The 72,089-nt window shown below is 36.8% G+C and overlaps 4 protein-coding genes across 7 annotated transcripts; 1 reads left to right on the forward strand and 3 right to left on the reverse strand.

Moving 5' to 3' along the window:
- Positions 1–7,833: 7,833 nt before the first annotated feature.
- On the reverse strand, positions 7,834–9,660 carry LOC105172382 (ferritin-like catalase Nec2). The gene is made up of 3 exons (XM_011093779.2): positions 9,199–9,660; positions 8,896–9,121; positions 7,834–8,450 (listed from the first exon to the last, which is right to left on the reverse strand). The coding sequence occupies exons 1-3, from the start codon at positions 9,543–9,545 to the stop codon at positions 8,073–8,075; spliced, it is 951 nt and encodes a 316-aa protein (XP_011092081.1). The 5' UTR covers positions 9,546–9,660; the 3' UTR covers positions 7,834–8,072.
- Positions 9,661–28,453: 18,793 nt separating this feature from the next.
- Positions 28,454–30,359, reverse strand: LOC105172788 (glutathione S-transferase U7). The gene is made up of 2 exons (XM_011094367.3): positions 29,879–30,359; positions 28,454–29,000 (listed from the first exon to the last, which is right to left on the reverse strand). The coding sequence occupies exons 1-2, from the start codon at positions 30,194–30,196 to the stop codon at positions 28,626–28,628; spliced, it is 693 nt and encodes a 230-aa protein (XP_011092669.1). The 5' UTR covers positions 30,197–30,359; the 3' UTR covers positions 28,454–28,625.
- Positions 30,360–31,116: 757 nt separating this feature from the next.
- LOC105172380 (PPR repeat protein) lies at positions 31,117–36,775 on the reverse strand. Of its 4 annotated transcripts, none has more exons than XM_088885987.1 (6): positions 34,630–36,775; positions 33,328–34,095; positions 32,137–32,448; positions 31,839–31,949; positions 31,653–31,766; positions 31,117–31,567 (listed from the first exon to the last, which is right to left on the reverse strand). In XM_088885987.1, exons 1-2 carry the CDS (start codon positions 36,533–36,535, stop codon positions 33,443–33,445), a joined length of 2,559 nt encoding a protein of 852 aa, XP_088742113.1. In that variant the 5' UTR covers positions 36,536–36,775; the 3' UTR covers positions 31,117–31,567; positions 31,653–31,766; positions 31,839–31,949; positions 32,137–32,448; positions 33,328–33,442. The 4 variants fall into 4 exon arrangements, with proteins under 4 accessions (XP_088742113.1, XP_020553143.1, XP_088742112.1 ...); XM_020697484.2 differs by having other exon boundaries at positions 34,366–36,775; XM_088885986.1 differs by having other exon boundaries at positions 33,328–36,773.
- A 27,869-nt stretch (positions 36,776–64,644) lies between these two features.
- On the forward strand, positions 64,645–67,973 carry LOC105172379 (Actin-binding FH2 (formin homology 2) family protein). Its single transcript, XM_011093772.3, has 4 exons — positions 64,645–66,349; positions 66,443–66,633; positions 66,810–67,045; positions 67,135–67,973. Exons 1-4 carry the CDS (start codon positions 64,953–64,955, stop codon positions 67,861–67,863), a joined length of 2,553 nt encoding a protein of 850 aa, XP_011092074.1. The 5' UTR covers positions 64,645–64,952; the 3' UTR covers positions 67,864–67,973.
- The last annotated feature ends 4,116 nt before the right edge of the window (positions 67,974–72,089 follow it).

The raw sequence follows: 72,089 nt of genomic DNA on the forward strand, positions 1-72,089 counted from the left end.
AAAGGCTCCCCCTTTTACCTCTTTATTGTGGATCACGGGCTTACCCCACGCTTACTCACCAACCCTAAAAATCTCGGATCGATTTTCTATTTTAAATTATGTTGTATTTTTTAGGGATAATCATACTTATTTTTTTAAAAATTTGATATAATTATACGTAAATTTTCTTTGATTTGAGAAATTATATTTAATACCCTTAAGATTTGCTTTCATCTAACAAATAAGTCCCCCTTGGTCAAAATTCATTGAACTTGCTCATATTAACAAAAAAAAACTGAATGAAAATTGATATTTTCCATTGATTGACTTATTACTGACATATTGCAGGTAAAATATTTTTTTTCTGAATTAAACTACCTTTATAACAGTGGAAATATACCTCCTCACATGCATTAATGCGTAAAGATGTATGAGGTAATTTGGTTATAAAATATTTATTTGACCTGTAATAAGTCAGTAATAAATCAATCGGAGTTACATATAAGTTTTTTGTTTATTTATTTTTATTAATCAGCAAATTCGATGATTCTGACTAATAGAGAGACTTATTTGTTAAACGGAAGCAAATTTTAAGGGTGTTAGATGTAATTTTTCAAACTATTGGGGGCCTACATATAATTACACTAAATTTTAGGGAGGAAAGTGTAATTAACCCTATTTTTTATTTTATATAATATATAGACACCTATGTGTAAAAAAGATGATGTATACATGGCGTTTATATGTTGCATAGAATAAAAGATGTAATATAAGTTGAAATAGAAAATTCAATTTGCAAAAATTAATGTCTTGTTTCATTTAAGGGGAAATAGCATTTTTGGTCCCATAAATTAGACCCATTTTATTTTTGGTCTCATTCATTATGCAAATTAACACTTTTAGTTCCGTAATTTATAAAAATTAACACTTTTGGTCCTCATCAACTTTTTCATCTATTATTTTAATGTTGTAGGCGCACGTGGCCATTCTGCCCACAAAAGTATATGGATGCTCCATTTGGTCTACTTGATTCATTTGTCGAATACATGATTATTTTTGTTGTTTCTACTTGGCTTCAATTTATAAAAATATGGGAAGGGTGGTACTTAATTTTATGTGATAAAAGAGAGAAATCCCCATTTCTTTTTCTCTAATTTCCTTCAAGATTTATTTTTTACCTCAAATATAGTTGTATTACCCCTAGAAAGTGGTCCCAAGCTGAAAAATGGGCCAATTTTTCCTCTACTAAAAAATACTTAACAGTCACATACTATCCACGTTGCCTACGTTATTAAATTGTAGACAAAAAGGTGAACAATAACCAAAAGTGCTAATATTTATAAGTTGTGGAACTAAAAGTGCTGATCCATAATAATTGATAAGGGAGAATGAAACGAAACCAAACAACAGCTACTACCGATCAAATGAAAAGAAAAAAACCAACAAAAAATCTACTCTATGCTATTTTTTTTTTCCGATAATGCAAAATGTTTAAATATTAAATTTATTTTACTGAATAAAGATCACATTGATATTTAAATCTTAGTATTAATATTTGATGCGTGTGATTTTAGTACGAGTCCAACGATCTTGGATCTTGATAATGAGTTTAGGCTGATTAAGCAAAAGACCTTGAAAAAGAGGACCTGCAAAATAACATGTTAACACTCGGCGCTCAACTTAGTTTCGGATTTAGGAATAAATAATTTGTAAAAATAAATCGTAATGAGAAATTGAGAGATAAATATGAAATTCATGAGAAAAATATGATTAGAATGCGAGTCGATAGCTGTAGGAAGAGTAGAAAGCAAATTTCTAGATTTTGGAAGGTCTCCTCGTTGGGGGATGGTGTCTGTATTTTCTCAATATTAATCTTTACTCCATGTCTTCTTCCAATGAGTCTGTACGTTTTCTCAAGGAAACCTCTTTGGGCAATTATCCTTCTGAGGCCACCTCAAGGAAGACAAGTCCTGTTTTACATTGATTTACTAGGGGCCAGAGGAGGAGCTTAAGAAGGCGACGGCTGCTCCTCGACGTTTGATAGATGATGATTCCAATGAGGAGGCAAGGGAAAATGAGGGTGAGGGTTCTTCCCCTGAGGAAGAGAGGGAGCTAAGGTCTCCTTTAAGGGAAGAAAGGACGCTTGGGTCTTCCTTTGAGGAGGACAGGGTGTCTAAATCTCCTCCTAGGGAAAAAGAGAAGAGGTCTCACCAAGAGGAGGAGGAAGAAGAGGAGAGGGTGCCCCAGTCATCGATAGACTGGGGGTCCTCTACCTCCTCCATAGATCAGTTGCTTCAAGAATTTCATGTACTTTTTTCCTTTGTTGTGTATACTCCTTCTCCTACAAGCCGTCCATTCAATTCTCCTCCTAAGTGTTTGTGTTTTTCTGTAGCCCAGCTACGCTCAGGTTTGCGTTTTCCTATTCCCCCTTTTTTTATTTAGAGGTTGCTTGTCTTTCTCAAGTCCCTCTGAACCAATTTGTTCTCAACTCCTTTAGAATTTTGGCTGTTTTTTTTTTTTTTATGGTATTTTGCTTTAATGGTACCCTTGTAACAGCACATGTCTTTACTAAATGTTATCACCTCCAACAGGCTGAAAAAGGCTTCTTTTGCTTTGTCCCTCAAAAGGGGGTGTCCTTATCGCCTCCTAATCCCCCCAAACACTGAAAATTAGTTATTTTTATGTCCTCCTCCCCAGTACCTGGTCCTTCCCTAGCCAGTGGGTTCGAGAAATCCTGCTTCTTGTACATGTAGGGGCGAGAACAACAACTTGGCTTAACTCCTCAAATGGAACTTTTAGGGGATCTTATCTCTTTGTTTTCTATTTGTTGCTACATATTTTTTCTTGTGCATCATTGGGGTATTAACTTCTCTTTCGATTTTGGCAGAAAGCATCATGTTTAGGAAACTCATAAAGGATCACGTCTTGGGAGGTCATTCTGGAGGTACCCCTACTCCATGATCTTCGGAACCCCCCCCCCCCCGGCTCTAGTGAGTCAAAGGGAAAGCGTCCGTCTTCCTCCTTCTCTGCGGTCCCAATAGCTGGAAGTTATTAAGGAAAAATAGCCTCGTATAGGCTCCATGAGGCTCCCCTTTCTCGTCCTTCGTCTGTGCCTCCTTCTCCAAAGAAGAGGTGGAGACTCCCCCTAGATCCTCGCGCGCTTTTCCATGCCTTCACAATCGCTAATCCTTGGATCAAGAGAGGGGGAGAAATCTCTTGGTGGCTAACTTGAGGAGGGGGATTTTATATCATGGGGATAAGAAATTTTTGGCCCCACTTCTGAAGGAGGATCTTGACGGGATGTGAATTTATTATCTATTTTTTTATAGTTATGCCATGTGCTTCCCTAACCTGTGCCTTTCTAGCATGATGGGAGTTGCCTTTACTCGGATCACCTGCGATCATTTGTATAACCCTTTTACTGGGAGGATCATTAGCTTCAGCCTTCCCCCCAGAAGTACTCCTGTGCTCTTCGTTTGGTAAAGACTCTGGATTGAAAATCTTTGCTTCCTTTCCTTTGTTTGTTTCCTACTTTCAGTATGATCTTATTCCTTTGGCTTTTTCCCAACAGACGTACTCCTGCAGATATACATTTTGGATAAGCCTTTCAATCTCATTCTTGAGATGCCGACACTCTTCAGTGGTGTGGCCGTAATCATTATGGAAATGACAAAATTTTTCAAACTTAGGACGTTGGGGTTGTTCTCTCCATGATCTGAGACGAGCTAGTAAGCCTTTCTGTTAGACTGCCATGAGGACTTGGGTGATAAGTACCGTCAAGGAGGTGTCTACTGCATTAACCCTTTGGAAGGGTACCTTCGAAAATCAGCTTTGGGGCTTCTTGGAGGGGGCCTCCTCCCGAACTTCTTTCCTTTTCTCCCCACGACTCTCTTTCTGGTAGCTTGGGCATCTTCCATGTTGATACACTTAGCTGGGCGAGCTAGGAGGCATTGAAGCTGGAAATGAATTTTTTGGCTAGGGACTTGAAGAAGTCCCCATCCAGAAGTCCTTGCGAGAAAGCACTGGTTTTCACTTCTTGAGTGGCGGAGGGTATCTCCATGGCTGCAACATTGAATTTCTACAGGTACTCCTTCAATGTTTAGTTATCTTTTTGCCATATGGAAAAAAGGCCGAGCTCCGTCTTCCGAAGCTTTTGACTATTGGCGAACTGGTGTAAAAAGAGAGATCTAAACTCTTTAAAACTTCCTATCGCTCCCATGGACAACTAATTGAACCATTAATGTGCGGCTGTAGTGAAGGTGGTGACAGAAATGCAACTTTTGATTCCGTTCGAGTACTTATGCAAAAGAGCTGCATTCTCAAATTGTAAGAAATGTTCTTGTGGGTCAGTCGTTCTATCATATTCAGCAATAGCAGGGGTGCATCAATTTGTCGGGAGTTCATCCATCATCACTGCGCCCGTGAAGGGGACACCCGACAATTCTAGGGGGTATTTATAATTTTTGAAACAAAGAGTAGATTATTGGAGGTATTTATAATTATGAAAAACTTTGGAAGGGCCCATCACAATTTACCCTTATATTTATATTTTAATTATTTTATTAATTGTTTTGTCTTTTTCTCTTTTTATTTTTTAATTTAAAGTTTAAAAAGGAAAAAAAAGAATAGAAGAACTAATTAGGAGGGGTGTTTTCACTAATTTTTGCTTTTACGGTGATAATAAATTATCAAGAAATTTGTGATTTAACAAGTAGGGAAAAGTTGAGAATTTTCAGTGAAAATTAAAAAAAAAAGTTGGATTATTTAGGAAGCAACTAAAATATTTATATTTTATCAATAAAGTAATAGAAAAATTGCTTATACACTTATATTAAATTCATTAAATCAATTCAAAATCAAATTTTTTTAGTTAAAACTACTATAGTTTAATATATTTTCAACAATAAATTAATAGTTATTTATCTTATGCAGAGACACCGTGAAATGTGAGACGGCACTAACGGCGCCGTTACATATCTTTCGCTGAAGCGGACGGAATAAAGATGATGCGTCTGTGGTGGGCCAGAACTCGGTGTTAGCGCGTTGCTGGCCGGCGCACAGCTTTCCAACACAGCTGTATCTTCCTGTGACCATCACTTGTCAAAATAAAAATATTATTCAGACATCCTTTTTTTTAATTATTAACTTATAGATAATTATTTATTTCTTTTTCATTGTCTTTTTCGATGAAGGGAATTTGAAGACCGTTTGCATTTGCACCATACCCAATAAGTATAATATTTTCTCAATCATTTGATTCATCATTTTTATCAACAATTGTTGGATTTGATTGGAGGAGAGAAGAGAAGACAATCATCATACACCAAAATACAACCGTCCTAAGGAATACTAGTTTCTTTTTTAAGGTTAAATGTAGCAAGCTCCCTATAAACTAATACAAATATAAAAAAGTTTTCAAAATGGTAATAGAACCACTTGAAATTATAAAAAAGAATGAATAATACGACTTCCTCACACGGCAAGTAATGAGCTTCTTTTTTAAAAAATTGATGTGGTTGCATTGCTTTTCTTTTAATATTTTTTACTATCAAGAATTGAACTCGGAGCTGGTAATGGAACCATCAGTTAGGCTGGAGTGGGCAATCTGCAAATAGCTATGCTGAGAGCATCATCGATGATCCTACTGATACACTTGTTCAAGAGCACGTTCACATGAGGGGGAGAGGTTGGTGGATCAAGAGCAGTGGGAGGTGCGCTATGAGAACCAAATGAGTTGTTTCCCCCGTGGCCTAGCAACCACTACTCTGGCAAGGAGAGGGGTGTTTTCTTCAAATGAGCCATTGTATGAATTAGCCATACTCTGGCAAGGAGAGGGGTGTTTTCTTCAAATGAGCCATTGTATGAATTAGCCATTCTTATGTCTTTAACTTAATGTTTCCATAGGCGATGCCAATGATACTAATCAAGGTCTAGTAGCACCACACTATTCCGAAGGATCTTCTGAGTATTGTAAGAATATCGAAGGATTAAGATGCAAAACAAGGATTAATACTTTGATATGTAAATTAGTAATTAGTTTGAGAAAAATAAATCAAGAACACTAAGCAAAACTATGAGAATTAACAAGTTTGGTGGTGAAATGTGTACAAGCCGTGTGGAATATGCTTGCAATAGAAAATATTATAGAAAACATGAGTATTTGTGAGCTCAAATGCGTATCTAAGAGTCAAAGTAAAGTTAAAAATCAAGTTACCTCCTTTGACCTACCTAAAATCTTATTTGTAGGAGCTAAATGAGAGAAATGAGGAGGCTGTTGAGAATGGTTAAGATTCTTGAATAAAAAGTATTTGACAGCTTATAGAGCTGGATGATGTTCTTAAAGACTGTCATGTGTTTTTTGGGGTCCTTGGATGATGTTCTTAAAGGCTGTCATGTGCTTTTTTGGGTCCTTGTCACTCTTTTATCGTAGAAAATATGGAATTTTGACCCCCCCATCCAATGTTTCCACGAAGATCTCTGGGGTGAAAGTTGATCCTCGTCTCAGTAGCATTGTCCAGGGCAGCAGGTAACCCCTAGGGAGTTCCTTAATATGCCTAGTTAAGCGATCAACCTATTGATTCAGCTCTTAGACCTTATTCCTTCTTGGAAAGTCTTCTAGAGCTTGGTGTCTCACTACTTCTTCAGAATCAAGCCTATGAAAGTGTTTAGGGCCTCTTTCCTAGATGCTCGTTCTTACTTTGGGAAACAACTCCTAGTTCTCAATGTTGGATGTGGGGGGTGGCTGGAGATTCGGCTGAGTCGCAGCCTTAAAGTTTGTTTCCTCATGTTGTGGTGGGGCACTCTATCATTAGTTATCTCCAACGCCTACTCAATGAACATCTAATATATAGTGATCAGATCACCCCTTGGGAGATTTTCTCCCAGGATGTTTACTTAGGTCCTAGATCGCCACATTTTTGCTAGAGTTCTTTGCGACATATCTTAAGAAACAATCATAGTGATTTCCCACAAACGACACCAGGAGGTTTACTAAGGTTAAATTTAGATAAGGAAAGATCCATGAGGCGCTTAGGAAAGTATCAAGATCAATTTGTTGAACTTGGCTAGCTACTTGTGCTTTAACCCTCAGATGTCCAAATTTCTTATCGAGCTCCTTAAGGTTTTTCCTATGATGCTTGAGTTATGATGATGAAATTTGTTCCAAAGGCTTCCATCTCTTGCTAAAAAGATTTGCAAGAATGTTTTCATGAGATTTAATGATGACAACATTATAACAATATAATACTAGCATTCAACTTGCCATTTAATAATAAAAACCTTCTCAATTTGAGATTCACATTTATTTTTGCTGGTTGAATATGAAATTATTGTCAATAATTAATTAATTCTATCAAATTATTTATATATATAATTTATCAAAAATTAATTGTACATTCCAACAAGTGCAATGCAATTTTATTCTAGAATTACGATTTGGAAGTTAAATCATTAAAAAAACTATTCAATTAAGTTTGATCCGGACGATTTTGACGATTCGAAAATTTGTTTGATCACCCCCTACGTATAAACATCCAGCGATTTCTGAAAATTAAGGCACAAAAAAGTCCTCAATTCACAAAAATTAATAAATTATTGGACCAAATTAAATTAATTTATCACGGGATCAAAAACTGCTATACCCAAATATTTATAGGATAAAAATTGAAAATAAGAGGACCATAATTCTCGTAGAAAGTTTAATTTGGCAATATTTGGTGAAAGTTTAATTTGGTTCACCAATTTCTTAATTTTCATGGATTCAGGATTTTATTCATTGGAATTTCCAAAATCCCCATTACTATAATTTATACCCTCATGTGACGTGTATGTGGAAAAATCTGGCACGTCAGAAAGTTCCTGCAAAATAAATCCTCGATTTTCAACGATTAGGTCCGTTCAAATCCAGCTAATTACACGATAACTGATATATACTTATTATGTGATTGATTACTTTCCAACGACTTATATTAGACTTGTGTAATTGATTTAGGTATGATCATACCAAATATGAACTAGAATTATTCCAGAAGAAACTTCGGCCTTATTCCTAAGTTAAATATCAACCGTATAGGAAATGTTTGTAAATATTTCTGTCATGGCTTAGTTAGAAGCTCTCTAGCTATTCTTCCATTTGCTCCCTTAGGGAAGTACCCGCCGGGAACATGCTCGTTGCCTGTGCCATACATGATTCTTAGTATCTCCTTGGGAGATCTGCCGTAGGAGAGGGAGTTGTAGTCGGCTGATAACACGTTGCTTACGGTCCGATTCTCTGCCCCGAGACATGGAGGCACAATGATGCCTTCATCTCTTATTCCGCACATTGCCAGTCGGTTTCTCAGCTTAGAGATTTGAATCGTGAACACCGCGACTGTGTGATTGTATGGATGCACCACCTTTGCTGCCCGCTCGTAGAGGTAATGTCTTATAATTGCATCTTGCCCTGCTTCCACCCCCAACAGTCCTGCCAAAACCTACACCGATCGATGTAAAATGAGCTCTAGTTTTATTTTACCCAATGTGAAAATATTAATACGAAAAAGTTTCCCTAAACAAAAAATAAAAAAAAGAACAACACGACTCCTGAACTTTTAATACTGTAAAATAACTACATTTGCTTGTCTTGTTAGTAGTAACTTTTATTTAGCTAGGCTTAAGAGACAGGAAAATTTTACACGATTCAATAAATCTAGTGTAGGATTCACAACGTCAGGATCGACATGAGTAAACAAGTACCCCAAGGGGAACCAACTATATAGCAAGTACAATATACTTGTCATGTGATTGGTGTACAATTTAGGAAAAGTGACATCAATCACACAACAAGTGTGATATGTTTGTTCTGTAATTAGTTTGATTCAGTCGAACTTGATCTGGATAAAAAATTTTAGTATCGAAAGATTGGGAGGTTGGACTCACATGTTTTGGAATATACCCGATGAGGAACGGGTTTGTGCCCACGTACCCCAGCAATCCAACATATGGAATTACATAAGAAGCCAACATATAGCTGAGGCTATTACGGTAAGGGTCGAAAGGCGGCACCAACTTGTAGCCAAACGCTTCATCGAATACCTTTGCAAAGTTTTTGGCACTAAGGTCCATCAAAGGCCTAGGAAATCCTCCTACGGTTGTCTTGAGGGCTCTACATGAGCATCAGGATGTACGTTTAATCAACACAAAAAGAGAGAAAAACAACTTCAATTACAAGAACATACATACCTTAGGTGGCCAACTTCTTGATAGCCAAATTCTTCAATGATTTGCCTTGTGAGGAAATCAAGATTGGCTTTCTGAGCACCGATTGGTGGAGGGCCGCCCATCACCAGCTCTGGTGCAACGTGGTCTAGTCCATAGCCGAGGGCGCTCCAGAGAAAATAGTCTGCTTCCAAGTGCTCTAGATTCTCTGGAAACTGCATCAAATCTATATCTCCTTCATGTACCGGAATGCCATGTTCCGGATACTCTGGCGGGCACAACGTGTTGGACTTAACTATGTGCTTCGTGCATGACACCGAGACAATAAACCTAAACATCAGAATGGATGTAAAGGCTGAAAGAACCTGCATCTTTTTTCGGATTTTACGTTCTTCTTCCGTATTTTGATTGAACTTAGTGGATCAGAAGAGGGCAATTGGATTATAAAGACTTCACAACCATTGTCAACAAACCCCATCACCCTCAATCCCCCACGACCAACAAGCAGCAGCAGGCAAAGGGAGCCTAAAATAGGCTTCTCAACCTCAACAAGTGATTTCTATATTAAAACAGCAGCATTGAAGGTTTATGCTACTTGTAGCAAGTGTACATAGTCCTGTGGAGTTTGCTTTTTATGTGTATGCTCCACCTACATCTGATGGAGGAACTGAAGGAAAATCTCACAAGGGCAAAATCGACTTTGCGCAAGAAAGCAAAATTTAAGGAAGGCCACATATTTGGATTCGTCGGACTAATTACCGAAATACCCACTATACTAGATTAGTAACCGTGGATAAAATTGTATTTTCGCCTTGCGTGTACTAAATGCACCCCATAGTGTGTGTTAATGGTTTCAACCCCAAAGAGAGAAAAAAAGGAAGGAATTAAGTTGGAAGAGGAGAATACATTGCAAGATCAAATGGTTATTCATGTGTGCCCGATCGCTTTACAAAGAATATAATTACTATTATATCCCGTAATCTGTTGCGATCTTACTTATTCTGTAATCTATTGCAGCTTCATCTAATTTCGTGTTCTTTTACGACGACATCAACATCGTTCGTCCGAAAATTTCAAAATACGAGTGAAAGGTATGCAAAATTAAAAAAAAATATTAGCTATATATAATTACAATTAGGGGAATGATGGAAGAAGAGTTTTTAACAAAGGGCAAAGTAGTCTTTTTCAAAGAAGATGGTGAAACTATATATTTCTAGAGTTACGTGTACTTAGGAAATTAGCCTTAGCAGAATAATTGGATCCACATATAGCACACAATGAAGAGGTAAAATGATTCTATCCCCCCCCCCCCCCCCCCACCCACAATTGCTAGAGACAGTATAAATACCCCTCAAACATTATAAAGTCGAGTTTTAGAGAGAGAGAGAATTTTGCTACCTTGGAATTAATGCGTATTTAAAGTGTATATTCAGATTGCTTGTTATTAACTTATTCATTTAGTGTATTTTAAGAAAGTATTGCGACTTCTTCTATTTTAATTATGTATTCTATTTAATATACATGCCACGTATATAAAAATTACATTCAGATAACTATATATATATATATAAATTATGTTATTTATTGTATTTAGGAAAATATTTTCTTCTATTGACTTTCTATGTTTTTTTTTTTTTTATTATTATAAATTGATTATAACCATTCATGTCGGATATCAATATTTGACAAACTAGTAGAATGATCATACTCAGATCAATAATGTTAAACACACTAAACCTAACCAGCACCTACTATTAGAGTAGAAACATAACCTACTATTTAATAGAAACAATACACCTACTATTCAGTAAAAATAACATCCCACACATAAGAAGGGATTCGAAACCATGAGTCTCTATGCCTTAACAACCATTGTTGCTACTGTAATCTATTGAAAACCGATTGACACAAAATTTGGTTACGAAAGAAAAGAAGTACGGTACCGAATTATCCACCGAAATATTGTAAACGAGCAAAATTATTCTCTATGAATAAAATTTAGCAATTTACGCTCCTATATTTTTTAAATGCATCGATTTATATATTTTCCTATATTTTTCAAAATGAAGCAGTTTACCTCCTAACAGGGAGGTAAATTGCTATTTTTTTTATCATAGGGAATAATTTGCCCGTTTGCAATATTACAGAGAATAAGTTGCATTAAGTCCCTTTATTATACTTGTGATTTGATGGATTAATTGTACGGTTTTATTTTCAAGAAAAAATCGGGTTGTATTAATACAAACTCAGTCGAAGGCTAAACATGTTTGAAGAATTAAGAAACAGCCAACTAAAGAAAATACGGATTAATTATACGTTATAGATGACAAAATTTGATATAAAAAGTACAGTCGGGTCATTTGGGCTATTCATTTTGCCAACAAAGCCATTACTGTGAAATGTTTGATTAAGAAGATAAAACACATAAATAGATTATCAAAATTACAAGTTTCAACAACTCATACCCAACTTTAGATTTTTTTGTTTTAAAGTTTTTGGTTTGTACGTGCATTCCTAGGTTTTGGGAAAGTGATATGATCTTGTTTGGTTATATAATATATACTTGTGTTATGCACAAAAAAATTATAAATTTTATAATATATGAATTCTAAATTTTATAATAGTATGTCATATTTTAATAACCAATTCACTATATATATAATAAAGCAGACTTATTTATTCAAAACTCAATATGATATTCTTTACTAAGTCAATTTATGAAATATTTTGAAAATAACAATAGAGTATTATCACATTTTGCTTATTGATAAAAAAATTATAGAAATTTTGAATACTATATATATATTCTTATTGAATTAATATAATTTTGGTGAAACAAAAATATTAGTATTAAAATAAATTTTATGAAGATATTATCCTATTACGTTTTGATATAAATTCCCCTATAGAAAATGTGTTTCGTGTTAAATGATCCTATAAAAGTAAGCATAAAAAAAGCATAACAACACTTTTTATTTCCTTCATATAAAAATTAATAGTATTTGAAACTAATAAAAAAATAAATATATAATATTTCTAAATTATATGTGATGTGCATGGCTTGAGGAGGCCCAATCTAAGAAGGACAACAAGGCCTAAAGGCCACCCGATATGCCTACTCCAACAACCCGAAGGCCTAGCAGCGCAAACGAAGGATGGAGGCCCAAGGCATCTTTAGATTTGACCCATAATCATGACCCAACAAGGACGATCGATTCAAATATTCACAAGCTCGGCAATCTCCCCCCTACACTTTGCAAATAGTTGGCCCGCCAGTCAATCACCACATCAGACCACGTGAGCCTTAGGGACTCAGCTTAAGAAGGTCTGCTTAAAGCCTGGGACTCCCTAGCGGCTAGGGTTCCCTAGTGGTTGGGACTCCCTGCTAGTGAAGGGTTTCCCTCGATAAAAATACATTCCTATTAGATGCATCCAATTGCGGATAAAGGCATTTTTCCACTTATCCAACCACCTTAACCCATCTTTCCTGAAATCCGGGAAGAGGGAAAGATCCCTAGTAGGCGGAGGCACCCCCTCCTATATATACAGGTTTGATCCTCCATGCGGGGATGGCTCTCAGATTCTTTGCTAATTCCTTCTAGCATTCTCTTGTAAATTTGCACATTTCTTTCAATCTAATCAACATATCTCAATTCCTTATAACGATTATTTATTTTCTTGGGTTATCTTTTCTTGGATGCAACACTGACTTGAACTTCGGAGTACTAACGTGTTGTTTTGCAGGTCTATTATTTTAGGATCATAAAAGCGTTCCAGTCCAAACCCTGAATGATAGTCCAAGTTGCTTAGACCTGTGCCATTTTCGCACGCATCAATTGTGTTGTCTGTCGAAAACATAGAGTTGAAGACGTGAGTAACAATGAAAACACCTAACAACACACCAAACAAGCAGAAGGCCGCGGAGACAAATGGTAGCACCCGGACCCTGCAGGTCGTGATAGGGACGTCCCTAGCACCCGCCAGCAGAACACACCAGTCCCAGCACCCCCTAGACCCGTTGATCTGTTGGCTAAGCCTCCTCGTCGCAGCATCTCCTCCAATACTTCTTCGGGAGAGTTATCCCCAGCACTCCTAGGAACTATCCAGCAAATTATTATAGCTGTCATTGGAGAACAAATGGAGACACTGGTCCCCACCCATGTGGCAACTCTATTTGATGTGGATTCCACCAAGGAAGAAGGCGAGATGGGCCTCCTAATCCTTGTACCCCCAGCAACAGGAGGTCAAGGACTCCCTCACACGCCCAACAAGAGGTCCCATCCTAATGGCTCGCTCGTCTATAGTGTCTGCAGAAAGGCATCCAATGTGTTCAGTACCAGATCGCAAGGACGCCTTCGGAAGAACAACAGTGTGTCCCCTTCACAGAAATGGTGATGGTAGACGAGCTCCCTATGAACTGTCGTACTCCAGCTATCCCCGAGTATGATGGTTCCACAGAACCACAAGAGCATCTCTCACGCTTTGAAAATGCAGCCTTTCTACATCGATACACGGGTGGGATCAAATGTCGTGTTTTCCTCACCACTTTCGCCAGAGTGGCCCAGCAATGGTTTAATTAGCTGCCTGTGGGAGCAATAGGAAGTTTTCAGGAGTTCCGATTCCTCTTTCTACACCAGTTTTCTAGTAGTAGAAAACTTTGAAAGGTTGAACTTAATCTCTTCACTGTACGAAAAAAGGAGGGCAAGCCTTTGAAGGAATACTTGTAGAGATTTAATGTAGCTGCATTGGAGGTGCCCTCCTCTACCTAAGAGGTGAAAGCTAGTGTCTTCTCTCAAGGACTCCTGGATGGGGATTTACTCAAGTCTCTGGCCAAGAAGCCTGTCTCCAATTTTGTTGCCCTCTTAGCTAGAGGTACAAAATATATCAACACGGAAGATGCTCAAGCCTCCAAGAGAGAGAGTCGGGGTGAGAAAAGGAAGAAAACAAAGGAAAAGTCCCCCACCAAGAAGCGCCAAATTGATCTCCAAGATAAAAATTGCTTTTCTAGAAAGTGAATTCTATGTACACCACGTGATGGTCCCTATCACTCAAGCTCTTATGGCTGTAGAAGGAAAGGTGTTTGTTGGTGCGCCCCAAACAGTCAGGGGTGGCCCCATTGTCCAAGTTTGATAAATTATGTCGTTTTCACAATGATTATGGCCACACAATAGAGGAGTATCGACACTTGAAGAATGAAATAGAGTGACTTATCCAGAATGGGTATTTACAGGAATATGTGTGTTGGGAAAAAGCTCTGAAAACATGGCCATATTAAAAACAAGAAATGAATAAACCTAAGGTATCGAAGGATTCCAGATCAGAGCCCCCGCCCAAGGACTTCTAGGTCCACATCTAGAGGAAAGTTTGAACCCAACAACCCCCCACGTAATGGGATGATGTAGATGATCATGGGAGGCCCCATTAGGGGTGATTCACACCATACTAGAAAGACACAAGTGAGAGAAGCTCACGACATAATTGTTTAGGAGTTCCTGGACGTAGAAGCTTTGGAAGAACCCCTCCCCCCTTTTATTCAATTTCGGGCGAGCGGAGTGATCTAGGCCTAAGGCCTCCCATAATGATGCTTTGATCATGACATCACTACTAAACCAATTACGCAATAAGGCAAATCTTTATAGGTTCAAGCAGTTTAGCAGATATATTGTTTGGCGAAGCTTATGACCAAATGCAGTTGAGGGACATCCCCTTAGAAATGATTAACACCTCACTATAAGGTTTCACCGGTGAAGTGGTACATCATCGCGGCATGATCTCACTGCTCGTGACCCTAGGGGTGGGTCTACTCAGAAGACCTACTTGTTGAAATTTCTTGTTGTGGATATACCCTCAACTTACAATGTTATCTTGGGAAGGCCTACACTTAATATTTTTTCTGGCTATGATATCTATTTATAAAATGAAAATTAAATTCCCTGCACCTGGTGGCGTGGGAGAAGTGCAGGGGGAACCTTTGCAGTCCTGTAAGTGTTACATAGAATTTGTGCAAAAAGGACGAAAGAGGTGTTCAGACGAAATACCTAAGTTGGAAACCCCAACCAGGCGAGGAAATGACCGGTGTTGGAGGAAGGAGCTAAGGAGGAAGGAGAGAGACCTACTAAAGTCCAACTAGCTGAGGAGCTACTGGCTATAGAACTCAAACCCGAAGGTCTAGAGAAAACTACCTGAATTGGCTCCCAAATGGAGGATACGATTTGAAAAAAAGTAATTCAGTATCTACAAAGAAATATAGACATTTTTTCTTGGACCCCCCACGAGTTGGAGGGAATTAATCCAAGCATTATCACTCATCACCTATACATAGACCCTAGCATCAAGCTAGTTAAACAAAAGAAAAGAAACTTCGGACCTAAGAAAGATAAGATTATCCAAAGCGAGGTGGATAAACTATTAGCTGCAGGACATATTAGGGAAATACAATTCCCTAAGTGGTTTTCAAATGTGGTTCTAGTACCTAAGCTAGGAGGAAAGTGGAGGATGTGCATACACTTCAGGAATCTTAACGAAGAATGTCCTAAAGAATTTTATTCTCTGCCTGGATCGACCAGTTGGTGGACTCCACATCTGGTTGTGAATTACTGAACATGATGGACGCCTCACAAGGATACCATCAAATAATATTAGCTCTTGAAGATCGTAAAAGAGTTAGCTTCATCATTTCTGTCAGAACATTCTGCTACATCGCCATGCCATTTGGCTTTAAAACACGGGAGTTTACCTATCAATGTTTGGCAGATAAAGTATTCTGACCTCAATTGGGGAAAAACATCGAAGTTTACATAGACGACATGCTAGTGAAGAGCAAAAAAGATGAGTACCACATTATAGACTTGGAGGAAACATTCTCGGTGTTGAGAAAGTATAGGCTGAAGGTCAATACGGGGAGATATGCGTTTGGAGTACGGGAAGGCATTTCCTAGGATTCATACTCAAAGGGGCATTGAGGCCAACCCCCTCAAGATCAGGGCCATTCTTGACATGAAGACACCGACCAACGTTAATGAGGTGGAATGACTGACGGGGAGGATATCCGCACTTAGTCGTTTCTTCTCTAAATCTATAGGGAAAAACTTACCTTTCTTCAAAAACATTAAGGAAATCAAAGAATTTTGAGTGGGACACTAGTTGTCAACAAGGCTTTGATGAACTTAATGAGTACTTGGTGGGCTCCCTCTGTTAGTGAAACCCTCACCAGGAGACACCCTCTACCTTTATCTTTCTGCCACTCCCCAAGCAGTTAGTTCCATTCTCATCTGAGAAGATAAGGGAAAAAAGATGCCCATTTTATTATGTCAGAAAAATGCTAAATGGAGCTGAAGGATAATATACCCCCATCAAAAAATAGCCCTTGCATTATTGGTGGTCCCGGCTAGGTAGCTGCTCCCTTATTTCCTCTCATATCCCATTGGAGTAAGAACAAACTTACTTTTGAAACAAACCTTGGGCAAAACCTGACACTTTAGGACGATTGGTGAAATGGGTGATGGAATTAAGCGAATATGACATCTCCTACTTGCCACGAACAGCTATCAAAACCCAAGTTTTAACGGAATGTCTCCGAAATAACTAGGGCACCCCTGCAAGAAATTCCTAAGAAGAGAAATGGATGCTCCATGTGGATGAATTAGCCATAACACAAGGAAGTGGAGCAGACATAGTCATTACCTTACCTCATGAGAAGATATGGAGTGGGCCTCTAACAATGAGGCCGAGTATGAAGCACTTGTAATCGACATGAGGATGGCTCATAAAGTTGGGGCTAGACATCCTGTAGCCTACTCGAATTCGCAATTAATAGTCAAACAAGTAGAGGACACTTATGAAGCCAAAGAAGAAAGCATGGTACAATATATGCAATAAATAATAGAGCTAAAAGTGAGGTTTGAAAGTTTTTAGATCATACAAATCCCAAGGGAAGAAAATGGTAAGGCTGATTGCCTCTCCAAATTAGCAAGTGTCTTGGAGGATTGTCGAATCAGGCACATTACTATAAGACACTTACCAAAACCAAAGGCTCCTTTCAGCATCCAACTGATCTCCCCAGCGAAGTATTGGCGGATACCTGTGATAAGATGGCTGGAAGAAAGACACCTCTCTCAGAATAGATGGGACGCTTCCAGGCTTAAGGCTCGAGCCACCCATTTTTTGTAATGGGGGGATCTTATATGAGAAATTTTTCACACACACCCTGCTTCGATGTTTATCCCAGTAGGAAAGAGTACACATACTAAAAGAGATACATAATAGTTGTTGCGGTACACATGCTGGAACATGGATTTTGGTTAACAAAGCCTTATGGGTCGGATACTTCTGGCCTACTATGAAGCAAGATACAAGACAATTAGTAAGCAAATGAAAAAAATATCAAAAGCATTCCACCCTCATACATCAACCAACAGAACCTCTTACCACTATGTTATCACTTTGTCCTTTCTCACAGTAGGGCATGGACATAGTGGAACTTTTTCCTCTAGCCTCGGGACAAAGAAAATTCCTCCTCATAGTCATTGACTGCTTTACGAATTAGGTAGAGGTAGAACCACTTAGTCGAATCATGGAAGAAGAAGTAATGAAATTCATATGGAAGAATATCATTTGCCCTTTTGGGCTTCCTGAGGGAAATAATTTCAGACAATGGCTGATAATTTCAAGGATAGAAAATACAAAAATGGTACGAGGGTCTAGACATCAAGTAAAGATTCACTTCAGTGGCACACCCCGAGGTCAATGGGCATGTGGAGGTACAAATCGAATATTAGTTCAAGGGATTAAAAGAAGACTAGAACAAATAGGGAAAATTGGGCCGAAGAGTTAACCAGATGTTTATGGGATTACAGGACTGAATGTCCATGAGGTAGAGCCCTTTCACCTTAGTATACGGGACCGAGGCCATCATTCCTACTGAACTGGAGATGCTCTTTCACAGAACCTTACACGTTTTTGGAAGAAGTATTATAGATCTCCTTAAGGAAAATCTAAATTTCATTGAGGAATTGCGAGAAAAGGTGTTCCTCCCCATACAACGATATAAGAACATTATGATCAGTACCTACAATAGAAGAGTAAAAGCTCGAGGCTTTCAAGTCGCAGACCTAGTCTTGGGGAGGGTCGACGCCCTAAAACCAGTAAGAAAGCTTCATCCCAACTAAGAGGGGTCTTACAAAGTCAAGGGTTTAATAGGTTGGGGGTGATATGAATTAGAATACAGTGAAGGGCGTTCTTTGCTTTGCCCATGGACCGTACATAATCTCAAGAAGTTCTATGCATAACGAAGTATATCCTCCTCAACAAATAGGTCCTCTTGAAGGACATCCTCCTCAACAAATATATCCTCCTGAAGGACATCCTCCTCAATAAATAAGTCCTCCTAAAGGACACCCTTATCAATAGATAAGTCCTACTGAAGGACAATCCTTCCCACGCACCCAAGACACCTTCAGCCTAAAGACATCCTTTGTGAAGGTATGACATTTTTATGCTTTATATGAAGTATTAAGGTGAGGCACAAATTAACATAGGAATAAACTCTGCAAAGAAATGCACAGGCATCTAGGGGACCCTGAGCTCCCATCAAAAGCCCTCGTATGCCCTTCATATCTACATGCACGCTAATTCATAGCTAGATAATATGAAAAATAATCATGTTTCTAAAGAAAAATGGAATATTAGAAGTGCAGGTTTGATAGCACAAAAAAACATTAAGCAGGGCACCCTCATCCCTAAGCCCCCAACACGTACAACAAAATCCTCTAGCCAAAATGTAAATACATCATCTATAATTCATAGCAGGGCAAGGCATAGACAGGGACAAGAGAGGAAGCACCGATGATTGCAGTACGGCCCTCGGCCTAAAACTTGGCCGGGGGATAAGGAAAACAAAATTCTACATCTAATAAAACAGAAAAAAGAAAATATTATTTCATCCCCACCTACGGTGGGGGAAGAAGTAGAGCAAAGCAAGTAAGCCAGTTATTTTCAGGATTCAAGGGAAGGGGGGCGAGTACACTTCTCATTCATTCTCCCACAAGTGAGGTCCTTCTCTATTCCATTGGCCTAGGCAGTCGTGAGGGGAGTCTCCTTGGGGGGCTCTCCATTGAGGGCAGAAGGGGCGTCCTGTTCTCTTGGTTCCGAGGTCCCTCACTTGGGACATCCCCCACTATAGGAGTTAATGCGGCTTTAGGTGGGACTTCTTACCTCAACCTCTCTTAGTATATGATTTACATCCTCGTATGAAAAATTCCCTCGAGTAAGCATAAAACAAAATAAAGCCACAAGTAGTTAACAATCAATAAAAAGGAGGGACTTACCTGACTTAGTTGTGAAAGAATTTGCCACGAGAATCGGAGGATTGGCAAAGGGGTCTGGAGAACCGTACACTATGGCATCGAAATTAAGAAATTAAGACTCCTCTCTATTAGGGGATAACCCTGGGCCATGAACTGCTCCTTGCAAGCTATGAAGTTATACTCTAGGTAGCGCCCGGCTATTTTCGTCATCTCTTTATAAAAGTCTTCAGACTTCTAACAGTCCATGAAGCGACTAGCCCAATACGCCTCCAAATACTCTCGGCTTTCATCGGTGTTGGGGAAATCAAGCTTAGCCTAGTTGACCGCCTTTTTTACCTCCACTACTCGGGAGCAGTTTCCTTATGCAACTCCTTTAAGTCCTTCTCTGCCTGTTGATAGCGCTTTACAACCTCCTTTTTTGCGTCATTTAATTTGGCATTTTCAATACTCAAGAACTCCACCTTATTCTCCAGTTTTCGCCTCTAGGCGTCCCCTTGAGAGGCAAGAGGCGTCCCATGAAGACATGAGAAGAAGTCCTCGCACAAAGAGGTTGCCTGAAATATAGAAAGAAAATCAAGAAATGACCCACGAAACGAGAAACTAGAAAGGGCAAGAGGATGTACCTTGACCAAATGCGTGGATCTCATTCTCTCAAGTTCCTCTTAGGACACGGGGGCAAGGAGGCGTTTATCCCTCTAGGTTAGCATCCCCCTCATAAGTTTAGCCACCAGGGGGGAGTCCTTTTCCCTCTCTTGATCAAGGGATTGGCGCATATACAAGCTGTCCGAAGAGGAGCAGAAGGACTTGATAGGGCACCCCCTCAGCTTGGAGAGGAGGAGGAGGTGTAGCAAAAGGTTGTGTAGAGTTGATCGGATGAGTACACAAAGAACTCACCTTAGCCTTCTTTGAGGAGACCCTTAATGTAGACGAAACAGACCGCTTTCCCTTGGAGTCACTTTAAGCCGGGGTCCCCTTGGAAGATCTGGATAGAGGGGTAGCCCCCGAACGGCCTCCAAAAACATTGTCACAGATCAACTTGCTAAACATGATGTCCTTTGTTAAAAACAAAACAAGCTAAAACCAAATTTTATTAGAATACAAGAGTTAAAGAAAATATGAAAATCATAAAGATAATCAGGGGCTCTCTCAAGGGTTCAACTCGAGGACTCAGGCTAAAATGTCCCAGGAGTCTTTCATCAACCAAGACACAATAGTCATAAGACTTTCCATTCAGCTCCTCCAATAAGGATGAGAGGGCAACCGTCTTTTTAGGGACCATAACAACAGGAGGACAGTTATGTATCTGATGACTAGGAAAAGTCCAAGGACGGGAGGGCAACACATAGAAAAAATATTTTTCCAACGTTTGGGGAGATGAAGAGTTGGTAGGAAGAAACTCCCCCCCCCCCCCCACACACACACACACAAGGAAGAGAAATGGAAAACACCAGTTTCAATGCGCTTTAGTTGGAAGCACTGTGCGAAAGCTTTTGTTGTTACAAGGGCTTTATGAAAACGAAAAACTATAAATAAAAAAAAAGCTGGCTAAAGCAAGAAAGGAATTGAGAGCTAATTAATTGAAAGCAACCTAGAAAAATTGAGTGAAATCTGTGTAGAAAGGAGGGATAAGGAAATGGAGAACTACTCTTAATTGGGAAGAAAAGAAACTCAAGCAATTTAGGGGGGGAGACTATTGGGGAAGGGAACATAAATACTAAAAGAGTGATGGATGTAAAACTCCTTCACCAGTTGGACGGTGGAGAGCTCGAGACCGAAGGGGCCTCAATCCACCGGCAACTGGGCTACATCCCTCCCCCCTTCCCCAAGAGAGGACCCCTCCTCCTCATTACTTCCCACCTCCTCCTCCTCAAAAGCCTCATCCAACAAACGGAGAGCGGCCACCACCACCTGCAAGCTCCACCGCTAGCCATTCGAGGGGTTCAGACGAGCAATGGCCCATTCTCCTCAAAATTACCTCAGAGGGATCATCACGTGGAACAGTCTCTCTCACAAACCTCACTGACTCGTTGGAAGATGCCATGAATGTACAAGAAGATGAAACAAAGGAAAAAAATACTGCAGATGAAAAGCTAAAGAAGAATATGGAGAGGATAACACTTATAGACTTGGGAGGTGAGAGGAGATGGGAGATTATGCCTTGAATGAAGGAAAGTGGATGTGGGGTTAAGCCCATGTTCACCCTCATAACTGCCTTTCATTAAGCAGTTACCAAAGATGACAAACGCATGGGAGGGGTCGGTTATCGAACGCTCCCTAGAATAGCAGTCATGATGGCTAGGTGAAGCCCTATCCATCATATCAAGGCTGACAAAAGACTGAACACAGAGCTCCAGATTGAAGGTAAAGGTGAGAAAAGGAAAAACGAGGGATATCCGATGGAGAAGGCCCTCCTAGAATGGTATAGGGGAACTCATCAAATATGAAGACCTCCTAATCTAAAGAGTCGACGGGCATCCTTTTTCTTTTAATTGGGGGGACTGAATGATGTATATGGCATGAGGAGGCCTAATCCAAGGACAACAAGGCCCAAAGGTCACCTAATATGCCTACTCCAACAGCCTAGAACGAAGGATGAACCCAAAGCACCACTGAACTCGACCCATAATCGTGACCCAACAAGGATGATCAGTCCAAAGGTTCACAAGCTTGGCAATCTCCCCCTACACGTGGCGCACAGTTAACCCGCTAGTCAACCACCACATCAGACCACGTCTGCCCTAGGGACACAGTTTAGACAAAGGTCTCCCTAAAACCTAGGACTCCCTAGCAACTGAGACTCCTTGCAAGTGAGGGGTCTCCCCCGAAGAAAGGACACTCCCATTGAATTCATCCAATTGTGGATAAAGACATTATTCAACTTATCCAACCACCTTAACCCATCTTTGCTAAAATCCGGGAAGAGGAAAAGGATGGGGTCCATGTAGCTTCTGAGCAAGCCCTTCCAACAACAAATTCAGTTGCAGGGGGTACCCCTCCCCCTCATATATACAGGTTTGATCCTCCATGATGGGGATGGCTCCCACATTCTTTGATCACTCCTTCTAGCACTCATCAAGATTGTCTTGAGAATTTGCACATTTCTTTTGATATAATCAGAATATCTCGATTCCTTATTATGATTATTTATTTTCTTGGCTTATCTTTTTTCAAATTCAATACTGACTTGGGCATTGAAGTGCTAACGTATTGTTTTGCAGGTCTCTTTTCTTAGGATCATAAGTATTCCAGCCCAAACCTTGAACGATAGTCCAAGACCCCTGGACCCATGGCATTTCCATACACATCAATATGATAACAGTACAAATATATTATAAAGAATGTAAAATGGTACGAACATAACATATAATAGCAATAATGTGCACACATAATAAAAAGGTTCTAGTAGTTGGGTTCATGCTCATTAATTGTTATAGATATTGTAAGATAATTGAGTTACTTTTTAATAAATAATTCCTTTTATCATATGTGATGGGTATGGCCTAAATACGATTAGCCCAAGAAGGAGGCCTATTTCCTCAAGATCGGCCCAAGAGCGGCCCAAGAGGGAGGCTCGTGGGCTCAGCCTAAGGAGGAGCTCCCCACCCTAAAATCTGTCCAAAGATGAAGCCTGGAAGCTTGGCCTAAGAAGGAGGCCCAATAGCTTTCCAAGGCCAGTCTGAAAGGAGGAAGGTGCACTCAAGGGGTTGAACTCTTCAGCCTAAGAGGACTTCCCACTAGGTAGGAGTCTGCACGAAGAATGAGTCCCCCTTCATCCGTAGACTTGCTGCTTAAGGAATGGATAAGGTGGAACCTTATCCCCTCCTGAATTCTGCCTTCCTCGCCAGGCATGCAGATCCTCCTCACTGAACCTCCTAGCATAGAAGGATTCCCCCTCTATAAATAGGGAAAGTTATAAACCTCGATCCATTTAAATCCTCCATCAAAATTTTGGTATAATATTCTTCACTACAACATATGAAAATTAGAAACGTGCAGTTTTTAGCTATTACAAAATATAAGATACCAATAGTCACACTTTAATACTCTTGTGTCTATATAGCTAGAGCTCCCGACTCAAGACGACACCGCTGACCTACCTATAAGGCCGACATGTGCTTGCGCTCTAGCTAGATAAGCCACTGCAATATATCTCTTGGAAAAAATACATGGCAAAGGATGAGTTGTCAACTTAGTAAGTATAGCTAATTAGCCTATATATATGCACATATAGGCACATATAACATAATCCCAATTTCACTCCACACAAACAATCAACCAATATTGGTTTGTAATCACAATATACCAATTTGAATGATACTAATCAATCGATATTTGTTACACAATTTCATAGAATCACGAAGTAACAATGTCAATAATCATATGAAACCAATATCAAAATCAAGTAACAACCGCAACATTATTTCATACATCATTATAGTTTTATTTCTTAGTTATTAATTATTTTCTATGGGCCTTGCTTAGTCTAGCTGGAATATATTCAGTGATTCTGCTAGCTATCATCATCTCCATCACATCATCTCATCTTGATATCATACAACACACAACTCATATGATATCGCATCGTTAATTATCATATCACACAACACACAACTCATATGATATTACATAATCCAACATATCACACAGTGCGTATGATATTTCAATCATCATCCATCATACCATACAGCACACAGCTCTTAAGATATCCCCATCAATCATCCATCATATCATACAGCACACAACTCGTATAATATCACATCATCTTTGTTAATTAATGACAGCACACAGCTCGTCACCAATCACATCATCATAAACCACTAAATATACCCCAAGTTAGGTAAGCCATCTTTCATCTCAATTTATCATTCTCATTCTATCGACCCCATAATTCAACTTCCTTCGACAATTCATTGTAATTTATCATCTGTACATTGACAATTTTATAATTTAACTACAGTCAATCATTGAATAGAAACGTGTCACTATCATTCACAACAAATCCATCATTCATCTTCCTTCAATAACCAAAATGATGTATTTCATAATTAATCAAACCATATATTATCCCAACCATAGACAAAACATATAATAGTCATTTCACTAGACAACCACAATTCAGTTAAGTGCATGACAATTTCTAATCAAGTTTGCACCTAAGCAAGTAGATACATATATATATATATATCAAATTAACTATACTTATCTCAGTTTTCCCGCTATTAAATATTTGAATGATGTGTTCAGTCTTAAACATTGTTTTTGTGTCCCAATCAGGTATAGAAACTGCTCAAGCTTGAAGGTAATGGAGCACAACACCAAACTCTCTCTCTCTTTTCTTCTCGTTCTCCCCCTCTTCTCTCCTCTTTCTTCTCTTCTCTCTCTTTCTACCGCCTCTCTCTTTTGTCTCTTTTTCTTTTTCTTTTTTGGTTTCTACATGTTTCTTTGTATATATCTTATATATCTATATACACATATATGTATATCTATGTTTCTATCCATATAGGTCAAAAGGGGTGTATCTGTATATATATGAATATAATATCATTTATAATTGATGATAATGAGACAATAAATGGATTTCTCTTCCCTCGTCCTACTCCACGCTCCCATTCCCCCTTTTTCAATTTTGTTCTTATTTTCTTTTGTTAATTTTATTTTATAGTATGTATATACGTGTGTATATATATATATATATTAAAAGAAGATTGTATTTTTCCCCCTCATCTTTACGATTTTTCCTTTTTAACTCCACAAATTTCTATCATTTAAATTTTCACTTACCTCCAAAAATTTATAATGTCAGATAAAATTTCTAATTAAACACCAAATATTATATAAATCCTCACACCATTTATCCATATTCTTCTACTAATAAATGATAATTATGTATTAAGATTTGCGGATGTTACATCATATGTGGGCAGACAAGTTCATTCGAAAGCGGTTCACCATCAGCAGGAGTTTAACTGAACAAACCGATGTGATTGGCTAATAAGGTCTGGCACCAGCTGCAGCTATACTGGGCCAGCATGGACCAAGGATGACTTCACCAAGCAAGGCCAACCAATCGGTCAAACCTAAGGTGGCATCTACTGTCTGCCACAGGGGATCTTCCTTTATCTCATCACAAGAGGAAGATGGTAAGTAATTTTTATTCTTTTAAAGATTTTACTAATTATTTATAAATATTTTTTTAATTGTTCTTTTTTTGTACAAGAGGCAGAGCTCGGTTGGCCTGTGAAGCAGATGAAATTATTTTTCGGATGCCACAAAAGAAAAGGATTGATGCTAGCTAGAGTTGCCCAAGAGTAGTGGAGGTGGTGGTATTATTAAATTATTTTCTTTTGGTTTATTTTTTTGTCTAATACTAACATTTTTGTTTGTTTTGTAAGAGATATTTCAGAAGCTGCTGGAAAAAGCCAGCCTCAGACCACGGTCGATGGCCTAGATACTCAACCCAAATCAAAGGGCTCAGTGGTGATGAGCAGCAGCTTTGGCTGGCAGCGATCAGGGACAAGAACAAAGGTCATGTATTCGCTTTGTTCTGAGGCCCACGCTTTGAGTCGGACCTACACGTCAATGCCGCTACCGCCACCACCGCTACCGCCACCACGCCCAAACATGGAAGATCGGATAGTCCGGCTGGAGACTATGACGGTCTACATGATGAGCATTTAGGAAGCAAATCCAGGCCACCAACTCGACTGGCCCGTCATAGCCCAACACCTCGAGTAATGACCTATCACTACCTCCTGCAGACCTTCGTGCCTCAGATGATGACGACATGGATCACGCTGATGAGGGGGAGGGTGTAGATTAGGGATTCATTTCTATATTTGTAAATGTACAATTCTTGTGTTAATATAATATTTTTTCATAATTATTTCTTTTAATATTAATTTCATTCTATAATTCAATATTTATTTGATTAATCAAATTAAAACAAAATAGTTAATTTTACTAATTAATTATAATTATAAAATTATTATTTCATAATTTAAAAAATATTTTTTTAATAGATATATAATTTTGGAACGGACTTTTGCATGGTCTGTAATGTGTTTAAAAAAATAAATGCCTTTCCAAATTTAATGACCAAATATCATATGAATCATCCCAACAAAATGTATTAAACTGTGTAGGAAACGGTGGTGCAACAACGTTCCAAAACATGTATTCCAAATACAGGACAAAGCCGTTACAAAGTATATTTTAATGGAAGATTCAAATTATATTCCAAAGCCTATTGCACAATACATCACCAGACATACAAAAATCGTGCCAAGATGTATTTCTAAATGAGTGGGAACATGTGCTTTCTTGCATTCAAATTTATGTACATAGTGTTACTATGACCGATTTAAAACATGTAAAAAAAAATATTTATATAAAAGTTTCACAAAAATAATTTATTTTTTCAGATAGTTAGGCATATTAGGAATGGTTTCATGAGCAAGTGGTACAAAAGCCATTACTAATTAGGAACAGTTGGTGGCCTAGCCATTCCAAATAATTAGGAACACCATCTATTACGACGAAAGAGCTCCTGTTTCACAATTGTTCCAAAGTCTGGTCCAACCGTGTCCAGCTAATAATTGCTCGTTCCAAAAAAATTCGTTCCTAAACCCATTCTAGATCTCGCATTTTCTTGTAGTAGCCTTACATAGAATAATAATTTTTAAATTAAAATGTACATTCAATAAAAAAAGTACCATAAACTACTATGAAAATAGAATAGATACTTACATTTATAACACTAAAACCTACAATATTTTAATTGTCAAGCATCAATTTTACCACTTCAACATGAAATCCTTAGTTAAATATAAGTGACTTAAAATGAATACTTTTTAGTAGGATTGTGATGCATAAAATTCCTTTTATTATCAAATTTTCCAATTTAATTTTAGCACTTCGAGTTATTAGTCAAAATCCAATAACCCATTTGTTTTTCCTTAAATATTAATATATTGAATTCGACATAATTGAGATATATGTTTTCTAATTCTCATCATGCATTGACCAATACATTTTTTTCAAATATTATTAAAAACACAGAAAAAATTTCTTATTCATTTATTTAAAATGGGACAAAAAATTTGAACGTCTCAATTAATGAAGACTGAGTTTTATTTCAAAAAAAAAAAGTGTACAAAGAAATAACATTACATTTCTAGTACTACCTACTAATAATAAACACTTGACCCTCACAACTTGTATATTTATTTTACTGGAAAATGCGGAAGAAATTCTCATTCTACAAGAAGCACAAAAGTAATAAACTGATAACATGTACAACGAATTTAATGCAATTTATTAGATATGATATTAAAAATGAGTAAATTATTTAACTGTAATAAAAAAATAGTAATTTGTCCCCTATATTAATTAAAATAAAGCAATTTACTCTCTTGCCTAAGGCAGTAAATTGCTTCATTTTAAGAATACAGAGGGATAAATTGATGCACTTTAAAAAACACAGGGGATAAAATTGTTATTTTTTCATATGAGGTAATTTGCTCATTTACAATATCACGGGGTTGCTTTCATATCCCCTCCCCCCCCCTGCAAAATGCCATGAAAACAAACCCGCTTAAATGTTTTTTGGTCCCATAATTTGGTGTTTTTGTTTTTACTTTCTCGAGTAACATTTTAGTGATACAGGTTTTTAGTTTTTGTGATTTTAATTATTTTTTTCGCCAGTGTTCACACTTCTTGCTGAAAAATGCATGTAGATCTAACGTGGTCTTTTAGAATCTGGCTCCTGTTCCTATTGATTCATTTTTGCAAGCATTTTTATCTTTTAATTTTTTTAGGATAATATTTTGGTCCTGCATTGTTTTAATTTTCACAATTTCAGTTATTTTTTCATCGAAGTTCACCCTTCTCATCGATGGAGGGTGAACTCGGGGCAAAAAAAGAAGTAAAATCGTAAAAAATAAAAAAATGAAGGGCCAAAATGCTACATTAAAAAATTAAAAAAACGAAACCACCAAATAAATTAATTACCAGACTGAAAGTGCACTTAATCCAAAACAAACCACCAATTCCAAGACACAAATGAATATTTTACCAGGAGATCAATCAAACATAGAACTAAAACAAGAACAGCAAGAAGAGAAGCAACAATTTCAAGAACAAATGCATTCAGCACTGATCTCCACCACCACTCAGTAAATGGAGAGACATCTGTCTGTACAGTTTGTATGTACTCATCATCTTATCAAAAGGTGGAAGATTGTCCTTAATTATGTCAACTTGTAAGAAGTTTTTCGTCCATTGATCAATCCCTGGAAACCTTGTCGGATCCATTACCTTGTAACCACCAGCTTCTTGAGTGAAGTGAAGCCAATAAGCAATCCAACCAACCACAATATCAAGATATCCAAATGTCTGTCCTCCAAAGAATTTCTTTCCTCTGATTTCCCCTTCCAGAATTTCCAGGCTCTCAGACATTAGTTTAACCCCTTCTGCCTGTTTGTTACCTGTGTAGTGAAATGCTAATCTTGATGCCTCCAGTATCTGCGTCAATCCAAATTGAGAGAAATGTCTCAGATTTCTGTACTTGTACAAATTAGATTTGTTTCAGGAAATAGTGGTAATAAAGCAGAACTATGTTAAATTAAGTAGTAAATTACGTCGAGTTTCCTGAGACTGAGACTTCATATAATTACAGATACTCTTTGTCGTTCAAAAAATAATTGATACTCATAATACATGACATATTATGCGGGCCTTGAAAATAAAGTCAAAATATACACTTTAATTACCCGTGTTGAAATTTAATTATTAAAAATAAATTGAAAAAATTATATAAAAATATGATGTTGGACGGATGTTAATATTAAAAAGTTATAAAAATTTGATATTGAATGTATGTTATTATCAAAAAATATGTAAAATATATTGTAAGTTTATGTTCAAAAGCGCAATATTGAAATATTCAATACAAAATTTGAATTAAACCATAATTGAAGCTAACAGAATAAATCAATTGTTGGACAGACATTATTATTAGAGAATATCTTTAATTATCAAACAATTATGGATATATTGTATCATAATTAAATATGACTATTTCATTATAAAGGAAATCAATTATTTAAAGAATTATAATCACTATAGAAAACCCGAATTAATTTTGAAACTACTATCATATTCTAATTATTTAAATAAATTCTATGGTATTTCTTATCGACCCCGCGAGACAATTTTCTTTAAAATTGACCCCAAAATCTAAACAATTATATAAAGTTAAACCAAGAAAAATTTAAGTACTTCATGGAAAAAAATTCTTGCCCAAATCTGATTTGGTCGAACCAATCCAATCAGTATCATACACCATGTTATTAATATAGGTTTGACCAAATCAAATTCGGCTAGAATTTCCCATACTTCACCTTCTCCTCAGAAAACTTGGCCCAGAAACGAGCATATGCTCTTTCTGTCGGATCTGCGGGCAAAATGGGGTTCTCTTTCCAAGTCTCATCGATGTATTCAAGAATGATAAGTGACTCAGATACGGCATTTTGGGCATGAAAGAGCACTGGAATCATCTTGTAAACCGGATTCTTCTCCGACAGCAACGGGCTCTTGTTGGATACATCTTCCTCAATGAATTCAAAGTCGATGCCTTTCCATTTGAGAGCCCATATGATTCTCCACTCGAAAGGGCTCACTCCAGTTCCCAGAAGCTTCACCGTTTCATTGTTGCTCATACTTTCTGATTTGGGGGGGCTGCAAGAAGTCAATGCGTATTATGGTTCTTGGACGTGTAAAAATATTTCTTCAGCTTTCAGTTGGTGGCTTTTGTGGGGTTTCTGTCCAATTGAAAATGAATTTTAGGTGCGCAAGGCTTTTCTGAATCATGTTGTCCGGGAAAGAATAGATTAATGGAACAGCAGACGACGAATAAGCTGAGGAAAAGTGGATGAATAATGAATCATGAATGGTTTAAATTTTTCTAGCGTCATTTAAGGGTGTTTGCTTGTCGTTTTGAGCAAATTTTGCTCATGTTATGTGTTCACAGGAGTGATTAAATATTTACATGAGTTCTTTAGTTTAATTTCATTATAAGAGCATATATATTTATGGTGTATACCGAATTTTAGACGCATCACGAGGGTCTAAGAATTTTCAAAGAAATTATAAGATCAACAGGGGACTAGCACTGCAAAACAAAAATCAGCACTCCGATACTTAAGTCAGTAATAGTTCACTAAAAAAGATGAAGTGCAAAATATAAACTTAAACAGCCTAAGAAACGAGATAGAATGGAGAGAATAAGTAGAGCTTGAGTGTGAGAATCAAATGACTGCACAAGATCTATATTTATAAACTTTTACAGAGCTAAATACGAGAGTTCGTTGTAGAGAGTCATATGTCATTTGAAAGCTCTTTGAATCAGTTAACTAACCGAAAACTCCATATGTAATTTAGACTTAAATTGACTGAGATACACCTTGTTGATTAGGTATTGCCAGTAGGAAAATTATTCACTAGTTGAGGCCTTCCCCCTCAGGATGGAGCCACCAACTAGTGGTGATGAGAGCATGAAGATGGTGTGGGAGACCAAGGCCAAGCACCCCATAGCTTACTCTGATTCACAACTAATAGTCAAGTAGATAGAAGACGCATATGAGGCCAACGAGGCCAACATGATACAATATCTTTAGGAGGTCGAGTAGTTGTAGTCAAGCTTCAAGAGCTTTTAACTTCAACAAATACCTCAAGAAGAAAACTTAAAAGCGGAAAACCCATCCAAACCTGCTACCTCAACGGGAAGACTATCAGACACTATAGGTAACAATATAGCAACTCGCTCGTCCAAGCGCTTCTTCAAGGTAATAGTATAGATATCAAGACACTATAGGTAACAATATAGATATCAAGAACAAAGCAAAGTGCAGTAGTTTCAGAACCCATTATATCCCCTTCAAGGTGGAACTGTTGCACATAATTATTGCTTACTAATCTAACTGTTCCCTTCTCATTACTGGACACTACTAGTTCCCTAGCTGCTGGAGGCTCGGCCACAACCACCGGGGCCAGTATCCCTCTTGCTTCCGAAAGTAAAACCACACGACTAACTGTCAAAGACAAAGTCAAGTCAACATTAGATCAACTGAATATACACAAAATGGGGAATGAATCATTGTTGCGAAAACAACTTACAACTAGAGAATTTGAAACGCGCATGGTCTAGAAAATGATGGCTTATGTGAAGAAAGTACTGGGCTGCTTCCAACTTCGAGGATATGAAGGTGGCAATCGATGGTTTCAATGTTACTGGTATTACCAGCAGTTTGAGTATTATGAACTTAGTATTCAAAATGGTCAATAAAGAGTAAGGCAGGGTACCTTATGTCCACTGCCTATATATGCAGCATCTTCATTCTTCACCAAGTCCCTGTTGGCCTAATCAATTAAACACATAGCTTCTGACTCTTTCACCAAGTCGTCACTCTGCTCCTGCGAAATCAGCACCTCTGCATTTATGATTCTAAACATTCCAGTTTTAACCAAAATTTTAGAGAAAAACAAAGAAAGGACATCCAGAAAATGCAGTGTTCCAGCACCAAAGAGAAACAAAAGTAAATCTTTTGTCATGAACTTTATCTAACGAATTTACGAGGTTCAAGCTCTGTCAAGAGTCTACCTGTTATAAAAATTCTTGATTTTGAACTCGAGCTTATCTACCAACAAATTGCAAAAACCAACAAATACTTTACAGCCTCAAGTTTCCAGCTGCTGATCAATCAGTGCCGGCTCTAATCTGCCTCAATTCAAACCAGCTTCGGGGCCCCATGTCAAAGGTCACTGCCTCCATATAGTTTCATTAGTATCAGTAGTTGCCAGAAAGCAGATCACTTCAGATGAGATGTTTCCTCAGAGGTTTCAATCGTCATTGCAGTATCCTAGCTGTTTTGCGGTAGCAGCATTGCATTTGTTGGACAATTTCGCTTTTTATCTGCATTTTCAGAAGATGGAAATGAGAGTGAAAATTATGACAACCATGAAGCGTAACCATCAACTAGAGCAAGGAAGTCGAGCATGAAAAGTAGAAGAGATAAAAGACGACATAACTAAAAGTAAGTGCCAAAGGAGAAAATGGTCCTTCATCAGACAACTCAATACTATCCAACTTCGACATGTAGATTGAAAGCAAAATTGAGAGAGAGAAAACATAAAAATGATGAAAAAGCACAATATAATTTGAAGTTTGTTAAATAAATATTACAGACTTCAGGTAAAGTAATCAGACCACAAGTAACCAGTGCTCTACGCAGAGTAACATAATAAGAATGGAAACTATATGGATTGGTTTTCACACTTTCTGTTGCTCTTGCTACGTTAACTATAGTTTTCCCTCATCAATAGTATCATCAGCAAATATTTTTCAGGAACTTTCCTGTCATTGATTACAAAAAGTGGCCAGACAACTAAGGATACCGTGCATTAGTCCTTTCAGATTTTAGAATGCTTCAAATTTCAGCCACATACACCCAACAATGCCCTTTGCCTCACCGAGCACTAAGTCAACCCATTAAACTCCAAGGTTGATAGCACAGCCAGTCCCAACATTACGAATTAGAAATATGAAAGTGTTAGGTTCCACCCCACCCCCCAACAATATTCCCACAAAACAAAAGCAATCACGGAAGCCTTTGTCCGGCTTGCATGACAAAGTAGGTTGCTGCCTTTTCATGAAAGCAAATTAGTGATAAATGTAGTAGAAAGTCTTCCAGGGCCCAATGGGCAATATTTGTATTTCACAGTTAATAAAGCACGAGAAGATCCAAATAAAAAAATATAAAGATTGCAAAATGAACACGGTACATTCACTTACTTCCGTGAATTTCGACCTTTTATGCAAAGGACTTCACATGCTCCACGACATCTGCTATCTTTTCCAGATAAGCTTTTAATATTTTCTTTCACCAGATTACCATTTTTCCATCTATTCATATCTCTCTCTTATATAGTTTATTTAATAACCTTTGAGCATCAGCCACTTTTCCTGGTTTTGCAAGAACAAAACCCAGTTGATTTAAAGTACTTTCACTGGGAGTAAAGCATTTGTCACTCATCTCTTTAAACAACCTTCTTGCCTCTGCTTGATAAAATTTCTTCATGGTCTTTTCCTGAGATGATAGCTGACACCATCCACTTATCAGTATGTCATAGGTTGAGGAATTTGGGGGCACCCCTCTAGCTTGCATTTCATTCAAAAGCTCCATTGCTTGCTTCATCTTTCCTACCTTGGCAAAATCATTGATGAGCAAGTTATAAGTGCTAGTTCGAGGAACGAAACCTTTGGTTATCATTTCACAGTAAAGCCTTACGGCTTCCTTCTTATTCCCGACTTTAACGTGGCCAGAAACCAAAATTTCGAATGTGGTAGCATTTGAAAGAAAGCCTTGTTCTTTCATTTCAGATAGTAGATCAGCCACCCTATGCATTGATCCTGCTGCTGCTAAACCCCCTAGAAGAATGTTATATGTTGTAATATTAGGAGAAACTCCTTCAGCCATCATCTCAGAGTACATAGCAAGAGCCTTCTCCAAATGAGAGCTTTTGCAATATCCTTGAATCAGAGCATTATAAGTGACAGTATCTGCACGAAAACCAGCTTCTTTCATTTCCTTTAAAACAAATGCTGCTTTTCTAGGCATCTTTAGGCCACATAAAACAGTGATAAGATTATTATAAACTGTCAGACTCAAGTCAAGTCCCATTGCAATAAGTGTTTTGTGCATCGTGAAGATAATTTCAGCCCTTTTAGTCTCAGAAGCAGCAGTAAGCACAAGTTTGTGAGTAATTTCTGTTGGATGCAAGCCAGATATAGACAACTCACTCAACAAATCCATTGCCATACTAACTTTACCTGACTCGCAAAGCCCTTCCACCAAAATATTACAAGTTATTGCATTCGGACTTAATCCATGAGTTTTCATTTCATCCAAGAGCTGGAGAGCAGTATCTAATTTCCCTTCTCTGCAATATGCCTTAATTAAGATGTTAAATGTAGCATGATCTGGAGCCAATCCAAACTGCTGCATTCCAGTATAAATAGATTGCAGATCATATTTACCAAGTGTAATCAACCCATTGAGCAAAACATTGTATGTGATTATATCGAACCCTATACCTTTAGCTGTGATCTCTTGGACAACTTCAAGCGCAGAGGACCCTTTTCCTGCTTTGAACAGTCCATCCATCAGGGAGGTGTAATTAACACGGTCAGGTAACAAACCCCTTGACACCATATCTCTAAGAAAGGCCTCTGCCTCAGCAATCCTTCCCTCCTTCTTCAGATTGTTCACAAAAGCATCGAGTATGAAAATGTTATCATCAACTCCTCGCATTTTCATATCCTCATATAGACCTTCAGCTATCTCCTTTTTACCAGCTTTCAAAAAGCCATCTATCAGGGGGCCATAGGTGTAAGCATTCGGCATAATATTTTGAGAAATCATGTCCGAGAGTACATTAATAGCTTCTTCAAACATTCCACTTTTCATATAGCCATTAATTACTGAAGAATAAGTTACCACATTTGGCAGAACGTTTCTCTCCTTCATTTGCTGCAGAACGGACTCCACACCCTTCATGTCAGCGATTTTACAGCGACCATCAATCAATGCAGAATAGGTTATGTGACATGGCATGACATTGGACTGCAAAAGATTTCTAAACACATTCTCAGCTTCTCCGTGCCTTCCAACCTTGAAGAGCCCATCAATCAATGTAGTGAACAGAACCACATCAAATGCAATTCCACGAACCACCAATTGACTTAGCAAGTTAAATGCAGCCATTACATTACTGTTTTTAATTAGAAAATCAATTAAAATTGAGTAGGTAACATGGTTTGGGTCCACACCTATCCTTATCATCTCCTGAAATACATAGTTGGCCTCAGCTGACCTCCCAGACTTAAGAAGTCCATTTATAACACAACTGTATGTAACTACATCTGGATCAACTCCCTTTGCAACCATTTCCTTGTATATAGCCAATGCCTCTCCAGTCTGGAGCCGCTTGCCATATCCACTGATCAAACTAGTATATGTAATATGATTTGCTTTCATACGTGCTCCGCCAACTACACCATGTTTTTCCTCCGCATCAGCAACTGTGCAATCACTGCTCTCTAAGAGTTCATCCATGAGCCCCTTGGCACTATCAAAATCCCCCATCTCGCAGAAACCGTTGATCAAAGTGTTATAAGTAACAGTATCAGGTAACACACCCTCTTTTGCCATACTCTCCATCAACTGAAGAGCGCCACTAACTTTACCAGCCTTGCAATAGCCATTTATCAAAGTGTTAAAACCTACAGCATCTCTACGAATTGTTCCATCCCTATCTACGTCACTACACAGCATGTTCATAACTAGTTTAGCATTCTCCAACATACCCTTCTCACAAAATCCTTTCATTAATATATTACAAGTGAAATTATCACAATTTACACCCCTTTTAACCATTTCCGATACCAGCCCAAGCCCCATTTCTACATGCCCATGTTTACAAAACCCCCAAATTACAGTATTATAAGTAACTCCATCACTCTCGAATTTCCAATCCTTGTTATCTCTTAGTAATTCAAGGGCACTGTCAAAGTCTCCAACTTTAGACAGGGTGTAAACGACTATGTTCTTGGTAACCACATTTGGTCCCACACCAGAAAAGATCATTTCTTGATAAATAAGCATCACCTGATGGACTAACCCTGTACAACCGAAATGGTGCAAGAGGCTGTTCCAGTCCTGGAGTTGCGGTGTCAATTTGTAACCTCTCATGGCGGTGAAAGCGTCTATGGCTTCGGAGAGGCGGCGGCGGCGGAGGAAAAGGTGTATGATAGTGCAGAAAAGTGAGGTGCAGACCTGCTCCGGGTTTCTGATCGTGGTTCTAAGAGAACGTTGAGACGAGAACGAGGCAGCAAAAGGCATTCTTGGCCTGTGGGCTGAGCGTGAGTGGGAGAGAAGTGGCGTGGCTCCCTCTGCAAGGCGTTTGATAAATTGCCCCTTTGGCTTTATCATAATTGGCATGTCGCTTGATGGAATTCAATTGCAGCCCTGGTGGAATCGACTTCATCAGTAACACCAAGGACCTGAGTTTTCACGGTTGGCTCTCATGGGAGACAGATGCAGCGGGAGACATGATCGAGCATATTGAAGCTTCACTCGGGGGTCAGACAGTATTTTCATTCTGACTATAAGGTTTTCGAGCAGTTTGTATTAGTTATTGACTTGTATGGGAACAAGGAATTGTTGAGTGGTATAGCATAGGTCTTACCTAAAAAAGTTAGGGTGGTAAGCTTTCGATTATCATGATAGGTTAAGATGATGCCTTCAAAATCATAATTTGTCAATAAGTTAATACAATTGATTAAAAAAAAAACGTGATGAGGGGATATTTTTTATATCCCTTATTGGGACCTTTATCATTCAAGACGAGAGACCTATAAAGGTCAAGAGAAACAGCATACTGAAGGTATACGTAATAAAAAAATAGGATCTTATAGGACCTATAGAGTGAAAGTATTTGAAGGTTATTGTACCTTTGAAAACAAAGGAGAGAGTGTAAAAAAAAATACTACCAGAGCCGTCTGCACAGTATTGGTCCCCTGGACCACCTCCTGTCTTTATCAACTGTCCTGATACAATTCGTGGCGACCCATCAGATGAACATATGATCCAATGGATCATAAAACATTATACTAATCCACCCTTACGTACAAATATGACTTTCCATTTCCATAATAAAGTTTGAACTCTATACAAAAATACTTATAAAACATTCTTGGGATTCTTACTGACTTGACCATTGGACAGCCATCACTGGAATCCCTTCCGACTTGGCTCTAACGTGCTTCTGTCTTTTAGGTTCATCCTGTCCACACGGCAGTTAGTAATATCAGTTCTTGATACCTTCAGAGTCCCTCTGCTCATTATCAAGTACCTTGGATATTTCCAAAGTTCAAAACAATCGATAATTATTTTTATTGAAATTGATTCATTCTTATTAATTAAACGAACAAATGTTTCTCAATGTTAAATTCTTTATCTAGTAGGCTTTAACAACTTTGATAATTGTCCTATTGTGTTTTTTAAGGTTTTATGATTTTTTTTTCTTGAGAAATTTTAAATACTTGTTTTGCGCTATAGTTGATATGATCGAATAAGGAGTTTGTGATCAAAACACACTTCATATTTTACCATTAGAAACTTTGGCTCTTTTATCGATCTTTGAGTTAAATGCAACTTACCCCATGTCATATAACAAATGCGAGGAATTGATGATAACATTTTCATATATATACATCAAATTATAGAAATATAAATGACTAATTAGTTAAGTAATAATGTAATAAATAAAAGTACAGAAAATACATATATACATCAAATTAAAATATGTTCACATAATTTTGTATAGTTATTGATATATATTAATAAATGAAATAAACATAATTTCTTTTTTAAAAGCGGTTGATTTTATTATATACCAAAAAAAAATTTAAGTTCAACCATTATCATCATCATTATTTTTATTATTTTCTTTAAATTAATCCACGAGAATACCCAAATCTTGACATAAGTTTATAAGTACTAAAATAAGTTGCATCTTATGTAACTTGGTATAAATATCTACTCACAAATAGACATAAAAAATTATAGGTTAATTGTTAGGACTTATTAATTTAAAAAGGGTATAAGATATTACAAATGGATTTTTAAAATTAATCTAACATAAAATTTATATGCGTTATATTAAATAATTATTTAAAAGAATATTAAAACTTACTAAATTATTGATTAAGCTTGTTTTATATAGAGATTAAATATATAAATAAAAATACCATAATGTATTATTATCTAAAATTGAAATATATGATATTAATTAAGAATTATAATATATGGTTAATTTTGAATATAAAGTTGGATATGGTATTGAATATGGAGTTAAATATATAAAAAAATAACTCGCGAGCTTATGAACAGAACATTTTGAGTTCGAGTTCGAACTCAAGTTGGCTCTATCAAACTTAATCGAACTTCAAATTAAGTCGACTCGGAAAGATCGCGAAACGATTCGACTTATTTGACACCCCTTTTCATATTATGTATGACATTGTAATAGCAAAATTACCATATTTGTGGTGCAGTAAATATTTATACCGACGCAAAATATTACCATTCCTATAAATTGGATTTTTAAGTAGGAAGAGGGGGAGATGGGGCAGTAGTTGACAATGCCCCTTATGTCCGAGAGTTTACGACACACGCTCTCTGAATGCGATTTTTCTCAAACTTTTAGATGTAAAATAATTTTTACCTCATAATTATGAACTAATTGATTTTATCTAATATAATTATGGTTCAATTTAGAGCTGTCAATGGGCGGTTATTTTTCTACTCGAATTCAAATTCAACAAATACATATAATTGTTATTTACATATTTTACTCGAATTCTACTTTTAAAATATTCTTTGACGTGAAAATTTTAGTTTACTGTTAAAATTAACAAATCAAGATAAATAATACATGTGATATATGTAAATAAATATAAAACGGTTGGCATGTAGGAGTTACGTCACTTGACATTCTCCTAAGATCGTGATGGCCTCCTTCCGTGCAAGTACTATCGGCTCACCACCATCCTAAAAAGGCCGCAATCGGCGTCTTCTATTGTGAGTAAGTTTACAAGAAAACTAGAAAACTAGATCTTATCAAGTTGCCCAAAAGTATATTGTAAGAAGAATAGGAATGCGATAATCGAGATGCTAGAGTAAGTTGTGTATGTACCTAGACCCATACGACCTCCTATATATAGTGTTAGAATAAGACATATAATACTCCAAATTAAAATAAAAATAATGGCCATTAGTGGGGTGCTACAAAATTTAACGGGATTTTACACAATTTAATTTTAATGATTAAAAATTAAAATATTATTTTGAAGTTTTAAAACTTCAAATTATAACGGTCTTAACCATTTTATACCCAAAGTATATGGGACTTACCCATTGGGTCTTTCGCAAACTAAAATGAATGAAATAATTATACGTATTTTTTTACATTGATATCACTAAAACATAATACTAAATTAATATATTAAAAACATTTCACGAACTTGCAATCAATAAAATAAAATTATAACTATTTGAATTTTTAATATGTGCAAATTAAGTATCGTTGATATATATATATATATATAATGATCTTGACTTTATTCTTTATCGTTATTAATCAATTAAACAGTCGGCATAAATTCTAGAATAAAAAATTAAAGAGCTGGTAGAAAGAAAAAAGGGTATGAAAATCATATTTTAATTTTAAAATGATTTTTTTCTCGATTTAAACTTGTGTTTTAACTTTAATTTCATGAATTTTTACAATTGAAATTCAAACAGATTCTATTAGTTTCATATATTAATCGAGCTTGACTTATCACTTTATGCTCGAATTAATTTTATTATAAAGTTAATCAAGAGTTACCACTACAAAAATAAAGATAAAAAACTCTGGCAAATTTTTGCAAAATATCAATACGGAAAAAAATTAATAAACTATGTACAAAATTTAAAAATTTAGATGATAACTAAATCTTGTTGATTAATTTATCAAAAAAATTTACAAATTAAATAATTTTAAGTTAATATATATGTATGAATTTTTAGAGCATTAGATTTTTAAATATTCAATATCCACAGCCATGAGTATTTAAAGTCTAAACCTTATTCATGTTCAAAATACTTACTTTAATAGGTATGGGTCCGAGTCTGAGTCTAATTTAAAAATAATAGGTTTGAAAGGTCCAAATAGTAGCTATTATCATAAGTCCAACTCTAGGTAATTTCCCCCGATTGATAGGTCTAGTCCAATTTACTTAATTTAAATTTAATTGGCTAGATCTAAAAATTGTATATAAATACTATATATACATATTTCATATTTATGGTAATTAATATTAATATCAATGTATTTATATTGGGAAAAAAATGCAAGCAACCCTTTGTGATATTGTAAATGAGCAAATTATCTTCTTATGAAAAAAGAAATAGCATTTACCTCCTTTTGTTTTTAAAAATGCAACAATTTACATACTTATGTATGATAGGTATACATGAAAAATGCCTATAATACCCTTAATGAAGGGCATTTTAGTCTTTTCGCCCTAGACCTGCTTCTTTTCTATCGGTTGGGTCGGAGCAGATTTGACCCAGACCCTATTATACACTTGAAAATCCCCAGGCAACGACAGCCGTCCGATTGCGGACATAAGCTAGCAGGATAAAGCCACGTGACCCATTCAACAGTATCCAGCTAAGCTTTATAAATACCCCAAGACGCCATATTACGAGGTAATTAATGCTAAGCCTTTTCGATCTACGCCTTTAATCGCACACATTTACCTCGATCAACATAACTTGAGCGTTGGAGGGTCGTTGTCGGGGACGTGCCCGACGAGCTCACTTTACTTGTCTTATTCTCAGGAACCCAACACTTGATTTTGGTGGAGTTAGTTAATTGTCGTGAGGTCGCTCATCCAGGTTGCTGATTTCGAGCAAGATCATTATGTTTTTTAAATGAAGCAATTCATCTCCTTAGATAGGAAGGCAAGTTGCTTTATTTTAAAAAAACATAGGAGTAATAAATTATTATTATTTTTTAACTTGTAGATAATTTGCTCATTTATAATATCATAAGAGGTAAAATTGCATTAAACTTTATTTGTATATCACATATATAAATATTAACATAATATATATATATATATATACATATACAGAGAGGGTGGAGGGGGTGGAGACGAGCGGAGGAGGTGAAGGTGAAGCGAGGGAGGGCAGCACAGCGCAGTGCAGCGCGTGCTGAAGCGGAGGTGGGGGAGGCCAGTGCTGGCTCGAGGGAGATTGGGGAAGATGAATAGTTGAAATAGGGAAAAAATATTTTTAAAAAAAAATCATGACTAGACATAATAATATATTATGTTTTTAAAAAATATTTTATTTTATTATTGATGTGTGAAAATTAAAAGGACCGTTGGATTGAAATACATAAGAGGGTGCAGACCATAGATTGTCCAAGGATTTTTAAATAAAGGTATAAATGTCTTTATAATAAAATAAATTAAAAAAAGAATAAGAATGCATGTAATGTACTGTTCATGTTAGATGACAGGGATAATTATATTCTACCGTACATGAGATTTAATGTAATTACACGTAAACCTCATATGGTTTGGAAAATTCCACGTGGTACTTCTGAAATTTGTTTCATCCAACAAATAAGTGCCTCCATTAATCAAAATTCACCAAATCTGCTGTATTAATAAAAAATAAATAAAAATCTATATTTACTCAAGATTGACTTATTACTGATTTATTGTAGGTCAAATAAATATATTTATGTTTTATAATGGTAATTTGATAATAAAAATATTTATTTTATTTGCAATAAATCAGTAATAAGTCAACCAAGGGTAAATATCAATTTTTATTTAAAATTTTTGTTAATATAAAAAAATTCAATGAATATTGACTAACGAATAGACCTATTTGTTAGACGGAAGTAAATTAAAAATAGATATAATTTTTCAAATCATAAAAGATCACGCCAAACTCCGAGAGAAGAAAATATAATTATTCCTAGGTGATATTTTGCACAAATATGGATCATGATGCGGCGGTGGTGGTGTTGGTGGTGGAGTGGGTGGGTGGGAGCGGGCCCGGAGGCTGAGAACAAAAAATGGATTATTGTAGCGGCGGCGTGTGGGAGGGATGGGGAATGAGGGGTGGAAGAATGGGTTGTCGTTGGATGATGGTGGAAGGGGCATGGTCAGGTTGGGAAAGAGACGGATTTTGATTTTCCATTTTGAATTTTATTTTATTTTTTTTATTTTACGATTTTTGTATGTGAAGTGTATATCATTTAAATAAAATTGAAAATGCAATGGAAAATTCAATTCATGAGAGGGAGGGGTAAGTTGGGTATTTGAAAAGTTAATGATGTTAAAATTTGCGACTTTACAAAATTGAACAAGTCGATCAAGTTTGTTTATAACACCAGCAAAAATAGTATCTATATTATATATTAAGGTTTAAGACCTTAGAAAATATTTTTTTGATAGATAATATGTGAATTTATGAAAATACCCTTATTTAAATTAACTTTTCCAACAAATAACTATTTCTTATGATTGGGTGCAAAGTTTGCAGTTATATAAAATTAGTTAGTACATGTTGTCAAGGCGTGGGAGAATTTTATTTTTCTCTGAAAAAATAAATAAACAATTGAAATTTTATGATAATTTAAATCTTAAAATATAAAAAAAGTAATTAAAATTATGTACCATTTACTTAAACTATACAAATTTTTATAGTGACACTGTAAAATAGAATTTAATGAGACTAACCAAATTTATGTATTTTTGCCATATTTGAATCATTTTGTTACGTATATGAATAAATAATTTATATATATTAATTTTCATTCTAGATTGGTGTCATTGATCATACTTTGTGTTACTTTGATTTCCTTCTTCTTTATGCTTAATGGTGCAAGCTTTGGGTTCTTGAAGTCGAAAAGGAGTCTCCGTCAAGGGGATCCCTTTCTCCTATTTGTTTCTGTTCTGTGCAAAGGCCTTTAGCAGCATGATTCGACATGAGGAGCAAGTGGGGTGGATTCATGGAGTTTTGATTAGTCGACAAGGTCCCCGCATATTGCATCTCTTCTTTACAGATGACACATTTCTCTTCAAGGCCAGATGGGAGGACATGCTGGCTGCTCAGGAGCTGTTGTGGCGTTTTGAAGAAAGCTCCGGCCTTATGATCAATACTCAAAATTTTACTACATTGTCAGCAGGAACGTCCTGATGCTGTTGCCTCGAGGAGCTTGCAGACGTCCTTGGGGTCCCAATGGTGGCTAAACATGAGAAGTACTTAGGGTTTCCTACCATGGTGAACAAGTCCAAGTGCGAGTTTTTTGATGGACTAAAGGATAGGGCATGGAGAAAGATTCAGAGTTGGACAAAAAAGAGACTACGCAGCAAGGCGGGAGGTGTTGATCAAATCTGTGATCCAAGCTATCCCTTTGTACCATGAGTTGTTTCAAAATTCTGGATGCCTTACTTAGCGAGCATGAGATCATGGTTGCAAACCTTTTTGTGGCACTAAGATTGTGCTAGGAAAATCCATTAGCTCTCTTGGGAGAAGTTGTGCCAAAGGAAGAGTGAGAGTGGTCTTCGGTTCCGGAATCTGAAGGAATTCAACTGGGCACTTCTGTGCAAACAGGCGTGGTGAGAGGTTACAAATCAGCGTAGCCTACTACATCAAGTGCTTAGGGCCAGATATTTTTTGGATGTCTCATTTCTGGAAGCCGAAGAGAAAAGCCAGTGCTCTTACACATGGTGGTCTATCGTGTCGACTCGCCCTTTGCTGATGAAGGGGTTGAGGTGATTTATTAAGGATGCTCGATCAATGACAATTCCCCATGACCCTTAGATCTCTTGGCCATCTTCCTTTTGGTGTTTTTTTTAAAAAATTCAAATCTTCAACCAAAAATCAAATATTTTATTTACCAAAAATTGTTTCCCACATCTATATGCTCAACACTCCCACCAACACATAATCTTCGAAAAGATTAATGCATACAATCATGTCTCCAATTAATCAACGATTATTAGCAAAGTCGTACCACAACAAACTTCCCCTACACCAAGTACATATATTATCCTCACTGTATGTATAAAACACCACACACAACAAGGGAATGAAAAATATAAAAAATAGAGAATGCCCCTGAATGTGGAGTGGTGTCAAGCCGGGTATATGGGGCGCGATGGGCAGTGGACGAGTGTAGCGACTTAATTTGGCTGCGCGTATGGACAAACGGCAAGAGGCGCGGCATTAGAGAATAATGCAGGCTAAATTGAAAAACCTTTTAGGCATGATCATGCCTAAACCTCCCCTCAAGTCTATTATGCAAGATAATATTTAGGTATAACTTGTAATACAACTACAGATAGAACAGAAGGTGAGATAAGGCATGATTACGTCTTATAACTCGATGTAATTTATTGGGGTTATAAGTGGAGGGCAACTTTCGGCTTTGAACAGGGTGTGCTCACGCCCTATGTGAAGTTCAAATCTGCGAAATCCAAAAGTTAAATCCTAAGAAAACTAAAAATAAAGCAAATAAAAGAATTGGGTTGCCTTCCAACAAGCTCAATTATTTAACGCCGTTATGCTCTACGGAGTGCTTTGTTTTCAATATGTCAACCGTTGGAGTAATGCCAATGCAATAATGCTAATAATGCTTGTAACTTCGTCACCACCAAGAAATGGTTTTGATCGATGGTCATTCACCTTGAAAATTTGTCCCATGTCTAGACTTTTAATCCTTGTTACACCATGAGGAAAAACATTAATACCTTCAAAACAACCAAGCCAAGAAGAGCTCAACTTACCCGGGATGAGCTTTAAATGAAATTTGTGGAATAGCACCTTTTTTCTAACCTAAAATAGCTTATTTAAAATTATAAATCGCAGAACATCTTTGTTTTCTCCTTAAAGGTTCTCAAAACTTCTCTTCCATCCAACTTTAGTTCATTTTTCTCTTTGAACAATCCTTGGAAAATGATGGTGGATAATGAATCTCTTACACCCAAATGAAGACATTATAGATGATACGGCAAGGCTTTCAGCTCCAATAGTGGGATATTGATTTAACCTTGTTTAAGGTATTCAAAATTTCCTTCTCATCCTCCTTCGCTTTGGGCATCTTGTAAGGGAAGGGAACAACACAAGTCTTGGAGAAAGGAGGTCGAATGAGATCAGATTCTACCTTTTTATTTTGTGCTTCAGTGTCTTTGAGAGTTTTTTCGTCTTCTTTGGCTTCCATCCGTGCTTTCCCAATCGTGTGTAGCTCCTTTCCATTCTAGGGTGTTATCGCACTCACGTTCTCAATTAGATGTGTTTCTGATTGAGATAGTAGCTTCTGGGATGCTTAAATTGTTATTTTGTTGATGGTCGTGGCTAGTTCAGAGATTTGGTTTTCCAAGTGTTGAAAGCCCGCCTTGGTATCTTGTTGAAATTGAAGAGTAGTGAGAGCAAGAGCTTTAACAATATCCTCAAAACTCATACCTGAATTAGGCATTTGCAGTGTACCTTGCATAGGAGATGTAAGAGGTTGGTGTCTCGGTTGTTCCTTGCCATCCTAGACTGTAGAACTCAGAGTAGGAATCATATCGTTGTTGAGGTCTCAATATGATGGAAATCCATATCGTTTATGATTCTCGCCCATCGTTGAAAATCATTCTATTGTTACAATCCTTTCTTCAATTTCTTCAAAAAATATTCACCACCAACAGTTACAGGTACTGCACGAATATTCCTTGCAAAACAAAAAGATTTGCAAGGGATGATAAAAGAAAAATGAGACTAAGAAACTAAAGTAGTTCCTCGGCAACAAAGCCAAATTTTTGACCAGTTGTCAAAGCCATCAAAATTAATGAATAATTCTACAACTGTTGCAGTAGTGGGACTAGGTCGAATCCCTAGGGAACTACGAATTTATTTCTCAAAAAAGTTGCGGTAACCAAATGTGGGGGAGTTTGAATAAAGAACTACTACTAACTAATAGAAACTAAATAGAAAACAAAGATAAGTAATTGAGGAAGAAATCAGTAAAGAAGAATTCCGACCCAAGAGAGAGTATCACACAATTATTATTAATCATTGATCACGCAAGATTAATTTTGCAACCCAGCATTCAACTTTGAAATCAATTAGGATAGACATAATAAATTTCTGTTTTCCTATTATAATTGACTAGACTCAAGCATCTAAGTCAACACTTATTATGTCGCGACTGGACACGATAGCATTGCATATCAATTCAATAATAGCATTTGCATTAGTGAGAACAGTTGAACCTGGACCAAATAATTGAGATAGCTGCAATTATCTAACCTAGTTTTCTTGTCCCTATAAATAAATCATGTGAAGCACACAATTAATTTGCTTGCTATTCATACCACTCATTCAAGACAACTATAGATCACTGAACTCATGGACAGTAGTAGAATAATTAATATCGCATGTAATTTTTCAGATCTATCAATAATAATCATTCCATAAGATGTAAATCAAGATAAAAAATACTCCATAGAATCATATTAAAACCAAGACTTCAAAACATAATAATTAGGTTCAACGTTTCTCTTGAATCAGAAAAGGAGATTAGTTGCACATTATGTGTGTAAAAAATCCTAGAGAACATAAACTAAAATGAAAAGAAAAGATGAGAAATAATCTAAACTAATAAAGTAATAGAATATGAAATTGGATACATATTTTCAGCCTTCACACCCCTATTATAGCACCAAAACACGTCCTCTCTTACCTTCTAACTTGTGTTTTGGGAAAAGAAATAAATCGCAGTAACAAATCTTTCCAAATTGATCTCCCACTCGCAGACACAACTTTGCCATTGAATAGGGCGTGTAATGCTCAAGTGTTTTCTTCGCATCTTTCCCTAATCACTTTCTGATTTCATGTGCGGTTTTTTAGTTCTCTTTTCTTCAAAACAAGGTTAATATCAATTCTTCATCTAAAAGATGCATAGTTCAATTATCAATAGAATAAATTCATTTTGTAATACTTGAATTAGGCATGCATTTGAGTGATAAAACATATTCTATTATTGGGGACATTTCCCTGAGCCTTTAGGCCATTGTAGGGCGAGATGCTGGTCAATTGCTATGAGCATCTAGCTGGTTGGTGATGAGTAGTAGTGTTCATTTTTTGGATTAAAGGGATTGAAGCGTCCTCTGAGCTCTCCCTTGCTCCTACTGGAGGAAGACAACTGGTTCTCCCTCCGCCTATCGGTACTACTCATTCTCACCAGCGTCGTCTAGGTTCATGTACTTTTTAACCCAAGCCAACACATCTAAGAAGTCAATGGCTGCCTTCTTAGCTAGAGACTCAAAAAGGGGTCTCTACGGAGTCCTTGGGTGATGGACTAACTAGCACCTTCTGGTGAGCTGTTGAGACCTAAAGGATGGTTGTGTTGAAGCGTTGGACATAAGACCTTAAAATTTTCTTCTCCCAATTCGTGCATCCCGAAAAGGCTAATAGCCAATTCAATACTTTTTGCTGCTAGCGAATTGGTGTTCGAAGAGGGAGCTGAATTCTGCAAAGATCTAACTGATCCAACTGGAAGCTAGTTGAACCACTGCTGGGTAGAATTTGTTAGTGTAGTAAGAAAGACACAATATTTAATACCATCAGTATACCTGTGCAGCATGGCTGCACTTTCGGACTCACGGATATGTTCAAACGGATCGGTGGTACCGTCGTAAGTAGGTAGATGCAAAGGTGCTCGAAAATGAGTAGTGAATTCTTCCGCCATGATGTGCTGACTGAAAGAATATCGCACTCAGTAGGCATGGTTCTTTTTGTCACTTGTCGGCAAAGCTCCACCACCTCTTTCCTCAGTGATTGGCATGTTTCAGAGGGCTATAGGGTAGCTGTTTCCTTGTCTGAAAAGTTAGTGGGGGTGGATCAAACCTATTGGAACCGAGCAAGAATCGGTTCGTCATTGCCTTGGCTTCCTAGTGTTCCACATCTTTCTAGCTGGGAAGAGGGCCCTGCTCCGCTAGGTTGAGAACTGCGAGGGTCAAGTTGATGGTATCCATGATGAATTGACGAAGCTGCTCACAGAAGAGTGGGTTCATAACAGCAGGTCCAGCTGTTTAGTCGAGAACTGGAGCTGGAGCATTGGAAGCACCTAAGGTCGGATCAGGAATGGGAGCATAGGTAGCTCCGGAAGCTAGATCTGCAGGTGGAATAGCAGAACCAGCTACAACAGGGAGAGAAAAGTTTTCATTATAGGATCCATTGTCACCTCTATTATCTGAATTAGCGATTTCTCACTTCAAAGCTCAAGCGTTCCCACAAGTAGCGCCAATGATGTGTACCAGATATTTTGCCACACCACAAGGTCGAAGGATCTTAAAGAAAAATCCTAAGATCAACAAGGTCTAACCTTGCAAAACAAACATTAGCACTCCGATGCTTAAATCAGTAACTGTTTTACTGAAAACGAATAAAGAAAAATTGAAATTAAAGTGAGAATAATGGTAAGAAATGATAATAAAATGTATATATTCGTTTGTAGTGCAAAATGTAAGCTTAGAATAGCTTGAATACCGAGAAAAAATAGTGAGAATGAGTGGGAGTTTGAGTATGAAGAATGATATTACCAAATGACTGCAGAAAGACGTGTATAGAACAGAATATGGGGATTGTTGTAGAGTGTCATATATCGTTGGAAAGCCCTTTGAGTTGACTATTATCCATAAAGAATCGTTTATGATTTGGATAAATGTTAAAAGATATATGAATATTTTACCAAGTCATGCCAGACCTACCTAAAATTTTAAGAATCCATTTGCCATCAATCTACTAGGAGCCAACTCGAGATATTTTAGAATGATAGATGAATAAAAAATTTGGTACACCAAAACATTATTCAGGTCGATTTCGTTAGTTATTAAATTTTTTTCAGTATTTCAATTTTCTAATCTGTAAATTATTATTCTGTTAAATAATAAAAATGGTAAAATTAAGATATTAAATATATAATTGGATTTTTGTTTACTTTCTTAATTTTTACTAAGTAAAATAACAACAATGATGTAAGAGTAAATAATATATATAAAAAATTATCTAAAAATTAAATGTAAAAATATATAAAATAATTGAATATCGAATTTTTTAAAGATAACTAAATTTTTTAATTTGATTTTAGTGTGTATGAAGTTTTCAATTTCGATTGGATTCAATTGGGTTACTAAATGTGAAAAGAACTAATAAAAACAAAAGTTCAAATTATTTGAACATAATTTTATTTCTTATAACAAAATAAAGCAACTTTAAATATATATATATAAAAAAACACTCAAATTGAACTCTCCTAAGTAATTGGCATTTTAATATGTTAATTGAAATAACAATCACAAAATTAATATATAGATTAGATCGTAAAAGAGATGGTATGATCCATATCTAAAATTTTTTGAAAAAAGAATCTCTTTTTATTAAGTTCAAACCTTAGTTAGTATTTGAAGTGTTATTAAAGATTGGAGTGAACTTGTGAAGACCTAGCACGTCGCCACCGTTGCCCAACCAGGCCAAGCCTCGAGCGAGGGCGTGAGCGTTAGGGCGAACGTCTCAGTATATATTCTTTTTGCAATAAAAACATTTTAAATATACATGAATTAAATATTTTAACAGTTTCTGAACGTTTTAAAACGTTTCAGTAAGGCGGCAGTTTCTTAAGCTGCTGGCATTTCTGGACGGTTATTGAAATGCTATTTGTGTTTCATTGTTGGAGTAACTAGTGCTGCTGTTGGAGCTCTATATAAAGAGCTCATCTGAACTTCAAAACATAACAACATTTTCGAAAATACTACTTCCTCTCCCACCGTTGTTACAGCCTTTTCGGTGACTGACCATTATTCGAGGAGAATTATAATATAGTGTAATGTTAGAATTTTGTACTGTCTTATTTTAAAAAAAGTTACGATGTTTCCGGTGCTTTTGGAATGGGAAAACTAATTTTTTCAAGGCAAGCAGATTATAATCTGTAATTTGGTTGAACAAGAGTTGTTACGATATAATTTTTATTCAAATAAGTCACATTTTTATTTTAATAAACAACACATCTAATTGTGTTTCGTATTTGTGTTCCAATTGATTTATTTGCAAACTGTGTTTAATTTCACAAAACTGTAAATTTTGATTCTATTAAAATTATAATTCATAAATTTCAAAATATTACCTTGAGTATTATTTCCAACAGTCAAACACATATGTGCAATTAAGGGTGCTGGCCGGACCGTACTGAAATTGAATTCTTTACTTTGTACTTAGTTCAGTATTTGGTATGTACTTTTTCTAGAATTAGCATTCGGTCCAATTTTGATTTTGAGTATTGGTCAACTCGACATAATATCACTTTTTTTAGGGTAAATTACAACCACCTCCCTTAAAGTTTAGTATAATTACAAATACCTTCTCGTCGTTTGAAATATTTCAAATACCCCCTAATTTTAACGTTCGTCTAACAACAAGTGATGGGTGCCAAAACCACCAAAAATAATTCCTACAATATTTGCGAAAGTGGGAGTAGGGTAGATTCCACAGGGACTAGTTTAGGTCGATTTCTTTAAGAAAAAGAAAATAGTTGGGGGATGTTTGATGGTAGAGAGAAATAATTAAAAACTAAATGAATTAGAAAGCAATTAAAACTACCAGGTGAAGATATGAGAGGGAACTTTTCAGGTTAAGGTCAGGATCATGCTTGATTCTTGTGAATTGATCATTGGTGCAAATATAACACTTGTATAAATAAATAAATCAGTTATGGTCATTCGTACGATCTAACGACCTTACCCTTCCTTACCGTTTCGTCAGCGAAGGTATGACCATTGGCTAAATCCCTAATTAACAGACAATCCTGGGAACATCCACAAGTTTTAATCTATTAATGGCATTAACAATTAGAAAATCCTGATTCTAATTAACAAATTCCTACGAGGATAATTAATTTAAATTAGATCATGTATTTCCCATAACATAACTAACTAATTTGATATAATTAATTATGCTACATTGCTACTAAGTATTAAACTAAACAAACAAGTACACGGATTTATAAAGTTCAATTAGCTAAACAAACCTTTTTGATAATGAACAATTTGCCACATTATTTATAAATTAGATGTTTATAATAAAGGCACAGAGAATATCCGTTTTTGGCTTGATTTTGCCATTTTTATCCCATATCATCCCTTTTAGCTAAATATGCAATAAATTTACAAGATTAGAAGAATTTTTTTGCTAAAAAAGAAGGATTAAATCACTATAAAATCGTGACAATTTGTGTAGTTATCAACAAGCCCATTTCATTAGGTTTTTCATCCAATTTTTATGATAAATTCACCAAAATGCCCTTTTAAATTATAAATTATAATTATATATATTTTATAATTTTTTTAAATATTTTTATGAGCTAATATTCCCTCTAGATTATTTATTTTACCCACCCTAATTTTTTTTATATTTTTTCAATTACTTTTTTATTTTTAAAAGAAATCAATAAGAGTAAAATAGTAATATCCACTTCACTATTTAGGGGTCACATAATTTTTTTTCATTTGAGAGAAATTTTGTAATTTTTAAACAACAAGGGGTTATTTATAATTGTGCTAAATCTCAGGGGAGGCAGTTGTAATTTATCCCTTTTTATATACTAATTATTACCGCGCGTGGTTCTCACAAGCATATAAAAAAACTTTGGTCTGAGATTATAAGAAAAAAGAAATTTATGAAAATAATAAATTATAATAAATATGAAGAAGTGGTGGGTGTCGAGATCACCAAAATAATTCCTATTACACTTGTGAAAGTGGGAGTAGGGTCGATCCACAGAGATTGATTTTAAGTTGATTTCTTTAAGAAAAAGAAAATAATGGGGGGAGATTGATGATAAAAAGAAGTAATCGAAAATTAAATAAATAATTAAAATTACTTGGTGAAGATATGAGAGGAGATTTTCCGCTTAAGGCTAGGATTATGCTTGATTCTTCTGAGTTGATCATTGATGCAAGAATAACACATATATAAACAAATAAATCAGTTATGGTTGTTGGTACGACCTAACAACCTCACCTTTCCTTACCTTTTCGTCAGCCAAGGTACGACCGTTGGCTAGATCCCTAATTAACAGACAACCCTGGGAACGTCCACAAGATTTAATCTATTAACAGTATTAAGAATTAGAAAGGCCTGATTCTAGTCAACAAACTCCTACGAGGACAATTCGTTTAAACTAGATCATACATTCCTCATAACATAACATTACTATGACATAATTAATCATGCAACGTTGCTACTAAGTATTGAACTAAATAAACAATTACACGGATTTATAAAGTCCAATTAGCTAAGCAAACCTTCTTGATAATGAACAATTGACCATATCATTCAAAAATCAGATGTTTGTAATTGAAGTACAGAGAATAGCATGAATATTCATTTAATAAGTGTAAAAGATAGATTAGATCTCACAACGATTACGAATCAAGCAATCACCATACCTTAACTAGAAAATAAGGAATTTAGCCGGACATGTTAATGGAAGAACACACTAAAAAGTGGAATTTCATTAATTCCGGTTATAAAATATAAATAAAAGAGAAAGGATGAACAAAAAATTCTATAGAGTTCTAATCAATAACTGAATGCTTCGAATGAAGAGCCCCCCCCCCCCCCCCATTTATAATAAAAGTCTCCTACGAATCTAGACGTGGGGGGGGGGGGGATAAATACATTATTAACTTTAAAAAGGTAAATAAATCACAAGAGATAAGTACTAAAGAATCCTTTTTAAACCTAAACACTTCATTCTTTTTTCTTTTGCGGAAATTACTCGTTTTCTCCTTGACCCGAGTTGACAACTCCACTGAGCGTGGGCACGCTTAGTCAATTCTGCAGAAATTTTCTTGTAATCTACTTTTTTCTTTTTTGATGCCTTCAATTTCGATTTTAGCTTAATTTTTGCCATCTTTGCCTCATATCTTCCTTTTTTGCTAAATATGCAATAAAAATCACATAATCAGGGATGTTTTAGCTTAAAAAGAAAGATTAAATAGCTATAAAATCATGACAATTGCAAAGTTATCAAGAAGTAAGTGAGAGAAAAATATGAAGTAGTGGGTAGTTAAGAGGAAAAAAAATATAATTGTGAGATTATTAAAAAAATATTAAAATTACATATCTAACCAAATTCTTTTTAAAGGGAAAAAAATGAAATAAAGGATAAATTTGGGATACAATAAATTGGTACGATAAAAGGTTCTCTTTTATAATAGTATTGATGTGAATAAAAATAAACTAGCCCAAATAGGCCCTAGCGATCCGAGAAGAAGAAAGAAAGAGAGACCCATAACATCATAGGGGGCTCAAGTGGAGCTATCAGGTGACCCTGGCGGGTTCCCCCAAGAATAGATTGTCAAAAAGGAAGGAGGTTCATGACATCATCCTACTCAGACCATTATCAAAACCCAATAAAACATTCAGCCCAAAAGGCCCACGTGGAAGCCCACAATCCACCGTGGCATTCAATTGGCCTAGGTGTCAGTAGCTTTCTTGGAACTACATCAGCCCTAGCAAGGAGGACATTCCTGACAGTGGGACTCCTTACAGACGAGGGGAGTCCCCCCAAAGTCTTGGACTCCTTGGCGGCTAAGACTACCTAGCGGTTAGGAGTCCTCGCTGATGAAGAGTTCCCCCCAAGTTGGAGATAAGCATTGAAAGGCACACCTAATAGAAGATAAAGGCGGACCATGGCTTATCCAAATTTTCCTTATCCATTTCTCTCCGAGAATGAACGAAACGTGCAGAACCCCATCGCAGGGGGACACTCCCCCTATAAATACAGGTTACTCCTCCATATGGAAGACACCTTCATGGCACATTCCAGACACCCTTCTCACGGCCCTCTCATTCTCAAGACACCTCTCTCACTCTCTAAATCATCTCTCTCACTCTCTAAGCATTCTCAAAACATTCTCTAAACACTTTAAAGGCGCGCTCTCTTACACTTTTCATTGACTTTATTCACCATATCTCGATTTCAATCATATTTATTTACTTTTTGACTTTATTCAATCTCAAATTCAATACTAACTTGAGAGTCGGAGTCTAATGCCTTTCTTGCAAGCCCCCTTCAGAATTTGTATTTCGGTCCAAGCCTTGAACGATTGTCCAGATCTATTGGAATCGTGCATTTTTCAAATGCATCGTTGGCGCAGTCTGTGGGAATATAGAGTTGAAGACTGAGTAATAATCGAAACTCCTAGCAACTCTGCAAACAAGCAAAAGGTTGTAGAGGCACCTGTTAATGCCCAGACTTTGCAAGTTATTGTAGGAACATCCTTGGCCCTCGCTAGTGGGACGGTGGTCCCAGGACCACCCCAGACCCGCTGACTGAGCCCCCACACAATAGCACCTCCTCGATGGGGCTCCCCCCAAGACTCCTATGAACCATACAATAGATAATCACGTCGGTCATACGAGAGCAAATGGCAACGCCAGTCCCAGCCCATGCAGTAACTTCATCAGACCTAAAGAAGAAGGTAAAAGGGCACCCCTTTTCCCTCCACCGCTGGTTGCAGGAGGCTAGAGACCCCCATCGGAAATCCAGCAAGACGTCCCTCCTCGGGCTCGCACGTCTAGAATGCCTGTAGGAAGACTTCGAAAACATCCAGTACCAAATCGCAGGAACACCCTCAGTGGAGCAGCATGGTATCCCCTTTAGTAAAGAAATCTTGGCAGACGAACTCTCCCTCAACTGAAAGGAGTCCAGCTTGCCGGAATATAACAGAATAGAAGAGCACCTCTCCTGCTTTGAGAATATTGCCCTTCTCCACAATTACACTACTGGGGTTAAATGTCATGTGTTCGTAACCACCTTCACACAATAGACCTAATAGTGGTACAATCAATTGCCCTCGAGATCAATCGGATCATTCGAAGAATTTTGCTCTCTCTTCTCTCCACTATGGCATCTAGTTGGCCTAGGTGTCAGTATCCACCTTGGAACCACATCAGTCCTAGCAAGGAGGACATCCTTGACGGCTGGGTCTCCTTGCATATGAGGGAAGTCCCCCCAAACCCTTGGATTCCTTGGCGGCTAGGACTCCCTAGAGGTTAGGGGGTCCTTGCTGATAAAAGAGTCCCCTCAACTCGTAGATAAGCATTCAAAAGCACACCTAACAAAAGATAAAGGCAGATCATGACTTATCCAAACGACCCTCATGCATTTCACCCCGAGAATGAAGGAAACCAGCAGAGCCCCATCGTAGAGGGACACCTATCCTATAAGTACTTATTTATTCTTCCATACGGAGGACACTTTTATGACACACTCCGGAAACCTTTTTCACGCCCCTCTCATTCTCAAAACACCTCTCTCACCCTCTAAGCATTTTCTAGACATTTTTTAAGAATTCTACAAGCATATTATTACGTGTTCTTACACTTCTTATCCACTTTATTCATCATATCTAAATTTTAATCACATTTATTTAGTTTTTGGATTTATTCATTCTCAAATATAATACTAACTTAGACATTAGAGTGCTAATGCTTTTTTTGCAGGCCCCCGCCCTTCAGAATTTATATTCGCTTTGGTCCAAGCCTTGAACGATTGTCCAAATTCATTTGACCCCATGCGTTTTTTAAACACATCAATTATGTGTATATATACATATATATATAAACACATTTTTTTTAAAAAAAAAAAATAAAAGGGATAGACATGTCTATAACCTGTTGGATTTGGTTTAAGATATTTTGGATATAAATTATAAGGGTTTAATGCAACTTACCCCCTGTGATATTGGAAATGAGCAAATTACTTCCCTATGAAAAAACAATAGCAATTCAACCCCTTATATTTTTAAAACTAAAGCAATCTAGGAGGGTAAATTGCTATATTTTAAAAAATACAGGGGATGCTAATTTTTTTATAGAGGGGTAATTTGCATATTTGCAATATCACAGGGGGCTAAATTGCATATTTTCCTAAATTATAATGATATAAAAGATTTATAAGTAAATAATTTATGATTTGGAATTGTAATGGTATTTCGAATTTGATTTCATGTGTTGGAATTTATAAATGATTAATTGTCTTTATAAAATTTTAAAATCAATTATTTTAATTTTCAACTGAATCGAACCAAAAATTTTCCGTCTTATATCAAATTTCTGCAGTATTCAGTATGCATTTTGGCTCAATTCAATGCCGTATGATCCAACGATGGATATAAATTGAAGTCATATAAAATATTTATAAGCAAATGATTTATGTGTTGGAATTGTAATGATATTTTAAATTTGATTTCATGTGTCGAAATTATAAATGATTATTTATCATTATAAATTTTTGAAAATCAATTATTTTGATTTTTAACTAAATCGAACCAAAATTTTTCAATCATATATCAAATTTCTTAAGTATTCAATATGCATTTTAGCTCCATTCGGTGCGATAGGACCGAACACCTCTGTACGCAGTGCATGAAACATGTTTACGTGCATATAAATGAAAATTCAAAATTCTTAACCCCTTTTCTAGAAAAAAACATAATGAAATATTTATTGAAAGTTAACTACTAATTGAAGAAACTGACAAGTAAAATCAAGAAAAAATTAAATAAATACAAATGTCAAATAAACATATATGTGTATATGTAATATACACTATGGTTAATTATCATAGTTAATAGTAAAAAATTTTAGTGAATACTAATTAACTACAGCTGCACAACGGCTATTAGCTATTGTTTCTGCAAGCGAGTTCAAAGTATCTGCTACAACTAAAAGCTGTATCAAATACTTTAGCCATATGTAAAATCATAGCGGATGTTGATTAACAGTGATTAAAACTCAAGTTTTTATATCAATTTTTTGGTAGATAGTATTTTTTTTCAACAATGTTTAAGCCATAGTGATTAATAGTATAGGTGATGTTCCTCAAAAGGAAAGAATGGTGCTAACAAACGCTCTCTCCCTCTCTCCCCCCCCCCCCCCTCCCCCTCTCTCTCTCTCTCTCTCTTTCTTCTTTCTGCTTTCTGTTTGTGTTCTGCCCTTTCTTATAATTCCTATGGACTACTTATAGGCGTGCTTGGACGGGTAGTTCGTATGACAATCTTGAGGAGAGACTTCTTCGATGATCACGTCTGACTTCTATTCGCTCTTGTCTGTTGAGTTCGTACCCGTGTTCTAAGATTCCTCTTTGTATACCGTCAAGGTGTTTTAACCTTCGTCTCTTTATTCTTCGTAGGTTCTCTTTACTTTGTAGGTTCTCATTCCTCGTAAATTCTAAATTCTTTGTAAGTTTTTATTCCTCGTAGGTTTTTGTCCTCTACAGGTTCCTGCTCCTCGTACGACTCTTCAACTTGTAGGCTTTTGCTCCTCATAGGTTTCTGTCTCTTGCAGGTTCTTTTTACTTTGTATGTTCTTGCTCCTCATAGGACTCTTCAGCTCATAGGCTTTTGTTCTTCGTTGGCTTTAACTTCTCATTGGGTCTTATTCCTCATAGGGTTTTACTTCTTGTAGGACATCCACTCCTTGTAGGGCCTTACTCCTCGTAGGTCTTTTATTTGTTTTAAAATATATTTTTATTTATTACTCTCACAACAATAGGGAATAGTCATTCTTTTTAGTAGTTTATGTGAATAATATGCATGCTAAGAATGAAGAAAAATCAAAAGTGCAATCATAAAATATTGAAAACTAGAATAATTAATTACCTATAAATTATGTAATTTACACATGTATTAGAATTACGAGATATTTATAAAAAAATATTAATCCCAATTACTAAAACAATTTCAAAATAATATTGATAAACTTTATTGTTATTTATATTTTTTTTATCACAAAATATATTTCTAAATTTTAGTGTTTTTTCTTTGAGTGAAAATAAAAATATAAAATTAGAAAAAATTAAAGATTGTGATATGCAGAACTGCGTATATATATTAGCAATGTTACTAGGAATTAAAATGGTACCGAACAAAATGGGACTGTATGTGTTAACCAACAATATCATTTAAAAATCTAAATTGTTAAATAGGAGAATCATTTAATATTAGTGTTCATATACACCCTTGGTGTGCAAATATTATGCGTGAAATCTTTAATTTTTTAGGGTTAAATATATGTAGACCTCATCTAAAAATGTAAAATTATACTTTCTCCAAAAAAGTTTGAAGTTACACTTACGCCCTCTTCAGAAATTTACTGTTTTTATCTGCCTCTCTTTTGTTAGGATTTGGATAAAAAATATTGGCGTTAACCTAAAAAAACTGTATAAATTTTTAGTTTTACTCATCATTTAATGTTTTCATGTAATAATTTTATACTTATTAAGGAAAAAGTGTAATAATACTCATCCCATTCCATATATATACATATCCCTTTATAAGTATAAATATATACATAAAAATACTAAATAGGGGATAAAATTAAAAATTTATGTATTTTTCTTTGCTTTCGTTAGCATTTTCCATCAAACCCCTAACGAAAGGGGATTAGGTGTAAATTGAGAATTTTCAGCGGGGTTGTAAGTATAATTTTAAGATTTTTTTAGGGAAAAATATAATTTAACACTTTTTAGAAGGGGTCTAACTATAATTAGCCCTTTTTAATAGGTGGCAATGAGATTCAAATTCAAACTTCTTGATTGGCATGACTTTAATATCATGTTAAAAGACCAACACATTCAATAAATAGGATAATTACACAGACATCTCCTGAGTTTGGTGTAATTAAACATAGACCTATAATAGTTTGAAAAATTATATCTAGTACTCATGACGTTTGTTTTCATATAACATATAGATCTATCCGTTAGTCAAAATTCACGGAATTTGTTAATGTTAGAATAAATTGAATCCAATCATGCATGTCCGATACCAATATGTAACAATGACCATTACAACAATCATATTCTCATCAATAATGTCAAATAAACTAAATCTTAGCAAAGTTTAGCTATTTTGATTGAGCTCCTACCAACTTTCGTTATTGGGTGTTGGGTTTTCACCCCATAGTGATGAACCTAAAATTACAACCTAACTCAACTATTACAATAATCAGAGATATAACAATAGTAACATTAAAATAAAGCGAAAATATGACAATACATAAAAATAGAATAAAATCAAAGAGGCTCAGGGAGCTAAGAGCAGGGGGAACAAAACACAGCCTCAACGCCGGCAACCCACCACCGGTTGCACCAAGAACCACGGCCACAAAGGCTCAAGTCACAAAGACCCACATCTCAGAAAACTCTCAATTTTTGCTTTTGTAGATAGTATATTTCTTAGATCAAAGGGGGAAATATATACTGTAGAAATATGACTGAGAGAGGGTGATTTTGGGCGATGGATTGCATTTCCTAAACCATTGAAAAATGAAGAAATAGAAAAACTAAACACAAAAGAGAGACGAGAAGGTGCTGCAGCCACAACTATGTAGAAGAGAGAGAGAGAGAGAGAGAGAGAGAGAGGGTAGGTTTAGGGGTTTTTAAGGGATGTGGTTGGGTCAGGTTGTGGGCTGGGTCGGGTTTGGGTTGTGGGCCATCCAGATGGTGGGTTGAGCTTCATAGGCCTACCAAAATATGTAAATGGTCCTGAGCCATTTTCCAATATTGGGAAAGGAAACCGATTCTTCATCTGTAGTTTGCAATCCATATGATTTCTTTTCTCGATCTACTGCTAGCTTTTACTTATCCGATGCACTCATCTATTTTATTCATCTAACTTGTTAAAGTCTTGTGAAATCAATAAAAAGAGATTAAGGAGTTTCAGGAGGACACCCCCCAAAGCCCTGAATTACCCCCAAAACACCAAACAACATGCAAGAAAGCACCTACGAAAGACCTCTATGCCACTCGCTAGCAAGATCGAGACATTTTTTCCACTTCGAATGAGCTGCCTGAAAGAAATAGCTCGAAAGAAGTGAGAGAAGTCTTGGCCTCGAAATATGAACTTCCTGCTCGTATTCGCTTCTCAAAGAGGTACGCTTATTCTTTTATGTTAGGTTTTTCTTTCGCCAGCGAACTTACTTTCTTTACCAATGTCAATGCTAGTTCTCGGTTCAGATTGCTCAAACGCGACGGTTCCGATTGTGTCGTTGGCAAATGCTAATGCAATAACAAAAGGGGTCAGTGATGAGTGGAACTTGCGATCGGTCAATCCTCATTCACACATTCATCCGAGCATCACATCAATGGATCGGAGGGCTCATAGACGGATGCTTTCACTCGGATTTCCCATTGGTTTGGTCTTAGTCCAGCATGAACCACATCCAGGCATCCCATACGCTTCGCAAGAGGATCTTTCCATATGGCCCCAGCATCCGCATATCGATCAGCAGATAACTCTAACTAGGATTCTTCTGAATGACAGACGACTGACGAACTTGAAGCCAGCGCATCAACAACAAGCTCCAAAAAAGATCATACTGTTTACGAATCATAAGGACACGGACCTCTAGATTAAACCCATTTTTTCTCCCTGTTCTCAGTGCAGTGCCAATGCCGTTGCTCCTCACTTTGTCCAATCTCTTTTCTTTCATTCTACCAAGGAAAGGGCTTTCAAGCTAAAGTTTGCAAGTGATAAATAGGTTCTTGGCTCTCCGACGGGCAAAGAAGTTTCCATACATAGAAGAAGGCAAGCCCATAGTAAGTACTATAAAGAAAAGAAATGGGGGTGGCGGCAGATTCTTGCTCGCCGACCATGGCTATTACCTTATATCGACTTTCGGGCTGGTAATGGGGATTTATTTTCCCTTTGGCAGGACCCTTGGCATCAATTGGGGCCATTGATACATCACTTTCTACTGGCCCGACAGCGAACATCCCCCCGGTTACCCTCCTACACTCTGTCATTGTGAATGGGGAATGGAGCTAGCCGCTAATCACTAATGAATTCATGGCGATCATTCATTTTCTGCCTGTCATCTATGGTGGGAAGGATCGTATTATTTGGTGCTTGAATGGCTGTACTTTTACAACGGCGGCAGCGTACCACCTCTTTTGTCCTAAAAGACCCAAGATAGGCTGGATTTCACTATTCTTGGGTCCTTTCAAGATTCCCCCAATCAATTTATCTTATGGCTTGCTATTTTGGCGAAGTTATTTACTCTTGACAAACCATAGCTACACCACACTGGTGGGGCATGTGTCCTTTGCCAAGATGGGATCTCTGAGACACATGAGCATTTATTCTTTCAGTGCCATTATGTTCGTCCGTGCATTGTAGAGATTCGAGGAACTGCACGAGTCCGATGGCCTATTCGATCGTGGAATATTGCTGTAGAGTGGATATCGCTTAAATGGAGGGGGAAGTATGTCATCAACGCCTCATACCGAGCACTGTTGGCGTTGTTAGTGTATGACTTGTGGCAAGAATGGAATCAACGGATCTTTCAGCATACTAGTTGTACATATGACACACTTGCTAGGATTGTAGTTGAGGAGATTAGACATGTCATACTTAGTCATACCCTCCCCTCAGTAGTCAGTACACGTGCTCTTTACCGACTTTGGAGGATCCCTTGGTTTGACAGGGCCTCGACTGCTTAAGCTGCTTAAACCATGCTATTGTATTTCTCTTTTTATCTATTTATGCAATTTACATTTATCGAAAAAATAGAAAAGAAATGAGAATTTGGAGCTTTCTGCCCTGGAAACCACTTCTGTTCTCACGAAGGATCAATAAATGAATAAGCGGATGCGGATCGATCAAATTCAAATGAAGTTGCTTACCGATACGATAGCCATTCGAAGTTCAATCCTCAAATAGGTAAGCATCGGGATGGAAGGCCTGTTCTTTTGGGTGATTCATGAAAAGAGAGAAATTCCTGACAAAGTCAGGAAAAACTTGTGAAATTATTTCAATATTGAACCTTGGACATATAAGAGTCACGAATCGAATGCAACACTTGCTATTACAGTGAAACAACACCTACTATTCAGTAGAAAACAACATCCCACACTTAAGACAGGGTACGAACCCATGAAGTCTAAGGTCATGAACTTTAACTTCGCCAATTGAGCTAGGCTTCATTGGCAAATTGACTTATTACCCACTTATTGTAGGTGAAATAAATTTTTCAAACCAAAATATACTTATAAGGGTGAAAATATAGCTCCTCACATGCATTATCGTGTGAAGATGCATGAGGGTAGTTCGAACAAAAAATATTTGTTTAACTTGCGGTAGATCAATAATAAGTCAATTGGGTGGTAAATATAGATTCTCATTCAACTTTCTTGCTAATATTAGCTAATTTGATAAATTTTAACTAATGAATAGATTTATTTTATAAATAAAAACAAACATTAAGGAACCAAATATGGTTTTTTTAAATCATATAGGATTTATATATAATTATTATACTAAATAAAAAAAATTAGTGTAATTATCCTTTAAATTTTAAATTATTCAAAAAAAAAATATTTATTATTAATATATTGACTTTAACCGACTGGAAATGGGTTCCATTTTGACTACTAGTTACACTAACGCACCACCCAACAGATTGTAGCTGCAGAATGAACCGTGAGGTAGATGTCATCGCACGAGCGTTCCCCAAGTAGCGGCTAAGCCAAGCCAATTTGCTCTTTGCAAATTCAACGTCACTATTTGTCGGTTTGATTCTCTCTCTCTCTTCCCTCTCTCTCTCTCATGTGCTCTGGCAAGAGACATGGATCAAACATTAAACCCATCATTAAATGTACTTCACTCCACTTACTGCTAATTCAGAAAGGCTTATGAAAATGACACACTCCATCCATCTCCTACCCACACTCTGTCTCCCCTCCAGATACCACATCCAAGCACATATTGGATGTGGTTTAATTTTTTAAGATTGTAATTTAATTAAAAATTATATTTTTTAGAATAATATAAGCGACTTCCGTATAATATTGCAAACAAGTAAATTACCTTTCTATAAAGAAAAAAAATAATAATTTACCTTCCTCTGTTTTTAAAAATGCAGCAATTTATCTCCCTCGTTTTTCAAAATGAAACAATTTACTTCCCTAAACAGAGAGATAAATTGCTTCATTTAAAAAAATACAGGGGGTAAATAGCTATTATTTTTTTATAGAAAAATAATTTTGTTCATTTATAATATTACAGGGAGATAAATTCCAGTAAACTCTACCTTTTTTAATTTTAAAAATAAAAAATATACATATTTGATGGGGATACCCTGAAAATATAACACGAGAACTAAAATATCCGCAGAAAGACAAAATTCTTAAATAGGCAGGGGATTTGTGAATTCGTTTCGGGTTGGATTGCTCCTTATCCACAACCCAGAATTAGTATCGTTGGATCACCCTACTCATGAAGGTTCCTGATCAAGCCACGTGGGTTGTACTTATACAGACACCTGAATCTGTAATACACCCTTCAATTCTATTTATTGATACGTTATTTATTACTCACACCAGCATTCATTACCTCATTTCCGATCTTAATAAGTCGATTTAGACATTGAAAAATTTTCACTAAACACCGTCTACTAAATCTAACGAACTTTTTTCTTCTCAAATCCCAAACTACGTATCCGACTCGAACACTTGGAGGAGACTCTATCTCCAACTGAAAACCGATAGTAATAACACATTAATACAATATTAATATACAAATGTGATAGAATATGTTACTCCAAATCTTGCTTTTCACCTAAAAAATATATATACTAATCTGAAAGAGGGGAGATCACGTGAAAAGGCGAAGAGACCCCAAAGTTGTGTCTCTTTCGGACTCGAGTAATGCTGTAGTTGGAGAGCTTACACTATCACTTCACACCCTTCTGAATTCTAAGCCACCCCCACCCCACCCCACCCCACCCCCAACAAATTGTGGACCCCACTCAGAACTACACTTTTAGATACAATCATGGGATTTTAGCTACATAAAACCTTGTCTCAAATGTAAGTCCCATGATTCTTATTTGCACTCTTAACAGCCTTTTTGAGCTCCCCCCAAAAGGCCAATACTTAAAGGAAACACTCAGACGTGCCTTTTATAATGCAATCAAGCCCACAATTATTCTCAACTTTTTCCACCTCTTTGACATAAAAGATTTGTTTACTTTCGCTTGTCCGCTCAAGTGATGAGAACAAACTAACCATCAAAGTATGGGGATTGCATCAATGAATAATTCCTTAGTATCTTTATAAACAAATTGTAATCGAGGGAATAATGTCCTGACTCGTCGTGACGATCAGAGTGGAGAATAATAACGTGACTTAGAATGGCGGTACCCAAAAAAGAAGTTAATGAAAAGTACACGAAAGATGGTCCGATTCGACTAAAATAATTTTGTGTGGATTACAATAAAACATCGTCTATCAACTATGTTATACTAAGATAATTGTAAAACATTAGAAATTTAGGATAAATTGATGTGAATGTAATATTAAGACAGAAATCCCATTGGGAAGTGTACAAAAGAGGGGATGTTGATAGAATGGTAAGTAATAGTATTAACAGAGGTGAGCAGAGAGAATTAATGGAGGAGAGAAAGAGAAAGAGGGTAAGGAAAGAGGACAAGCAAGAAACAGAAGAAATAAAGGAGGACCAGTACAACCACAACTGCCAGGCTCAGGGGTTCCTTGGAGTAGCATTAAAGACTCTGCTGCAAAATTTTTGCATCTTCCTTCCTTTCTTCTCTACTGCTGCACCCCACTACAGTTATACCATCCACAAACAAACTTCTCTTCTTTTAAGATCAAGAGCTGTGGATCATACCATGAGATAGAGAAGAAATTTTTCTCTATGATTTTGGATCCAAGAACATGGGTCATGCTTCCCATCTTCTCCACATGCTATCCCTCGTCATTTTCTTTCTTGTTTCTTTCTATTTCACCCACATTCTCATTGGAAATTCGTCGCTGGGTGTAGAAGGGAGGAATGGAGGTTATCTGAGACGAAGAAATCAGGATCAGAAGTTCAGATATTTGTTGGGTTTTAAGAGTTTCGGCATTGGGAAATCAAGGAATGGTGGTTCTGATTATTTCTCCCCGTCTCCGTCTCCGTCTCCTGTGCCCGGCGGGCCCAGTATTGCTCCGGCTCCTTCTCCGCCACCGCGGTACCATCTGCACCACGGCCACCCGCCGTCCCACCACCGGCATTCAATCCCTGAAGCCCATAAGGTACAGAAGAAGAATGAAGAGAGAGCCGCGAGAGTGTTGACGGCAGTTCTTGCATCTGCCGGCGGAGTCACGTTTGTTTTATGTGCGATTGCGCTGTTTTTCCTGTGCCTGAAATTCAAGAAACAGAAGAGGAGGAAGCGGAGAAGCAGAGTTACATCCAAGTTCAGTGTGAGTTCACAAGTGAAGAAGGTGAGCTCTGATCCGGGCCCTGATCTTTTCTACCTTAATTCACTGCAGTCTGCTTTGGAACCAGAGAAATGTTGTCTGAAACTGAGTTCCAGCACTGAGAAAACAGGGGATGAGAGAGAGGGGTCGAACAAGAAGCTCATAAACTCAGAGTGTGACAGTGGCAGGTGCTCTTCTTCCTATGGAGAAATCACCACTGTGCATGAGATTTCAGAGTCGTTCAAGAGTGAAAATCATCATCAAGAACGGGTAATTCCAGAAGAAGATGTTCAGAGATTCGATGATAAAATTGTTCATGAGGAAGCTCATTCATCTGATGATGATGAATCTTTCCATTCTTTCTGTGATTCACATTCATCCCAATTGAGGCTTTCTAATGCTTCAGACATCATATCCGAAGATGAAGTTAAGGCGACACAGATACAGATTCCACACTCTAATCCCATTTTATCAGCTTCCCCGCCACCACCACCACCGCCACCGCCACCACCGCCACGATTTGTTCCTGTATCGCCTCTTCCGCCTGTCCCTTCTTCAAAGAAAACGAAATCCAACTTTCTGAATTCATCCACATTGTCGAGTTTATCTCAAAGTAGTTTGCCAGCATCAGCGTCCACTCCTCCGGCTGCGCCGGCCGGAATTCCTCCTCCACCGTGTCCACCTCCACTGTCGAAAGGCCATGTTAACAACTCCCACAAGGCTCCACCTCCTCCACCGCCGCAGCTCACTCAGCAAATGCCATTGGGAAAAGACGGCTCTCCGTTGCCAAAGCTCAAACCACTCCACTGGGACAAAGTTAGAGCTGCTCCAAATCGTTCCACGGTGTGGGACAAGCTGCGGTCCAGCTCGTTTGAGTAAGACATTGCGTTTGCTCGATGAACAAAAGTGAAATTTCATAACTTTATTGTTCTTGTTTGAGTTGTTTACGATTATGAGACGTGTTACAGATTTGACGAGGAGATGATAGAGTCGCTTTTCGGTTACAACCTGCAAAATTCCATCAAGAATGACGAGGGGAAGAGCAAAACTCCATCCCCAAGCAAGCACGTTCTCGAGCCTAAGAGGCTGCAGAACATTACCATTCTTTCCAAAGCCTTGAATGTGACTGCAGAGCAAGTATGCGGGGCTTTAATCCGAGGTGTGAGCAAGATTTATAATTGAAGTCCCAAGTTAGCATGCTTTATAGGAAGATTTTGATACTAGAACCATTTAAACGTGATCGAACAATGACATCTTCGTCGTTGCAACGAAATGTTGATTGTTCTTGTGTATGATAAGCTCATAAGCTTTGCTTTGTTCATTGTTTGTTAACAGGGGATGGCTTGTCGTTGCAAGATTTAGAAGCGCTCTCAAAGATGGTGCCCACGAAGGAAGAAGAAGCTAAGCTTGCAAACTACAAAGGAGATATATTTGAGTTGGGGTCGGCGGAGAAGTTAGTTATGGCGATGCTTAAGATACCCTTTGCTTTTCCAAGGATTGAAGCGATGCTTTACCGTGAAACATTCGAAGACGAGGTTCTCCATCTCAGAAAATCGTTCTCGATGCTCGAGGTAAACAAGAATGAATCTTGGAAACTGAATATTGTCATATCATGAGTAGTACCATCTTCTAAAGAATCGTCGAACTTGCTTGTTATTAGGAGGCGTGTAAGGAACTCAGATCGAGTCGGCTCTTCCTAAAACTACTTGAGGCAGTGCTCAAAACGGGAAACAGGATGAACGTTGGTACAATAAGAGGAGGAGCAAAGGCTTTCAAGCTTGATGCCCTTCTCAAGCTTGCTGATGTGAAGGGAACAGATGGAAAAACGACTCTCCTGCATTTCGTTGTCCAAGAAATCATTCGGTCCGAGGGGTTAAGAGTGTCGGAAAGCATTATGGGCAAGATCAATCAGCGAAGCAAGAGTGGAAACGTTGAAGATAAAGAAGAGAACTACAGGAGAATGGGCTTAGATCTTGTATCGGGCTTGAGCACTGAGCTATGCAATGCCAAGAAAACGGCTACGATCGACCTGGACGTTCTTGCAAGCTCAGTGACAAACTTAGCAGACGGAATGCATAAGCTGCAAACTCTTGTGGAGAAGGATATGATAATGGAGGAGAAAAAAGGCAACTTTGTGAGTTCGATGAGATCATTTCTGAAACAAGCGGAAAAGAAGCTGAAGGAACTGGAGGAGGATGAGAATCGAGTGATGTTGAATGTTAGAGAGATTACCGAGTATTTTCATGGAGATGTGAGCAAAGACGAGTCCAATCCACTCCGGATTTTTGTAATTGTTAGAGATTTTTTAAGCATGTTAGACCATGTTTGCAAAGAGCTTAGAAGCTCGAAAACGCCCCGTAGTCCTAATCCCCTAGCCCCCTTCCGGTAGATTAGATTGCTCGGCTTGTCTTATAGTTTTCTACTTCATCTACCCATGGTGGATGAAATATGTGTAACATATTTCAAATTCTAATGAGATGTCAAAAGGTTTTTTTTCGATTTTTAAGTTAAAAATAAATGGGATTGTAGGGTCCCTATAGCTGAATTAAATCTAACTACGTGGGAATCAATATTCTACAAAACAGCAAATTAAAGATTGTGTCTACGCCTACATAGTGGTTAATGTCCTTACAGCGCAACGACGGTCACAAACAACCAAGTCATGATTGCTTTTATGCTTATGCGGCAATCAAGATCACTGTAATTGACTAATAGTCCTCAAGAATCAATATTTAACTACGTAAAAACCGATACATATCAAAATGCACTATTAATCCCACTAAACGTCTCGACAAGAGTATTGGAAGTAACATCCTACTCTAAATTGTTAGGCCACAAGGCCCACAACATTTGATGGCATGTGAAAAGGTTTCCAACATTGCATCTGATTGACAGAGTAGAAGTTATCATTTGACTTAAGCCCAGTGACGAAGTAACATATTCTATTTTTGCATGAAGAGGTCGGAAAAAGCACACACCAAAAATAAGACATAAGATTCTCTGACCAAAATGTTTGAGTGTTACACCTATGCTTTGATGTTATTGCTATCGGTGTAGCATGGAGTGAGCGATGCAGACAGGATCATAAGTTTGACTTATTGTCTCAACAACACATACCATCCTTAGCTACTAATTCACCATCATTATTACACACCACCAAGACTTTTGGACAGTGTTCAGGTGGATTTATGAGTTTTGGACGTGTACGGTGTAATGTTACAAGTATATCTACATCTATACCTATGAATTTTATTAGTAGTCTATGAATTATTATGTCACTTGTATTCATGTGATCATAGAAATTATAACATTAAATGAGTTGATGAATCAATAATATAAATCTGATATATGGTAAGTAGTTCGGTTAATCGCATTAATCAACTCCAATTTAGACATGAAATGTAAAAAAGGGAAAAGAGAAATGACAATTATGTAATTAATCTCTCGTCCTACATTTAACATTTAACCCCACATTAATAGCCTAACTAACAAATACATAAAACTTATATTTTAGAAATTAAAAAACATTAGAAATAAGTCTTCTTTAATATTGAAAATTTTCAATTCCGAGTAATTGAAACAACGTTCTATAACAATTGGATTTAAAAATTAAAAGCAATTAAAGCCATGTTGGAACAAATAATACAAAATAGTTAGAAACACTACTCACGACAAGAAAAAATTAAATCGAAAACTTACAACGAGAATTGTATCGTAACAATTCTCAGTCCAATTGTAACTGAATCACAGAATTACTGCGTACCTTGAAGAAAATTTACGTCCCGTATCAGTAGTGCACCGGGTACAACGTAATTTTTTCAAAATAAGACGGTTGCAGTTCTTTCGATTTTAATATTATACCGAAGAACACCTCCATCTAACACTCAAAAGTTTGTTATCAAAACTTTAGAGCACAAGTCTTTAAAATTAGAGAAGCCGAGAGAGAGAATTCTCAAGGCTTTGTTTGGTTTTGTATTTTCGCATTTTCCGAAACAAGATAAAACACACTTAATGTTTATTTTTATATTTTTACACCTTATCTGTGTGTTTTTATATTTTTCAACTTTCTATATATAATATACATATACATAATATAAAACAGACATGATTTGACAATAAACAATAATTTTTTGTCTCCCAAAAGTACAACATTAAACATAAAATATTTATATATATACATATTTATATATTAAAATATATATAAAAATATATGATTTGACAATGAACAGTAATTTTTGTTTCCCAAATCCCAATATCAAACCTACACCATTTATTTTAAAATATTTTAAATTTTCCCAAAATACAAATCCAAACATATCATCTACTTTCAATACACACTCACGTATCTCTATTTTTTTCTCTCTATTTCCAAAATACAAAACAAAACAACTAAAACACATATCCAAACATAATGCAAAAGTTTGAGAATTGAGTTGTTGTTGTGAGAAAATTGAGAAATGTCAAGCCTATATATAGGCATGCCGAACCCGGCTATTAAAACAACAATTAAGAAAAATATAATTGCATTTAAATTCCCCAACAAAAACCGACCAAAAGCATTGAAACAACATTTGAAAATTGGTGGTTGTTTCATTTTTCCAATAATGAAATTCAAACTCCAAATGAAACTGAAAAACTGTTTTAAAAAAAAATTCCAATTAGCTGCTGCAATCCAAGGTTTCAATTCTATGCGTTTTCATTTGAAATCAAAATTTCAACAATCCCCCATCAACTTATAGATTTGAACTCAAGTTTCTGTGATTTGCTTCAATAATGGTACCTTCAAGTTTGAACCACTGTCTAAGTTATCTAACGTCAGTTATCACCAGGTCAAATGGAACTAAGCCTTAAATTTGAGTCGTGAGTGTGACAACGTCTGTCAGTAACAATAAACTACCGGCTTTCTGTTGATCATTAGGGTTGACACTTAGGTCATGTGTCTTGATCCTATTCATAAATATTTTCAGGAATAACCCAATTCCTTAGTTGCGGCCAAACAACTACATTCACTTAGTTGGGTGTCACCAGGGATGCACTGCTAGCATCTCGTCTAAATGACTTGACCCCATTCACAGTTAAACTCGTACTATACTTGCAGTTACAACACCTTCCAGAATTTTAGGAGACAGACTCCAGATACAAAATATCAGTCTATTTTGATGCTCTGACATACTCTTACGACTTATTGATACCGCATTGAACCTTCTTTGTGGGATCTCCACTTAGAAGGTTGGGTTGTTGTCATAGATACATCACTGATGGGTTTTCAATCCCATCCCCAATCTAGACTTATGTTAAAGGATCAACCACATTATCATTTGTTCCCACAAAGTCAATGCCAATTACTCTATTTGTTATTAATGCCCTTATAGATTTTAGTCTTGGATGTGTTGTTTGGTTTTTTGATTGAATTACGACTCCTTACCTTTGCTATTGTGGTTTGGCTATCACAATATACAGCAATAGGTGGAAGAGGCTGATTTACAATAGAAGGTTGTAATAACAATCCAAATAGCCATTCTGCTTCGATAGCATTCGTATCTAATGCACATAACTCGATTTCAAAGGTAGACCGGATTATCAAAGTCAGTTTTGCAGACTTTCAGGAGACTACGCCCCCACCTAAGGTAAAAATATATCCCGAACACCCATTACTCCTGGAGTTTTTGGCTACTATCTAGCATCACTATATCCCTTAAAAACAACAGAAAATCTGCCTAATGTATGGCCAATGACAACGTGCCCTTCAGGTACCTTAATACCCTATCCATAACACCCCAATGGGTTTTGTCAGGACAACTAAGTGTATCTAGCCAGCTAAGAGATAAAAAATGATATATCTGGTTACGTGCCATTCGCCAGATACTATAAGCTCCCAATAATTTGGGAATACCTTAGTTGTGGAATCGGAACACCACTTTCATTTTTGAATAAAGCTACAAAGAATCACATGGTCTCTTAGCAATTCTACAGTTTTGATAACCAAATTTCTCAATTATCTTCTCAATATAATGAGATTGAGAAATGACTATTCCATCAGTTGACCGAGTCAACATGATGCCAAGAATCACATTAGCCTCACCCACATCGTTCATTTCAAATTTATTTTTTAAAAATGACTTGGTTTCGTAATTATATATAGACATGATCCTATAAACAGTATATTATCTACATACAGGTATAGAATTATTATTTTATCTCCTTTAACCTTACAGAATATACACTTATCATTCTCATTTACAGTGAAGCCAAACGCAAGAATAGTTTTATCAAACTTTTCATGCCATTGTTTGGGTGCTTATTTAAGTCCATATGGAGCAAGTTTATAAACTTTATGCTCGTTGCCATGAGCTAAAAATCCCTCAGACCGATCCATGTAAATCTCTTCCTCGAGTTCACGATACAAAAAGGTTGTTTTCACATTCATTTGATGAATTGATCGATTATACACTGAAGCAAGAGCTATAAGGAACCGGATTTTAGTCAACCGAGCTACCGGAGAATAGGTATCGAAATAGTATATTCCCTCATTTTGTTTAAAACTTTTAGCCACCAATTTGGCTTTAAACTTATCTATGATCCCATCAGGTTCCAGTTTCTTCTTAAAGATCCACT

The sequence above is a fragment of the Sesamum indicum genome, linkage group LG10 (assembly GCF_026168435.1).
Source record: "Sesamum indicum cultivar Baizhima isolate 11 linkage group LG10, ASM2616843v1, whole genome shotgun sequence".
NCBI classification, from domain to species: Eukaryota; Viridiplantae; Streptophyta; class Magnoliopsida; order Lamiales; family Pedaliaceae; genus Sesamum; species Sesamum indicum.

Coding starts and splice junctions, on each gene's coding strand:
- LOC105172382 (XM_011093779.2), bottom strand. CDS start 9,545: ATGCAGGTTCTTTCAGCCTTTACATCCATTCTGATGTTTAGGTTTATT. Junction 9,122..9,198: donor CAAGAAGTTGGCCACCTAAG/GTATGTATGTTC, acceptor ATGCTCATGTAG/AGCCCTCAAGACAACCGTAG. Junction 8,451..8,895: donor TCGGGTATATTCCAAAACAT/GTGAGTCCAACC, acceptor CGATCGGTGTAG/GTTTTGGCAGGACTGTTGGG.
- LOC105172788 (XM_011094367.3), bottom strand. CDS start 30,196: ATGAGCAACAATGAAACGGTGAAGCTTCTGGGAACTGGAGTGAGCCCT. Junction 29,001..29,878: donor CCAAGTTTTCTGAGGAGAAG/GTGAAGTATGGG, acceptor GGATTGACGCAG/ATACTGGAGGCATCAAGATT.
- LOC105172380 (XM_020697483.2), bottom strand. CDS start 36,535: ATGCCAATTATGATAAAGCCAAAGGGGCAATTTATCAAACGCCTTGCA.
- LOC105172379 (XM_011093772.3), top strand. CDS start 64,953: ATGGGTCATGCTTCCCATCTTCTCCACATGCTATCCCTCGTCATTTTC. Junction 66,634..66,809: donor ATGCGGGGCTTTAATCCGAG/GTGTGAGCAAGA, acceptor GTTTGTTAACAG/GGGATGGCTTGTCGTTGCAA. Junction 67,046..67,134: donor AATCGTTCTCGATGCTCGAG/GTAAACAAGAAT, acceptor GCTTGTTATTAG/GAGGCGTGTAAGGAACTCAG.